General features: G+C 39.1%; 2 protein-coding genes and 1 long non-coding RNA gene across 8 annotated transcripts in view; 2 read left to right on the forward strand and 1 right to left on the reverse strand.

Annotated features, from left to right (window-relative positions):
* Positions 1-10,061: 10,061 nt before the first annotated feature.
* On the forward strand, positions 10,062-51,067 carry IFT88 (intraflagellar transport 88). 6 transcript variants are annotated; one of them, XM_060770954.2, is made up of 27 exons: positions 10,062-10,217; positions 10,738-10,843; positions 11,282-11,344; positions 12,351-12,407; positions 13,223-13,276; positions 15,085-15,148; positions 15,228-15,297; positions 16,137-16,227; positions 17,422-17,526; positions 17,760-17,862; positions 18,993-19,107; positions 20,159-20,390; positions 21,145-21,215; positions 22,357-22,443; positions 23,307-23,406; positions 29,038-29,124; positions 31,447-31,633; positions 33,395-33,503; positions 33,856-34,006; positions 35,284-35,399; positions 37,765-37,817; positions 38,099-38,164; positions 40,190-40,296; positions 44,617-44,677; positions 48,679-48,729; positions 49,873-49,974; positions 50,797-51,067. In XM_060770954.2, exons 2-27 carry the CDS (start codon positions 10,754-10,756, stop codon positions 50,916-50,918), a joined length of 2,514 nt encoding a protein of 837 aa, XP_060626937.1. In that variant the 5' UTR covers positions 10,062-10,217; positions 10,738-10,753; the 3' UTR covers positions 50,919-51,067. The 6 variants fall into 6 exon arrangements, with proteins under 6 accessions (XP_060626937.1, XP_060626938.1, XP_060626941.1 ...); XM_060770955.2 differs by having other exon boundaries at positions 10,748-10,843; XM_060770958.2 differs by having other exon boundaries at positions 10,062-10,155.
* A 31-nt stretch (positions 51,068-51,098) lies between these two features.
* LOC137096706 (uncharacterized) lies at positions 51,099-54,832 on the reverse strand. The gene is made up of 3 exons (XR_010909627.1): positions 54,671-54,832; positions 53,540-53,591; positions 51,099-51,151 (listed from the first exon to the last, which is right to left on the reverse strand). It is a non-coding gene; the product is annotated as an uncharacterized lncRNA (long non-coding RNA).
* A 3,159-nt stretch (positions 54,833-57,991) lies between these two features.
* The window catches only part of IL17D (interleukin 17D), a 20,437-nt gene continuing 6,339 nt past the window's right edge, over positions 57,992-72,089 (forward strand). Inside the window, exons 1-2 of the mRNA XM_060766946.2 lie at positions 57,992-58,207; positions 60,510-60,805. Of these exons, the coding sequence (XP_060622929.2) occupies positions 58,193-58,207; positions 60,510-60,805 (311 nt within the window). The 5' untranslated portion in view covers positions 57,992-58,192. The remainder of the gene's footprint in view (positions 58,208-60,509; positions 60,806-72,089) is intronic.

Below are 72,089 nucleotides of genomic sequence, written 5' to 3' on the forward strand. Positions count from 1 at the left end.
TAGCATATGCATGCACACACAGACCACAAGGGAAATGGGCTCTTGAAACGTTCCTAAGCAGCTTCCACTTTCGACGTCATTTTTCCCCCCGCACCCACCATCCACCTCACATAAACCAACCACCCTCCCTCCCTCCTCCTCTTAATTCTGCCATTAGGAAGAACTTCCTAACTGCCCCCCTTCCACACAGCTCAATCAAATCTCACATTTTTTGCTTTGAACTGCAATACATGGCAGTGTGGACTCAGATAACCCAGTTCAAAGCTGATATTTATTTATTTACTAGCTGCCCCCTGCCACACGTTGCTGTGGCCCAGTCTGGTGATCTGGAAAATGAAGTAATGAGAAAGTGCTGATTTCTAATATATGCAATTTCTTAATGCTTGCGGGTAAACTAAACAGTACTTCTTGTTGTTTCTTTTGTCAGTGTGGATGTAGAGATTGTCTGGTTTGCCTACTCTAAAACATGCGACATATTATTGTCCTTCTTTAGAGATCCCTTTCAAATCCATGATACTATATCCATGATACAATAAAATAGTAAAGAGTAGCGACATCACACTGGCAACAAAGATCCGCCTAGTCAAAGCCATGGTATTCCCTGTAGTAACCTACGGATGTGAGAGCTGGACCTTAGGGAAGGCTGAGCGAAGGAAGATAGATGCTTTTGAGCTGTGGTGTTGGAGGAAAGTGCTGAGAGTGCCTTGGACTGCGAGAAGATCCAACCAGTCCATCCTCCAGCAAATAAAGCCCGGCTGCTCACTGGAGGGAAAGATACTAGAGACAAAGTTGAAGTACTTTGGCCACATCATGAGGAGACAGCAAAGCCTAGAGAAGACAATTATGCTGGGGAAAGTGGAAGGCAAAAGGAAGAGGGGCCGATCAAGGGCAAGATGGATGGATGGCATCCTTGAAGTGACTGGACTGACTTTGAAGGAGCTGGGGGTGGTGACAGCCGACAGGGAGCTCTGGCGTGGGCTGGTCCATGAGGTCACGAAGAGTCGGAGACGATTGAACGAATGAACAACAACATATCTGTCAAATCCATATAGGTATGTTTGCGTGTGAATCTTATTTATCTATATCAGTGGTTCTCAACCTTCCTAATGTTGCGATCCCTTAATACAGTTCCTCATCTTGTGGTGACCCCCAACCATAAAATTATTTTCGTTGCTACTTCATAACTGTAATGTAAATATCTGATATGCAGGATGGATTTTCATTCACTGGACCAAATTTGGCACAAATACCCAATATGCCCAAATTTGAATACTGGTGGGGTTGGAGGAGGGGATTGATTTTGTCATTTGGGAGTAGTAATTGCTGGGATTTATAGTTCACCTACAAAGAGCATTCTGAACTCCACCAACAATGGAATTGAACCAAACTTGGCACACAGGCCTCCCATGACCAACAGAAAACACTAGAAGGGTTTGCTGAGCATTGACCTTGAGTTTGGGAGTTGTAGTTCACCTACATCTAGAGAGCACTGTGAACTCAAACAATGATGGATCTGGACCAAACTTGGCACGGATACTCAATATGCCCCAATATAAACACAGATGGAGTTTGGGGGAAATAGACCTTGACATTTGGGAGTTGTAGTCACTGGGATTCACAGAACTCCCATGAACCATAGAAAATACTGGAAGGATTTGGTGGGCATGCCCTTGAGTTTTGGAGTTGTAGTTCATCTACATCCAGAGAGCACTGTGAACTCAAACAATGATGAATCTGGAGCAAACTTGGCACAAATACTCAATATGCCCAAATGTGGGATTTTCTGCCTTGATATTTTGGGATATAGGGCTGTGTGGAAGGGCCCTATGATTTAGTCGCCACAAATGCCTCCTTCACCAAGGGCCCTTCCACATAGCCCTATATCTCAGAATATCAAGGCAGAAAATCCCACATTTTCTGCTTTGAACTAGAATATATGGCAGTGTGGACTCAAGATAACCTAGTTCAAAGCAGATATTGCCATGATATTCTGAGATATAGGGCTGTGCAGAAGGGCCAGAAAAGAAATCTATTGTTTCGCATTCTCTAGCTTTCCCCCCTTGTTGTGCGTCTCCTAGTTGCTTCCACTTTATGACAAGCCTGGGCCCTTCCACACAGCCCTATATCCCAGAATATCAAGGCAGAAAATCCCACATTATCTGAGTGTGGACTCAGATAACCCAATTCAAAGCAGATATTGTGGGATTTTCTGCCTTGATATTCTGGGATAAAGGGCTGTGTGGAAGGGCCCCCAGTCCTAAGGTTTCCTTGGCAGGATTGGCTGAGAGGGATTCGCCCTGACCTCCCTCTGAGGATGAGAACTCTTCCAAACAGCCCTATAACGTGGAATATCAAGGGAGAAAATCCCATCATATCTGCTTTGAACTGGGTTATTTGAGTCCACACGCAGATAATGTGGGATTTCCTGCCTTGCTATTCTGGGACATAGGGGTGTGTGTGGGTTATCTGAGGCCACTTCCACACATTTGAATAAAATACGGAAGTTGCAGTCCAGCATCTGGAGGAGGGCTTCATAGGACATGGCAGGCTGACACATGGAGAACAACATGAGTCTGCCTAACAGGTTTCTGATAACTAACAACTAACTGATAAAAACTAACAACAGCTCCAGTTTATGTCTTTATTTGGAGAAATCTAAATTCTTTCAATATATTCAAGTTTAATGTTGTGCCTATTACCTCTTCATAAAATTACATTTGGTTCCCAAAATGTATGGGGAATGAGTTAAAAGGTCCCACAAAAATTCCAGTTCATTATCTATTTTATTAGACCATGTAGATAAATCATGAATATGCTGCCAAAATGTGGTGTCTTTAGCTTAGGCATTGGCAAACTTTGGCCCTCCAGGTGTTTTGGACTACTGGCTGTTAGGAATTGTGGAAGTTGAAGTCCAAAACACCTGGAGGGCCAAAGTTTGTGCATGCTTGCTGAGTTTAGCTCATTGAGAAGATGATGAGAATGGAATAATTTACACACCTTAACATTACAAATAGATGCTGCGATTATGAATAATAATTATTTCACAGTAGTTAAGGCATTGAACTATTTAGCATCAGAGGCAGTATTAATTGCACTTTTGCTGCATAAGGTATCAGGTTCAGTTCCTGGAATATCCAGTTACAGAATTTCAGGTAGCAGCCTGGGAAATTACCTGTGACTGATATCTTGAAGAGCTATTGACCATTTGACACATCTGGTCTAAAGGGATCACTCAGGACAAGGCAAATCTTTAAGCCCTGTTTCCACACTTATCAATGATAACAGTCCGAATTGTCAACAATCAAGGTTCAGAGTTTCCAACGTTTTTTATGGCCCTTATAGAGTTACAAACCCGAAGACAGTTTTTGGGAGGAATGATGACAGGGGAAAAACAGAAAAAGGAGAAAAATAAAGCTGTCATGGAAAGGAATGTGCTGACAAGGCTTTTAAAATGGGAGTGTCATTTGAGAAAGATGCAAGTGGTGCTATATTGACATAAAGTTTGAGAAACACTAAGTAACAGCATTTTGTTTTCAGTTACAGTACTAAAGTAAGCATAGATGACCTCTAAATGGAAAAATGGACTGAACTGACAATTTTCATTTTCAGGTCATACACATTAACAAAGTATTAAAATACCTTGTGCAAGATTCCTTCAAACAGTAACATTTGTTAATCTTACAAGAATATTAAACTATGTACATAAGTTGCTTTGAATCTATATCATCCCTTCCTCCAGATACATCTTTAGTTCAAAAAGCAAAGTTCAGGCAGAATTATTTTTCTTGTTCAATATCATTGATCTGCATTTTTCCCCCTCATAACTGTTATTTGACGTGAAAGTCTTCGAAAGATCACAGAGAGCCCTGTGGCTCCTTTAAGTCAACAAAAATGTATTCTGACATAAACCATTTGCAAACTACAGCTCACTTCATCAAATGCAATGGAATATGTCATCCTGCTATCTGTTTACTTGCTTACTAAATCTATATAAATAAAAATGTAATTTTCGTTTGTGGGATTAACATAACTCAAAAACCACTGGACAAATTGACACCAAATTTGGACAGTGTACACCTAACAACCCAATGTATGTCCTTCACTCAATTTTTTTTATTTTGTCATTTGGGAGTTGTAGTTGCTGGGATTTATAGTTCACCTATAATCAAATAGCATTCTGAACTCCACCAACGATGGAACTGACACAAAAGTGGCACACGGGACTCCCATAAACAACAGAAAACACTAGAAGGGTTTGGTGGGCATTGACCTTGAGTTTAGGAGTTGTAGTTCACCAACATCCAGAGAGCACTGTGGACTGAAACAATGATGGGTCTGGACCAAACTTGGCACGGATATTCCATATGCCCAAATATGAACACAGATCGAGTTTGGGGAAAATAGACCTTGACATTTGAAAGTTGTAGTTACTGGGATTTATAGTTCACCTACAATCAAAGAGCATTCTGAATCGCACCAGCGACAGAATTGGGGCTAACTTCCCACACAGAACCCCCATGACCAACAGAAAATACTTAAGGCCATTCAGTCCAACTTCACCAGGGCAAGAAAACGTAATTAACGCCCTCCTAAAAAAGAGTCATCCAGCCATAGATATAGTTAGATATATATGATTCACACACACACACACACACATAGTATCATAGATTTGAAAGGGACCCCTAAAGGAGAATTATATGTTGCATGTTCCAGAGTAGGCAAACTAGACAATCTCTACATCAACACTAAGAAACAGCAAGAAATGCTGTTTACCCACAAACATAAAGAAATTATATATGTTAGAAACCAACACTTTCTCATTACTTTATTTTCCAGATCACCAGACTGGGCCACAGCAACGCGTGGCAGGGGACAGCTAGTACTAGCATAAATTCATTAGTCATATTGATAACAGACTGCAAGATAAGGGTAAAAATCTTACATACAATATTAAATTTGGTAGCATTAACTTATCAACTTAAAACCAAAATAATTCCCTGGGACTAATTTCTGAATGGGATTGTAATTACTGCTACAACAATGCATTGAGGTTGGGACTAGTTCTTTTGTCCTATCAGGGGAAAAAGACTGTTCTTATAATGATTACACAGGAAAAGTGTGCTTAAGTTGAGAGGGAGAGTATACAAACAAATCTTGCACGGGCAGAAAAGGCAAAGGAGAAAGTGGCACCTGTAGATTTTCAACGGAAACGTTTGCCCTGATAGCTGAGAGATAGATGCCTGCCAACTACAAGACTGCCATGGGCTATAGGCAAATGTGCCATGAAGTGTAAGCATGATTGCTTTCCTTTCCCTTCTTCACTTACACACATTGTCAAAAAAATGATGCAAAGATATTAAATATTTATGTTCATATTTTGTGGGTCAGTGCACTGTTGTATTTTAAGTTTCGAGAGTTGTTTCAAAATAAAGGTTGCACATATGATTTATATACACACACACATATAGTACAGGCAGTCCCTAAGTTACAAACAAGATAGGTTTTGTAGGTTTGTTCTTAAGTTGAATTTGCATAAAAGTCAGAACTGTAACTCCATCCAAATGGATAGCATAGGAGAGAGTTAACACCCGTGTGATGTTTGTTTTGTTGTCCGTGTCCCTGTTCAGAAGATTTCACCTCACTTTCTGTCCCTGTGACAATTGGATTTTTAAAAATTTGGCTTGTTGTGGAAACAAGGATTGATAAGACAGCTTCAGTGGAGACACCTTTCCCCCATGATAACTATTTCAGAAGTAGATTTACCTTCTTGGGGGTAGATTTATCTCACTTCCTTTTGTCTCACCCTGTTCTTAAGTGTGAGTCATTTGTAAATAGGGTAATTGTAATTCAGGGCTGCCTGTATATGCAATAATCTTTATTGAGAACTTTGCATGCCTCTCCTTTTCTCAAGTTCTTCTCTGTTTGGCATGCAGCATTATCATATACCAGTAATTTCCAAAATGTGTTCCACATGAGGACTGACAATGTACCATATAATATACATCTAATTAAATAACTAATCACTCCTTTGAGTGCAAGACTGAGCCACTCTTTTAGCCTTCCTTCCTTTGTGGCGATGCCATTCTTCCACCTCTCCTTCAGACCAGTCTGGCTGGAGCCTGAAAACATTCTCCATGCAGAGATGTGGGAGGGGTGTTTGACTGCAGAAGAAACTCTGCATATTTTAATTCTTAATTTTACTTGCTTTCCCATGGAGCCCCCGGTGGCGCAGTGGGTTAAACCCCTGTGCCAGCAGGACTGAAGACCGACAGGTCACAGGTTCGAATCTGGGGAGAGGCGGATGAGCTCCCTCTATCAGCTCCAGCTCCTCATGAGGGGACATGAGAGAAGCCTCCCACAAGGATGATAAAAACATCAAATCATCCGGGCGTCCCCTGGGCAACGTCCTTGCAGACGGCCAATTCTCTCACACCAGAAGTGACTTGCAGTTTCTCAGGTCGCTCCTGACAGGACAAAAAACAAACAAACTTGCTTTTCTCATTAGTGTGCCCCATAAATGAACTCAAGAGAAAAATGGCACGGAGAAAGGGCTCATTGCCAAGAAGGATAAGTGTAGGAGTAAAACTCAGTTTAAATTCAAGAGGGCTCATCTAAACAAGGTATACAAATCCATGATTAGAATTTCCAGCTTCAAAACAAAGTGCTCACAGGGGTTGGTTTGAATGAGTCAGGGTTTTTAACTGAGTGTCACTTCTTTCCCTTGCACAGTCTTTCTTATATAAATCCATTCTCCCTTGTAATACTAGTCACAGGGCAAAAAATCAGAAAAGAGACTTTAGAGGGAGAGTTAAATTCCTATTTAATATCACTTTCCCAGATACAGCTTCTTTTAACTGAGAAGCTTGTCATGCTGTAGTACATCAACATGTCACCTGAAGGCACACCTTTTTCTGTATGAAACCTGAAAAAGCTGTTTGTATGTGTGTTTAAAAGCTGCACTCCCAGCTATTATAAGTTACTACACCCATCTTCTGTTGGCTTCTGTTGACATTATGAAGACTTTTTAACTATATGGAGAATTGATTTATTTATTTACGTCACTTTTATCCCACCCATATCAGCTCGAAGGCGACTCAGGGCGGCGTATAGTTAGATGCCATATATAAAAATACATACATCGGTTAAAAGCAAAACAAAACAAAACAAAACAAAACACATCACAATACATTTAAAAATCATAAAAGCAATAAACAATAAAAATTATAAAAACTATGTCTTCTTGTTCAAATCCTAGAACCAAAGCCTAATAAAAGGATGGATGAAGGATAAGAACCAACTAGTAGTTTTAAAATGGAAGAACAGTAAAAGTAAACCAAAACTGGTTTCCAGTACAGAAAATAAATAATTTTAAGAAAACCACACAGTGGCTAAAAATGAAGTAGTTTACATCCATTTAAATATTAATATTAACTTAGTAATTGCTTTTTAATACTGCTTAATAATATTTCACCCATTACATATGCTTGACTTGTGTTCAGTAAAGTGCTTTAAATTGAGTCTGAACTTGTGATTATAGGAGCAGATGTTATTTTTAATGGCTGAATATCAAGGAAGAGACTCTTTGCTTGAAAATTCCTAAACAATTCTGAGCAAGGTATCATATCCCTACAACTCCTTCCTATCTCTTAAGCAGTTATAGATGTTATAGAATATCAAAGAATATAATCATCCAATTGATCTACCCAAGCATGGTCAAACTTTGACCCTCCAGATATTTTGGACTTCAACTCCCACAATTCCTAACAACCTATTGACTGTTAGAAATTGTGGGAATTGAAGTCCAAAACACCTGGAGGGCTAAAGTTTACCCATGCCTAGTGTAGATGGACTAGTATAGGCTCATAGATAGATAGATAGATAGATAGATAGATAATTAGGAGCAAACCAAGGGTACAATTGTTATGTATTTGGGAAAACACAAAGTTTAAAAACTGGGCATTTTTTATATATATATACACACATGTTCATTTGTGGGATTAACATAACTCAAAAACCACTGGACGAATTTACACCAAATTTGGACACAAGACACCTACTAACCCAAGGAGTGACCATCACACAAAAAAATTGAATTTGTCATTTGGGAGTTGTAGTTGCTGGGATTTATAGTTAACCTACAATCAAAGAGCATTCCACCAATGATGGAACTGAACCAAACTTGGCACACACAACTCCCATGACCAACAGAAAATACTGGAAGGGTTTGGTGGACAGTGACCTTGTGTTTTGCGTTGCAGTTCACCTACATCCAGTGAGTACTCTGGACTTAAACAATGAGGATCTGAAGTAAACTTGGCACAAATACTCAATATGCCCAAATATGAACACAGATGGAGTTTGGAGGAAATAGACCTAGACCTTTGGGATTTGTAATTACTGGGATTTATAGTTCACCTACAATCAAAGCACATTCTGAAACCCACCAACAACAGAATTGGGGCAAACTTCCCACACAGAACCCTCATGACCAACAGAAAATACTGTCTTTTCTGGTGGTCTTTGGCGACCCTTCTGCACCCCCCTCCTAGGGGTCCCATCACCCAGGTTGAGAAATGCAAGAAAACATAATCAAAGCCCTCCTGAAAATGAGCCATCCAGTCATAGATACAGATAGAAAGTTATGATTCATTAATTCACACACACACACAACACACACACATATGTATAGAACAGATATAGTATCATAGATTTGAAAGGGATCCCTAAAGGACAATTATATGTTGCATGTTCGAGTAGGCAAACCTGGACTCTCTACATCAACACTGACAAAGAAACAAGAAGTACTGTTTATCCACAAAAAATTGCATATATTAGAAGTCAACACTTTCTCATTACTTTATTTTCCAGATCACCAGACTGGGCCACAGCAATGCGTGGCAGGGGACAGCTAGTGTATGTATGTGTATGTGTGTGTATATATATATATACATATATAAAATGGATCCCCCCTCCCCCCGGTGGCGCAGTGGGTTAAAGTGCTGAGCTGCTGAGCTTGTTGACTGAAAGGTCGCAGGTTTGATTCTGGGGAACGGCGTGAGCTTCCGCTGTCAGCCCCAGCTTCTGCCTATTTAGCAATTCGAAAACATGCAAATGTGAGTAGATCAATAGGTACCGCTCCAGTGGGAAGGTAGTGGCATTCCATGCAGTTATGCTGGCCACATGATCTTGGAGATGTCTACGGACAACACCGGCTCTTTGGCTTAGAAATGGAGATGAGCACCACACTCCAGAGTCGGACATGACTGGACTTAATGTCAGGGAAACACTTTTACCTTACCTATATATATAACATAGGCTATTGGAGGATAATCCACATACTAATTTATATATTTGTCTGTTAAAAGGTCACAAAAATATGCAAGTTCTATGTATTGTCGAAGGCTTTCATGGCCGGAATCACTGGGTTGTTGTAGGTTTTTTTGGGCTATATGGCCATGTTCTAGAGGCATTCTCTCCTGATGTTTCACCTGCATCTATGGCAAGCATCCTCAGAGGTAGTGAGGTCTGAGCATCATCACCACCTCTGAGGATGCTTGCCATAGATGCAGGCGAAACGTCAGGAGAGAATGCCTCTAGAACATGGCCATATAGCCCGAAAAAAAACCCTACAACAACCCTATGCAAGTTCTCTTTTGAAGGTTGGGATGAAACAAGCATTCAACCAGTCCTTGCTGACGGCCAATTCTCTCACACCAGAAGCAACTTGCAGTTTCTCAAGTCACTCCTGTCCCCACTGATTCTTTTCCTGAAACATCTCACTCCTTAAGGACTGGGCATCCTTTGCAACTTGCTATACATAATTCATATTTTTAAAAACACCTAATAGTATACTTTCCCCCCTTATTTAACCCCAAACTCTACATTCGAAGCCCAACTTTTCGAACAGCTTCACTCCTCCCCTTGGCTTCCCAATCACTGCCTTTTGGCTTCCAGCTAGAAAACCGGAAGTGATAAAAAGCTATGGGCAAAGCAAAAGGGAAACTGCCTTCACTCAGTCTTACTGCGCATGCGCCGATTTCCTCCTCTCTTTCCTCGGCTTTTCTGTAACTTAGCAACCCAAAGAAGTGCATTGTGGGCTTAAGGGACTAGGCCTCGAAGAGGGGCCTCGGCTGAAGGGAAGTTTACCTTTTTCGGGTAACGAAGCAGGCGCGTTAAACCGATAATTTGGAAACACTAGGATATCGGGGGAATTCCCAGTATGTTCATTGTTGTTGTTGTTGCCTTCTCCTCTCTGTATAGCTTTAAAATAATTTAACATTGTGTTAAAGCAGGCCTGGGCAAACTTAGGCCCTCCAGGTGTTTTGGACTTCAACTCCCACAATTCCTAACAGCCAAGTTTGCCTAGGCCTGATCTAAAGTCAAATATTTTTTGGTTGGTTGGTTTGTGCCACAAAGGCTTTTACATACCTTGATGGATTCTGGACCAACCATTACCTGGGAAGGTTGCCAAAAGTTAAAAGTGGACACGACAGCAGCCACACAATTTTTGGATGTGAATAATCAAATTTGTAAAAGGCAAATAGCAAATATGGAGCAATGACTGTAAAGGCAAGTGCCCCAGACACCATCTGTATAAGTGCCCCATGACAGCTAATCATAAGCATAAGGGCAATGGATATGTTTATTTTTCAAGATGACCAATCAATAAATTTCTGTTTTGAATTCATTAACATTTACTGATTGTAGAAACTGAAAGTCATCTCTTTTAACATTCAGTGTTTCTTAGGCTACAATGATGAAAAATGTCCACCTGGCCCCTGAAGCAGATGAAGATGATCTTTATTCTGGATACAATGACTATAACCCTACCTTTGATACAGAGGTAAAATATCTTGATTTCTCATTTGTGATAAATAATCATTATCTGTGTCTTAAACCCAGTATCTGTGTTTTCATTTAATATGTCCTCTCTAGGCATATTATAAGTCCTTGAGCAGGCCAAAAATCTTGGGCCAAAAATTCTTTATTCCAGTAGGATCCACGTTGTCCATTGTTTTGCCTATTGATGCAAAATCTGGGACTCCTGTGAATGTAGAGGTCTTAGTTAACTGGAACTATAAATGTGCAGGATAGTCGGCATAATTGTAATAAATAGGACTTCTGAAGGAGAATTTTTATATAAAAATACAAATGTAGCAGTTTTTAAAAAGTAATGAATGGTACCTCTTTGTATTATTTAACAACTATGTAGGGAAGAATGCACTATAAAATTAATTACTCCATTATTATTTGCTGATGATGCTTTGTTGTGTTCTCTTAGGATCTAGAAAATGACCCAGCTTTTCAACAGGCTGTGAAAACTAGTCATGGTAGAAGACCTCCAGTAAGTAAATACTAAGCATCAGACTCTCTCTCTCTCTCTCTCTTTATATATATATATATATATATATATTCAGTTGTGTCGGTAGGTTTTGTTTAGAAAACATCCATAGAAACAGTAACTGCAGAGTGTGCTAATAAGGAGATTCCATCTGAACATTAGGAAGAACTTCCAGACTGTGAGAGCCATTCAGGAGTGGAACTCTCTGCCCCGGAGTGTGATGGAGGCTCCTTCTTTGGAAGCTTTTAAACAGAGGCTGGATGGCCATCTGTCAGGGGTTCTTTGAATGCAATATTCCTGCTACTTGGCAGGAGGTTGGACTGGATGGCCCATGAGGTCTCTTCCAACTCTATGATTCTGTGATAAATTACTGAATGTTTTTGTTAGTTAGCAAATGATGGCAGTTCAAGGAAGATGTGTACAAGAGCAGTGAAAAGCATACCTATATGGATGAAATAACGGATTGCCTATCTTACCTATCATGCTTATATTGACTAGTATCAGTTTTCAAGATGAGAATATTTTTCCAGATCTATTACATGAAACCTTTAACCTGAGATTTTGTGGGTCGTATCTGTGGCCTCTCACACTCACACCTCATGATCTCTTGCTAAGTTACAGTTACTGTTGTCTTATATACTTTTTTAATATGATAGTTCTTTCAGTCTACTTGTTCACTACTAGAACAGTACACCAGCTGACTGGAGGAAACTTCTGACTTGTGTTCAATAATATCTCTTACCAATTGGAAAGTGTTCTCCTTGTTATCAGTAGGAGGCAGTCTTGTCTTAATTCTGCAGAAAGACTTGACACTGCTTATTCTTGTCATTAATTATGTGTTATGCTTAAAACAGGTTTGTATTTTGTTAGAAATAATGTGAAAATGCCATTTTGTACAAATCGATATATAGCTTCTCATAATTTTCTGTAATAATTATATTAAATTAGTTTTGTAGACTAAAAGGTTTTCTGATAATTCTGAATTAATTATAAACTCTTGTCTTATAAGTTTACAGCCAAAGTTCCAGGTACATCCAGTTCAAGAACTTTAGCTACCGGATATGGGGTAGGTATTTATTTATAATGTATTTTTATTGGGATATTTTTTGGCTCAGCATTTCAGCCAGTGAGCCCTAAATGTTAATTTTGAATTTTGAATCTGATCCTTTCATCCTCCTCATGAAGTGAGTTTTATATATCACTGAATAGAAAAGGTAGTGCTTTCAGAGACAAGTGAAATACTGTAGCACTGTGGTTTACAGGCACATTATATGTATCTATAAGGAAACGTTCTGCTATTTGGGGGCTTTATCCCTTTCCACAATTTCTTTCTGCTGTTATCTGTCAGTTACTTTTCTATTTCTGAGAAATTTAATGTTTAGCTATCATACAATTAATGCTATGTGATTTTTTTTTAAAAAAACAACAACATTGTCCTAGTGACATAAATAAGCGTAGAGCATAGGCCAAAGAATTAAAGCTGGGACAAAACTGGACAGCATTGAGAAAAAAGAGGTAAACAGCAGATCTGCTATTTCTGTAGCAGGAAAGGGAAGAATATTCTATGAGCAGTTGTCCTTCTTGAACAATATATTTTATGGTTATTCACATTTAATTTACCACTGGTAAAAACTGGCATACTCCTCACTGGCTCTAATTTGGAATTATTTCTCCATCAAGCAAGTAATACAATGTCTGAAATTAAAGTTCCTGTCTTTACTTCTGTGGATGTTGCAATAATATAGGAGTCTGCAGTTGATATTAGCACAGTGCCCACTTGATGGTGTTAGAAGAGTGATTCCCAAGCTTCATCCCTCTTCTTCCTTTAGCAAGACGGAATAGAGTGATTATTGACTTTGAATGTTTTCTACATTGTTATAGTCAAAGACAACACTCTCTTCATCCATTGGCAGACCAGTGACAGCAGCAGTGCAGGTAGTTATTGTACAATTATTTATTGCTCGTAAACAGCCGTTATCATGCACTGTAATATACAGAACAATTATAGATAACAGTGACATAGAGTTTATCTTAAAACCAAGAAAATAAACACAACTGGGACATGTGGGTGTGTTATTAAGCATTCAACTTTGGTGTTTAATGATAATTTCTTAGTAAAAGCATAATCATGATTTCTCCTTTGCAGTGAAAATAAATGTAACAGGTAAAAAACTTAGAAAGTAAAACTAAATTCTGCATATATTTTCCTTGAATCACATCTAGGTCAATGATGCCTACTTTATGTGGAGGATTTCTTTAAGACCTAATTTTATAACTACTGAGGAAACATTCCATTGGTCTGCAATCTTCTTCTCATACATGGGAATAACTACTAAAGCTTTTTAGGGAGAATGTGTTATTTTCTTATTTTCTTCTCCATATGCTTAAAAAAACATGTACTTAAAAAAATAGACAATTAGACTCAATCTGTATCACATCCAATTGTTATAGTCAGCCAGGGTGTATTTCTAACATAAGAAGGTGATTTGACTCCCTGACTAGGGTTGATTGGATCATCACTGCAGCCCATCATCTGCAGTCCAGCATTGCCATTTTTTCTTATTCATTCAGAAGATAACTTATTTGCTTTATGTCCAACATTCTTCTTTGCCCTCTGCATACCATGGTGGGCATATCTTCACTGGCCATTTAATGCATCTTGGAGTCAGCTTCAAAGTCTAGTGGCTATGCAATGCATGTTGCAAAAGCATGCTGCAGGGTGCTTTAAACCCATTTAAACTGAGATAAAGTCAAGTGGATATTCCAAAATAAAGCTCTGTACATCTGTACATCAGTGTAAAACATATTGCATGGCAAAAGTGACTGCAGAATGCAAATTGTTAACCAAAGTTTTCTACTGATGCGCATATGCACATTACTGTGGAGGGGGGAAATATTCTCTGTGGCTGTCAAGTCAGGGATATTGCAGATTTTAGAAGTAGCCTCTGCGGTTTGTGTAATCACCATCTAGTCCTTGAACTGGTTTCAGGATTACCAATCTAATCATCCACACATCAACACTGCTGTTTTTGCCGCTTTGAAACTGACCTAAGTGGTCAGTGTAGATATGCCCTCAAACTTCCAGAGCAGGTTTGTCAGGTGAATGGGAAACTAAATTTCCCCCTTCCTAATTTCACTGGCAAAAGTAATACTAAAAGCAGATATTTTCCGTTGCACTCCAGCAGCAATTGCATGTTTTCAGTATGTTATATAGGACCTCCTTGCAGCAACACCAGAGGCACTCCAAGTGGCCAGCTACTGGTCAAAGGACATTTAATGAAATACCAAGCTTGCAAACTCTGCTTTGTCTGTTTGTTAAAAATTTGTTAAAAATGTAATACAATTGTCTGGTTGATACTGACATGATAAATAAAAATAAAGTATGTTATATTGTATATAAACTTGATCAGCTTCAAACATGGTAAATACTACAGTGTTTTCTACAGAGAATATTACAAGAATAAGTGTATTTTAAGTGTATTATAGAATAATATAATAGGAATATTTATTTTGAAGTAAAGCCATTATTTTCAGTAGGCCTTCTAAATGTGTATAGGTTTACTGCCTTAATAAAATTTATCAGAAATGTATTATACAGCATCAATAAAGAATCTAAGTTCAGTATAATGGAATATAGTTTATGGCTCAGTTCTGTCAGTTACCATCAGCACCGTGCTATGTTCAGACTCTTTTTTTTCTTCATGATTGCTAGCAACAAACCCTACCTTCATTTATTCCTTCAGGATGGAGTTGCTAGACCTATGACAGCAGTTCAGGCAGCAGGTTACACAAAAGCATCTTCAAGAGGTATATGTCCCCACAAAATGATTGGCTATGACCGGAAAACACTATAGCACCATTCTTAGTCTGGTTTATTAATCTGTAGGTGCTGCATTTGATCCTCTTGGTCAATCTAGGGGACCAGCTCCTCCTCTAGAAACAAAAAATGAAGATAGGTATGTAAAATTGTTTCATTTTCATATTTTTTCAGCTATAGTTTTTAGATTCTTCTTTTAATCAGTAATATTTTATCAAGGTTTTATCACTTATGCTGGGAATGGGAACAGTTGGTATACTACCTTTTACTGAGCAAATCTGTACCCAGAGAAGTTTGGGAAACCACCTTGTTTTACTGAGGTTGAAAGCAATATTAATTTGATTTTCTGCTAATAAGGGCAAATCTCAAAGAAAGCCAGTGCAGTGTAGTAGTTTGAGCAGTGGACTAAGACTCTGGACATCAGGGTTTGAGTCCTTGCTCAGCCATGGAAACTTTCTGGGTGACCTTGGACTCAGCCTCAGAGAAAGGCAGGCAAACCTTGTCTGAACAAATCTTGCTAAATCTCAAGGGGAGATTGTAGTAAATGTCAAAGCTGTTTAGAGTTCCAACATCTATGATTCAAAGTCTGGGAAAGATCATGTTTAAAACTATGACATCTACAATTCGCCAACATCCATTGTGTATATTTTATTATGTTATTTTATATTATGACTATATGTTATCTGGAATACACAATAAAAATGTGAAATATAAAGGTGTTAAATCCAGTAAAACTAAAGCCTGCAAAAGGTTTTGGACTATAGACTTCCTGCTAAGTATGTGCTATTTTATTTTTTAGCTGTGATTTTATATTTATTCATTGTTTTTGTATCTATGATGTGCTTTTATTGTGCCTTTTGCAAGCCACACATGGAGTGCATCCAAAAAAAATCAAAGCAGTTAGCAAGGGGGGGGGGGTGCCGCTGGTATTGTTTTGTCTTTGTAGATAAATAATTATTTTGTGTTTCCAACCTATAGTCCAGAAGGAAAAATTAAACAATTGGAGAAAAAAGTAAACGAGTTAGTTGAAGAAAGCTCTATTGCTCATAGCTGTGGAGATTTAAAACTGGTATGTCACAGATTTTAATTAATATTTTGACTTCATAATATAGAACAGAACTCTGATTTCATAACTTTCAAATGTTCATCTTACTTTGCCTGCTGAATATTAAGCAGAAACTATGGCTAGTCCAAATAAAGCCCTTGAATCATAAGCATTCTGTATTTCATCACATGCAGATGTATCTCCTACACAAATGAGCCCATTTGTTTGTTAACACATTGACATAAAAATAATTGGAAATTTTGAAGACAGTGTTGACCACGTTGTCAAATGTTGATTCTATATACAAGGCTGCTCTGTAAGGTGCAGAACTGTGGGAGTCTTTAAAAATAAATTGAGAGTTAAATTTGGGGTCGAGAATCCAGCTTGCTATGAATACTTTGTGTTCCTTCTTAAACAACAATTCCTTATCCTGTTCACTTGCATAGTTCTATTTGTCATTCCTATTTTGAAAACTCAAGAAAATTGTTCTGCTAGAGGTCCAGTACTGGAAGTAGACTTTATTATGCTTGGTGTTCCCTGTAATTTATAAAACTTAAATTAGCATTACCCAATCCTGAATATGGACATTTGTCGGCACGTTAAGAACTCTAGTTGGGAAGAGGAAGAAAAAGTGGTTTTTTAAGTCCCAAGTTCATAATCTGGCTTGCCTGGGTGTTAATTTTTGAATTTTCCAATGATTTTTTTGTGATATACTGTAATATCTTCTAACTGGAGCCCCTGGTGGCGCAGTGGGTTAAACCCCTGTGCCGGCTGGACAGGTCACAGGTTTGAATCCAGGGAGAGGCGGATGAGCTCCCTCTATCAATTCCATCTCCTCATGCGGGGACATGAGAGAAGCCTCCCACAAGGGTGATAAAATCATCAAATCATCCGGGCGTCCCCTGGGCAACGTCCTTGCAGACGGCCAATTCACTCACACCAGAAGCGACTTGCAGTTTTTCAAGTCGCTCCTGACACAACAAAAAAAAAATCTAATTATAAATTCTGAAGAAGCACACAATTGAATTCACATGGAAACTAAAATGAAAACTCTGCCCCTTATTTGAGCTCCAGTTGAAAGACCAATGTTTTGTAGATATGTTCTCTTCTATCTGTTCCTCTATGGATTTTCTGTTTTTGTGCTGTAGAAATATGTTTTTGTTTCATGCATCATGTTCTGAAAGAGGCAAAACTGAGCTATAATTTCTCTTCTTTAAGGCTCTTGAGAAGGCAAAAGATGCTGGAAGAAAAGAAAGAGCATTAGTGAGGCAGCGTGAACAGACAATGTCTCCTGCTAACATCAATCTAGATCTTACTTACACTGTAAGTACTTATTAATTTATTTATTTGGGCCAGTATTATTTTCAGACCTGTACAACTGTCAGATATTCACAGATTCTCTTCTGCTGCTATTTTGTGTTTGTCACTACATGTCTTCCTGGGTGGAAACTCCCATTTCCTGCTGTTTGGTGTAACTCTCAGAATGAAAATAAATAAATAAAACCAAGTTTTAAAAAAATCATATATTATAAATGTTCTCATTTTTTTTCTTCTAGGTGCTTTTCAATTTGGCTAGCCAGTATTCTGCTAACGAAATGTATGCAGAAGCACTAAATACCTATCAGGTCATAGTGAAAAACAAGATGTTTGTTAATGGAGGTAAGTGATACTCACAAGACCTAAACTTGCTAATGAATTAAGGAATACATCCCAATAAAGGGTAACTCTTCATCTGTATCTTAAGCTATGATTAATTGTACCTGCTCCAATAATGCAATTTCTGTTTGTTACAATAACAATTGATATAAACTCTAATTTTTTTCTCAAACATTTATAGCAAACATGAAAGGCCTCTCTGGCTAGACTGTTATGTTCAAGTAATTTAAAGGACTCTGGTGCCTGTCCCAGCTAATTGACATTCCTCCAGATGGAAATGTCTGTCTAAGCCCAGATTGTTTTGAAGTTTCTTTGCTCTGAGCCCAATGTCTCAGCTCTGAGAGCAGTCAGGTTATGATAATGAATTTAGGGCAAACCTGATTAAGTCAGTGTTACTCTGCATCAAATGTTAGTTTTTAATCTAGTAGGGGGACAGAGGAGGAGTGCATGCCACTCATAGACTTGGAGTTGGGAGAGACCAAAGGGGCCAGCCAGTCCAACCCAAACACCCCTTTGCAGGAACACACAAATCAGTTACTCTTAAAGGATGGCCGCCCAGACTCCTTTAAAAATCTCCCAAAGATGACTCCACTCTTCAAGGCAATTTATTCCACTGTCAAAGAGCTCTACTGAGCTTCCTAATATTCTTATGGAATTTCTTTTCATGTCGTTTGAACCCATTGTTTCATGTCCTAGTCTGTAGAGCGGCAGAAAATAAACATCTTCAATATAGCACCCTTTCAAATATTTAAACAGAGTTTTCATATCACCTCTGAACCTTTTCTTTTCCATATCCTGGCTAGAAAAGTGTTTTTTAAGATCTGAACCATATCTTGATGTTGATACTTGGTATGTGGTTGCTCAGTTCAAGGAGTCTCATAATCATTCCACTAACAGATTACCCATGCCTAGCTTTTAAAACCAGATCACATACTCCTTTTTCACAGATTAGATTAAGATATTTTCAATCACAGAGAGTACAGTTTTTATTGTCTGTACATATTTCATTTTTATGTTCTCCAGATGCTTCTGTGTACCCATTTATATCACATATATTCTATATATAATCCAAATAAGATTCTGTGGAATATGTGGGACCTGGGCTATATTTAATTCATTGTATTGTTTGGTAGGCATGCTGAAGGTAAACATGGCAAATATTTATTTGAAACAGAGAAACTATTCAAAAGCGATCAAATTTTACCGAATGGCTCTAGATCAGATTGCAAGTGTCCATAAAGAGATGAGGTGAGTCCCAGTAGGAACCAATTTGATATTGCTTGCTGTTATAGCATCTGAACTGAGAAGACCCTCCTGCTATTTCTTAGGAGATTGGTGAAGACCTCTATATAGATAAATATTTAACTGATTTTACTGCTGTCTTCATTTTACCTTGATAGAAAACAGTCCTTTATATGTTCACGTATCACAAAGAGATGGGAAATATGTCTGACCTTTATATAAAAGAATATAAAGGGTGGTGCATGACAAGGTTTCTCTTTCTTCCCCCATACTACTTTCTCATATTCCATCACTTGGGGTATTTTTTCCCAGTGCAAGTCTGATTCTGGAATGAATGCAGCCTGGGGACTATAGTCTTTAAGCAAAAGAACACAGGGAAGGATGGTAGAATGGGAAAGGGTTCAGTTTCACTAACAATGGTGTAAAAGGAAGTTACTACTCTACATTTCTATTTATGTGCTAATGAACAGAGTCCAGAAGTAAGGAATGATAGATGATAAAGTTAACCATTTCCAGTTACTCTTTGAATAAATGACAGTGGTTCTTTGTGCAAACAATTACATTTGAAAAGCAATGCAACTATTAACAATTGTTCGCTGATGCAATGCACAACTATTCCTACTTTCAAGACTTGACACTTAAAGAGCATTTTAGAGACATTTTGATGAGTATTTTAATACCCAATATTATTCTCTCAGAAAAATAATAGAAGGTGATAGAAAAAAATGAAAAATAATCATCAGGACAATTAATAACACAGTAAAAGAGACATTTTTAGAACCTGGGAGAGGTGAATCATGAGAATGGAAAGGCTGGGAAACCATGAAATGATGATGGCATGGAGAAAACTCCAGAGAGGGGATCGGGAGAATGCAAAGACTGGGAAACCCTGAAATGATGATGACATGGGGGGGGGAAACTCCAGAGACTCAGATTGAGAACCCTGAGGGGTTTCAGTCCCATGCAGTTAAGTTCCTCCACTCTTCACTTTTTAAAAAATCTGTAACTGGGTAAATATTGTGAAATAATAGCTTCTAACAGTAATTTCTTTAATCAGGATTAAAATAATGCAGAACATCGGAATTGCATTTATTAAAACCGGCCAATATACAGATGCCATTAGCTCATTTGAGCATATTATGAGCACTTCGCCAAACCTGAAAGCAGGCTTCAATTTGATCCTTTGCTATTTTGCTACTGGAGACAGAGACCAAATGAAAAAAGCTTTCCAAAAATTAATTGCTGTTCCATTGGATATTGATGATGATGACAAGTATATTTCACAAGGGGTAAGTATAAGCAAAGATGTAGCTAAACCTTGTAAAACTTGCAAAGTAACAACATTTGAATTATGGAGGAAGATGCAGCATATTATAATGGAATGCAAAGGTTATTGTCATGGTTCTGCATTGTGTCTTTTTTTTTACACCCAGAGTTTTCAAATGCAGTTCTGAAGTAGAGATTTCTGATAAATTTTTATTAATTGTTACAAAAAGAGCATATGGTTGGCTCTCTGTATCCATGGTTTCTGCATTTACAAATTCAACCCACCATGATTTGAATATCTTCAAATTTCAAAAAGCAAATCTTTATTTTGCCAGACACTGATGTGTAAGCATATCCTCTTGTAATCTCCTGCCATTTCAGAGATCATCAGGCTCTCTCCCACACTTGTCTGAGTTGTTCATCGTTTTAAATAAGGGATTCCATTTTACTACACCATTGTACATAATGGGATGTTTTGACATGTTACAGAGGGTCCTGGAACCAAACTCCAGTTGTCCACCGCATAGATGCAACTTCTATGGAGGAACAGTTTAATAACAAATTATCTGACCTGTTGCATTGCACAATGCAACAGTTGACCATCAAGATGCCTCCAGAATAATCATAGACATGTATTCTTTTCTGTGGTCCTTGTTTTAATTTTAATGTTAAGCAAAGGAAGTGCTATATATTATTTGTAATCTGTTCTAAAATCTAATGCCTTTATATGTCATTTTCTATTTATATAACCACAGTGTACTTTCTGTGTTTACATAGGATGATGCACATACAAACCTATTGATAGAGGCAATTAAAAATGATAGCTTACGGCAAATGGAACGTGAAAGGTAAAATTGGATGTCACTTGTGTTGTATAATTGCAAAGGATCTTCTTTGATCTGTGGATATATTTAAACGGTGGAATGGGGATCTGATCTACATAGCCAGTAATCTTCATTTACCAAAATGGGACATTGGAACCCAATGAAACCCTGGGAAAAACTGTTTTGACAAATTATTTTTACTGTTGAGGTACTTTTTATTCAAGACAACTGACAGGGACAAAAAAGTTAAATCCTCTGCAATTTTTTGCTAAGCATGATACAGAGGTATATTTATTTACTTATTTACAACATTTCTGCCCCGCTTTTTTTCACCCCGGAGGGGACTCAAGGCAGTTTACACTTAGGCAACATAGAGCTAATTCACCCTGGCTGTTGGTAGGTTGGCCACATTTAAGTTAATGTGAGAATTGGAATACTCAGTTGGGTTAAGAAATACAAGAAGTGAACATGGAAGTTCATCTCCTAACTCTTAACAACCCCATCCACATTATTAATCTCCGAATCATCAATATATAAGAATGTTCTAATCAGAAAAATCCCACAATCTGCTCAATACTAATTGTTTGCAGCTTGGTGTCTCAAGAATGTTAAACAAATGTTATATTTTGTTTAGTTGTGCCCTTGTCAAGTTAAATGTTCTTAGGCATCCAACTATGCTGTGCAGACAGCATAGGTTTATTAAATTATCCACTCTGAATTCCGGTAACATTGATACTTGTTTTCCACCATCTCCCCATCTGTTTGTTCTGTGTTTCAATTTGAGACTTTTATTTATCTCTCACCAAAACAGATTTCTCAGATGTGGGACTGCAGGAGTTCAAATAGCACAAAATGTTGCAGCATAGAGTATTCCTGTTCAGAGTTATCAGTCAGCCATAACATGTTCACAGATTATAAATTCAATGTTTACTTTCTTTTGTTTTTCTATTTCATTTCTGCTTCTCAGAGCAGTCAGTATTTCATATTAGTATATATTATATAAATATGGCTAATCTATAGTCTATATAATAAATGTGTTTTTAATGTGCCACAAGATTCTTGGTGATTCTTGCTAGTATCTTTACAAGGTGTTGTGGTCAGTCCCTGTATTCCTGTGATATCTGTGATCATTTTTTTCTGGAAAAAAATGTCTTGTGTTTTTAAGGAAAGCTACAGCAGAAAAATATATAATGACAGCTGCTAAATTAATTGCTCCAGCAATTGAAACATCATTTGCAGTTGGCTATGACTGGTAGGTAGCATTTTTCAAATGAGTTGTTATTTTCATATAATGTATTCTGGAATTGCCCAGAGGGACAATTGCAACATTGTTGTGCCAGTTTCTTCCTCTCTTGCAGATCAGCATTTTAAAATGTCATATTCAAGCTCCCTCGAATTCTCTGTGGGGAGAAGGTGGAATATAAATGAAATAAATAAAATATTTTCAAGAGTCCATATAATTTTGTAACTATCTAATCAGATCATTTTCTCTCCATGAAGTGACAATTAGTTCCTCAGATAAAATGAGACAAGTCATATGTCACAAATTGTATAGTTGGATGTCCAAGCTCCAAACCTTGTACCCTAAATCTAAAAGTGATTTAGAAGTTATCTAGAAGTGATTGCTAAGATTGTGATCCAAAAAGCCTTTAGTTCAAGTTGCTCTTGCATTTTGAACTCCCTGTTGGTTTTGTGGAAGCTGAGTCTCAATCTGAATTTGTCTGTGAAATAATATGATAATTCTGGGCTGTGTTGTAAAGCTGTTGCAAAGGAGGTTGTATACCTTGCCCATTTGCCAGGATAGATTCAGCTCAACAGAAGCTGAATCTATCCTGGCTATCTGTCAGGGGTGCTTTGAATGTGATTTTCCTGCTTCTTGGCAGGGGGTTGGGCTGGATGGCCCACAGGGCCTCTTATAAATCTATGATTCTATGAAGCATGTGGTGTGTGTGTGTATAAACAAACTGTTGTGTCTCAGCATCAGGACAGATAGGATTTTTTTCTAGAAGGCTACAGTACATATTGGATTTTAAAACTAGGTGATAAAATGCTTTCTTGAAATCAGGATGTTCGCTATGTAACAAAGAATTTTGCGTTTGATTTCAATTCTTATAGGTGTGTAGACGTAGTGAAAACTTCCCAGTACGTGGAATTAGCCAATGACCTGGAAATTAATAAAGCAATTACATATTTGCGGCAAAAAGATTTTAATCAGGTATAGTGTTTTTACAAAATTCTTTTTGTACATTGGTAGACATTAAGTAATAATAATACTATTTCAAGTATAAATTTCCATTATAATATCCCTCAATGAACCGAAAGCAATCCTTCTCTATAATCACACTATTAAATGGAGAATTCAGAACATTTTCTTTGCTTCCTTCTTCCAATTTAATTGACATCAATAAAACTGAACTTTTTATTAACCTGTGATCCAGAATGCAATGTTAGGTCTAAATCTGATCAGTTTTTATAATGATAATTCGAGGATACTATATGGTGTAACCATGGAGTAGCTCTCACTTTTATCTTTTTGTTTAAATTGATGACATTTATTTTGCTTTATTCTTTCCTTTCTTGTACTCTCTTTCCAAACTTGTTTGGTGATGTAAGTATGATGAGGTATGTATTATACTTATATGTATTAAAATATTATTTTTGCACAAGTTTACTGTAAAGTGGTACATACTTAAAAGAAAAGCAAACATATTGGCACTTTACTAGCAACTCATTGTCATCGTCGTCCTCCCTTCATTCTGAAAATTAAATTCAGTTTTCTCTATCTTAGTTTGGCATATTTGATTTATCCCCTGGCAAAATATTCAGGGAATCTATCATGGATTGCATATGCATATGTATTCAGAAATATGTTTGTAGCCTTAACATAAAAAGTTTATTCCATTTTTAAAGCAGTAAAACATTGTTTCAGGAAAGAGAAAAGGAAGAGTAGTGACCCAGCCAATCAGCATTGTGTACTCTACTGTAAGCACACAAATAGTTTCTCCTGAGTTTGTTCAGTCAAATAGACATCTGTAAATGCTATGTGTGCACCTTCACAGTAGACCCTTAAATCTAGACCCTTATTTAGGCAAATGAATACTTGTAACTGTATTCTGTACCCACAGGAAATTATGTAAATGTCGTCGCCCCCCCCCCCCTTTTAGTTCTGGATAGGATTCTGACCTTGCAGGGGCCATGAAATATTAGACCCCTTTATCTATGCCACCACATAGGTGTCTGTAGTGCCTCCTCCTTGGTTGAAACACTTACTTCAGAGAAGTGTAAATTAGTAGATCAGGAAGTTACCTCTTGGGAAGCAGGGAGACTAACTGATGTACCACAAGATGGACAAAAACATAGACCAGATGGACTTGGTCTAAAGAAAAATCCTGCAAATGAAAAAATAGAGTTTGATTGGTTGCTGACAATATTCTTTATTGGTAGCAGCAAATCTCAGCAGGTTTTTGGTTGGAGTGTTCATGGTCATAATCTTTGTCGTGCCTTCTCACTTGTAGGATTGCATCCTCAGGTTCTGTATACATTGCTGTAATTTCATTGTAGTTGCATTATTTTGTTTATATTGCTGTATCTGTATGTAGTGCCCTAAATGTACATTCAAGTTGCAATGTCTTGCTCTGGATGCTCTTCCATATCCTTATAATGCAGAAAAATTACAGCATTTGGACATTCTTGGGCAGTGATATGAGTCCCAAAGAGCTGAAAAATATGCCAAAATAATCATTTGATCATCACTGTCATCATGGTTTCTTAGCCATAGGAATGCAACTTTAAACTGCATATGCCTTGTTGTAGCTTCACTGTGGTTGCATTATTTCAATTACAGGCAGTCCCCGAGTTACAAACATCTGATTTACAAACCACTCACACTTAAGTGTGGAACTGAGACAACAGGAAGTGAGATAAATCTACCTCTTAGAAGAGAAATGCACTCCTGAAAGAGTTTTCATGGGGAAAAGGTGTCTCAACTGAAGCTGTCTCACCAATCCTTGTTTCCACAACAAGCCAAAATTTTCTGAATCCAATTGTCACAGGGACAGAAAGCGAGGTGAAATTTTCTGATCAGGGGCACAGATAGCAAAACAAACACCACAGGGATGTTAACCCTTCCCTATGCTATCCAAAGCTTATATAGCTGGAGTTACACTTCAAAATTGTACCTGTTCCGACTAACAAGCAAATTCAACTTAGGAACAAACTTACTTATTTTGTTTGTAACTTGGGGACTGCCAGTATATTGCTGTATTTGTATGTGGTGCCCTTGATCATACACTTCTAGCAAGCAATTCTTTATTTTCTTAACAGATTTTCTGTTGCTTTCAAGAGAGTAGTTATATCTGTGGTGTACTATGTTTACCAAAGGTCCCTGGTTAAATCTCCCACCTCCTCAGGCAGGGATATATATGGAAGGCCCCTGTCTATTTGCAATCAATCAAGACAACATTGAGCTGAAATGAACAATTGTGTTTTTTTTCTCTGGGTGTATCTAAACCATAGAATTAATACTGTCCGATGCCATTTTAACTGCCATGGCTCAGGCTTTGGAATCCTAGGAACTGTTGTTTGGTGAGGCACTGGCACTCTTTGGCAGAGAAGATTGAAGACCTTGTAAAACAACAATTCCCAGGATTCTGTAGCATTGAGTCTTGACAGTTAAAGCTCATCACAAACATCAGTAGAGAATGCTTCTGGAACATGGTCATATAGCCCGGAAAACTCTCAGCAACCCAGTGATTCCGACCATGTAAGCCTTAGATAACACAGTTAAAGTGATGCTGAAGTGTATTAATTCTACAGTATAGATGCATCCTATAAGTCTCTTAAGGTTTCTCTTTGTTACTTGTTACTTGCATTCATTTTTGATATATATTTATTGAGATAATGACTTATTGAAGGCAGTGCTGTTATCGTCAACCACAGCATGTGAATATATCTAGACTTAAATCAGGTTCATGGTTCCAACTTCTGTCAATCCATTAATCATGAAACATATTTAGGTGTTGACTTTTCAAACAATTGACCAAGTCTGCTCTAGTTGAGACTGACAATTTAATTGACTTGGCACTATGAGCTACATTTTTGTAAAAAAGAAATACATTCCTGTATTAAGCACTACCTTGGAAACAATCATTTTTTATTTTAGCAAAATCGTTTTGGTTAAGTATATACAATTAAATATATCTATTGATGAACAAAAACCTGTAGTCTGTAGATCACAAAACATCTAGTACAATTTACCTGTGAATTATTAATAAATGTATGCACATTTAAAACATTTTTTTCTTTGGAATTAATGAACTCTGTAGATAATAATGAAAATAGGGTTTCTGCTGTGACTGTAGCATGTACTTCCTAAGTGGTTTGCTGGGGAGCAATAAACATGAGCTCGTTCCATGGGCTTTGCATATGTGCTCTTTTGCACCTCATAAATTAAGACACTAATGCACTTTGTGCTGGAAACTATAAAACTAGTATGTACTTCACATACTTGACTCATTGCTCTAAGATACATTCACTTTATAATAAGTAACTGAAATGTTGGGCTTCGTAAACTTCTGGGGGGTGCGGGGGTAGACAGAAACAAACCAGTGATATGTAACTAGTCTTTTTATATTACAAAAAGGATTAAGTTCAAGATGTAAAATAAAGAAAAGGTGTAGACTTTGGTATGCAAAATGCAGTGGCAGCAACACATGCTACTATGGTAAACATTTTTTCCACACTGTAGGAAAATACATCTTTTATAAAACACATATTTTACCCTATTTTCTCTTTTGGTAACAATATTTTTAAGAAAAAAAATGCAGAGGCATCTATTTGGTGAAAAAGATTTTAAAAAGTTTATTGTGATAACTATGCAATTTAAAAGGACACAAAACTGGGTATTTTTGAGATTATCTGGATTTCTTCACTAGACAAAATATTTAAAATCAGGAAAAAGGAGTGAAGATTTGAACTTTAAATCACGTTCTTTGCATATTGCAATCTTGTCTGTAATATGGTTCAAAGTATCTGCAAATCCACAAAGTGTCTTAATTCAATAAGAGTTCTGTTAGAAAGTATTGTAGTTACTGGATTAAGAAAGATATGGAAAGACAGGAGAACCCAGATTAGATTGCTATACGTTGTGGCATGTCATTTTGGTTGCTATTCTTGTTAGTTTGTTTTTTGTATGGTTCAAACAAATAGTGTACAGCATTTGTAATTATATCAATGAAAGGATTTTTAAAAGGGAGAGAATGAACTCTCAGAAAGTAAAATTCTATAAAAACCCAGTTTCCAGTGCTTTTGACATTGGCATGTATAGCTTGATACCCATGTGATGTACTGATTTGAGCATTGGACTATAAATGGAGAACAGGGTTCAAATCCCTTTTCATCCATAGAAATCCACTGGGTAACCTTGGGCAATCACACTCTCTCGGCCTCAAAGGAAGACAATGGCAAACCACTCTGAATAAATCTGGCAAAGAAATCTCTGTGATGATTTTGCCTTGAGGTCATCATAAATAATAAATAACTTAGATGGCAGACAACATATGGTATTTAAAATTGAAATATTAATCTTAGCATAAGAGATACTGCTGTGATAAGTTAGACCCAGAATCAGTAATGCTGTAGTCTAGTCTGTTCCTTCCTCACAAAACAGAAAATAGGAGTAGTGTCGCTGTAGAATTAGAAGCAATTGTTGGGCGCCTTTTTAAAGGGACTGATTTTCACAACAGCACTGGAAAGAGTTTGTGCATAGTTTGCAATTATGTATCGGATAGGCAATCAAAGGTGAAGTTGTTGGAGCCACATCTAAATAAAGAACTTTTAAAAACAAAGTCCTTTGACCAGCTGATAAAATGCCATGGGGCATGAAAGTGAGACACATCAGGTCCAGTTGTTATTGTATGCCTTCTGGGTTGTGACAAGTGTAAGTAGATTTGAAGGCACATCATATCAATGAAACAGTGGTTTGAAAATCATTTGAGCTTTTGGTGGAAGCTGAAGAGAAAAATAAGAATTGATCAGTCAAAGTAAAGGCAAGTTTGTGGTTTCTGAGTCTGCTCTAGATCTGCTCTAGATCTGAAATGCTTGTCAAATATACTTTTTCCTTGTGTCTGCTAGTCCCTTCCACTTGTGGGCTTTGGAGTACAACTTGTTGGTCAAGATCCTACATGAGAGTAATATAGTGTTAATCACCCCATGAAGAATTGCTAATGGATTGTGCTAAATAACCCTTGTGTTGAATGCCAACAACATGCAACTTCATTCATAGTTAAAGAAATGGGAGTGGGGCCAGATTCATTGAAACAAGCACAACAGTTAAATCTTTTATATCCAGAACTTTGTCTTATTCCTTGATATTTTCATTTCTTGTTTTAGATCCAGTGATATTTGGAAATGCACACATCTTTAGAATTATTTCAGTTCTGTCTATATGCCAAGGAAGTGTTCATACAAATTTTATATTTGTTCATTGTGACTTGTCATAGGAAATTGTCATTTGCAGTCAGTCTTATGCAAGTTTACTCAGACTTGTTTTGCCCTTTTGCCCACAGAATTGCTGGGGAAAGCTATGACTCTTTGTCCCATAGAACATTTACTTTGAAAAAAATCCCTTTCACTTCACTGGCAAATAGTATGATCTGAATGGTTATGCTCAAACACCTTTCATATGTTGCTGTTAAATAATGTAGTATTATGAATCGACAATGCACTGACCAAATAGGCACAATATCCTGAACTAAGAATTTATTTTGCATAGTTTCCTACAACAGAAGTTCAGCAACCCTTGTTTAAATGGATTTTCAATATGAATAACTTTATTACTTACTTCTAGGCTGTGGAGACATTAAAGATGTTTGAGAAAAAAGACAGCAGAGTCAAAAGTGCAGCTGCAACAAATCTTTCCTTTCTTTATTTCTTGGTAAGTGACTCCTTGGGATGGTGCTTATTAACTTAAGTCTGAGGGTATTCAGCCTCAGTAGATGTTTCCATTTGGTTTGTCTTAAAATATAATGCAGATATTTTGGGAAGACAACTTTGAAATAAATTTCACAGCTAAACAGCTAAATTCTTGCAAGCATCATCATCATAAAACGCCAGATATGATGATGGATAAAGCAGAGTGTTTCAATCGTACCCCCACCCCCAAAAGCTGAAATTCATTCAGTGTCTGAAGCTGGTATCTAAAAATAAATAATCAGTGTTACACAGAGGAGAAAGGGAACAGTGCTTTGAGTTCAGTATCTTTTCTTGCAGTTTCTCAAGTCACTCCTGACATGACAAAAAAGAAAGAAAGAAAGAAAGAAAAGTATCTTTTCTCCCTCTCTGTATCCTTCTCTCCATATAAAAAATCATAACCCGAATGATGGGTCACATCTTAGATTTCTGTGTTATTCAAGAGTATCACTGAGAAGCATAGATGATTAATATGGAGCCAAACATTCTGATATCTTGAGTTTACCGTGAACCCAGAGTTTGTGTTTTCAGTTGAATACCAGACGTGTCCATCTCAGTAACACTTTTAAACATTATCTCCAAAGCTTCCCTCTGATACTTTTATCTATATTGTTTGGATAAATTTGGTAGTTGCCTTAGTACCAAGAAGCTTGAGCATAAAGAGGAGAGCCATACTAATCCTCCTCCTCATATAGATATTTGTTACTTTAGAGGGAAATACTTATGATACGGTTTTTGAACATCATGTATTATTCTTTGCCTTGGGAAAGCCTCGCATATGTCCTTCAAATAGCTTGGGGGAAAAATCTTCAGTGATTCTTTGATGTGGTTCCTTTTTCTGACGTCATCCATTTTCTGCTCAATTTGCAAGTATTACCATCCCTAAGGAGCACATTCATTATATTTCTAAGAGCCAAACTAAATAATTTGTGGAAGAGGTGTAACACAGTTATTCTTTCCTTTAAAAAAAGTAACAGCCATAAAGAGACTGATTTGGACTAGACCTGGAGTATTTGCCCAGCATTTTAAATACTTTTCCATAGACAGATCCCTTTCACATCAATTCTGATATATAAGCTATAGAGTACAAGTTGGGGGTGGGGGGTTGGACAGGTACTGTAATAGCCATTACTTATGACAGGTTTGAACATCTACCAAAAAGTAAGTCTCTTTAACTCAAAACTTGGCAAAGTGAAACCCACACACGGCACCCAGGTCCCTGGGGACCAGCATATTTGTTTTCAAAATGTTTTTCAAAAACAGGTTTCTTTTTTGTGGTCTCTTTGAATCACATAATTGGGTATTCTGCACAGACGTAGAGCAGTGTTCAGAACCTTCTAGAATCACTAGGCAGAACCCCGTCCACTATTCCAATTTGTCGCTGAAACCCCTTAGTTCTTTTAATCCGCGCTGCAGCTGCTTCATGAACCTTTGAGCCCTTTGAGCTGTTTAGTCTTCCAACTCTATTAATGCAAAATTCTTTAATTCACTCTTCTATTCAGTCAGAGAGAGTCTTCCAGTTTGCTGTTCGTAAGGCTCCTATGTTTGCTTTCACTCTCATGCTATTGTGCGTACGGGGCTTATGGCCTAGTATGGCCTAGTGCGGGATGGCCTCCACGACTCACTTTAAGAAGTGCAAACAGTGTGGTGGGAAGCTCCCCGACACAGATGGACACTCTTTAAGTGCCTCCTTTGCCTGGGCGAGGAGCATGTTGTTGAGTCCTGCATCCACTGCCAGACCTCTACCTCCCAGGTGAGGAAAAATTGAGAGGTGAGGCTTTGATCTTCTCTTTGCCAACAAGCCTTGTTGCCTTCTTCCTCAGTTTTGGCTCCCATTGCAAAATCCTCTGGAAGCCTATTCCTCCTCTGACTTCTGTGAAGGAGAAATATGAAACATTCGGCTGAAGAAGCCATGGCTTCCCACTCTGAAAAGACAAAGTATAAAAAGCCTACTTTATTGCCAGAGAAAACCCCAACTTTGGGGAAAGCTAAGGAGGCCAGAAGGAAAAAGGCCAGAAAACTGGCTGAGAGGCATGATCCCAGAGAATCCAAGGGCAAGCCAGCTCTGACCGCTGAACCTCCACAAATGGCATCCATGGAGTTCTCTCCTCTGGTTCTGCCTCTAGAAGGTGTGCCTGAAGCCACCAAACCGCACTCTGATGTAGAGGAGGTGGATCTCTCTACTGGCAGTTGACAAGGTGCCCCCTTTGACTTGTGTTTGTTCTTGTATTTATTTAGAGATAAACCCTCTCTTAACTTGCTAGTAAAGTATTTGTATTTATTGTAGGAAAATGAAGTTACCCAGGCCAGCAATTATGCAGATTTAGCTGTAAATTCTGATAGATACAATCCAGCTGCTCTCACAAATAAAGGAAATACAATTTTTGTAAATGGAGACTATGAGAAGGCAGCAGAGTTTTACAAGGAAGCTTTAAGGAATGATTCTTCTTGCACTGAAGCACTTTATAATATTGGTAAGTACTTGTGCTGTAGTCTGAGATAGGACTTTTAGAGAGATGGGAGAAATAGCTAGGGCAGTATGAACTCGGGAATGGCAGTGCAGCTAACTACGAATTCACTGAAGATGTCCATAGCAATGAATGACAATTTAATGATAATCCAAAATATCCAACTTAGCCATATAAATGAACAAAATAAAATCAGGGCTTTTAGAATTATCTCTTAGTAAAGGTAAAGGTTTTCCCTTGACATTAAGTCTAGTTGAGTCTGACTCTGGGGTGGTGGTGCTCATCTCCATTTCTAAGCCGAAGAGCCGGCATTGTCCGTAGATGCCTCCAAGGTCATGTGGCTGGCATGACTGCATGGAGTGCTGTTATCACTTATTATATGACAAAAACATTTGATAGATTGGGTTGGAAATACCTACATAAGATAAGTGCTGACTTGAATATTCGCATTAGCTCCTTAAAAATCTTACTTACATTCTGTGGATGGTTAGCAGAGCACGCACTGGCCAACACACATTTTGGTGCCCCAAATGTTAGATCTGTTTCTGGGTATATTTTACCTGCTGATTCCAAAAATGGCACCAGTTTCCCCCTATCAGTTCTGGCTTTTGAGATACAGAACATATCCCATCTACCAGTTACCATATGCTCTCCCACAGAAAATCATGATCACCATATCAAAGAAACTAGAGATGATGCAGTCTATCCAATACAATTTTCTGAATCAGATCTCCAAGTATTCCCAGGAACAGGCCTAAAAATCAATACACGGGGTTGTGTATTTTAATATCCCACTGCTATCCATTCAAGACTAACAAAGTAGGCAGGCTAATGGCATTAGTGAATGTTGACGGTTTAAAGATAACAGGGGAAAGATACCTGTTTGTTTGTTTGTTTGTTTTTTTGTTTATGTCTATGCCACTTTTCTCAGCCCGAAGGCTTACAAGGCGGCCAATGATAGCCTTTGACATGGAAGTTAATAGCAAGAATGATGATTTCTCTGATGTAGAGACAGGCAGCGAGTGTAACACAAACAGATGGTTTTCAACAGAGGCATTTGCAGATTTAGATTTAAGAAGTTAATTAAAATATAAGACTGGAAGAAAGTGAGGATTCCAGCAAGGGTCCCTGTCCTAAAAAAAAAAAAAATCCAAAGCTGAAAAACAGAGCATTTTAAGGATTTTATACAATTAGAGTGTGAAGCTCCAATGAATGCAAAGCGGTTGTTAGGATATAGTCAGAAAAGATATGTTTAGTAAGAAAGTGACAGATCAGCTGATCACTGCCAATATGAATTCTGCATTAATATGTAGTGAGATGGACATCAAGTCGGTTTTTTGAAGTGGCCATTGAATTCTTAGCCATTGCGCTCAGATCAGACCTGCAGCTATCAGATAGCCTTTATTCATCAAACAAAAGTTCTTGATAAACTTGTTTGCCAGTGATAGTGTTCTCAGATCCCTTGTTAGACATTTATTTGGCAATACTTTGTTCTGATCCTCACTTTATGCTTCCTTTATAACAACAAAAGCCAATAGGATTTTTGCCTGGCACAGCATGGCCAGGCAATGCATCATCTGCATAAGATGTGAACCTTTTAACGTCTTCTACACTCATCAGTTTATTGTAGTATTTGGTACAAGGGAATGAACTATCTGAAAAATAATTCCTACTCTGCAGGGGATTATTTTTCTTTTCCCATATTAATTGTGCTCCTTTGTCATGAAAATGTGTTGAAACTTCTTCTTTTGTTTACCTTTATTGTAGGTTTAACATTAAAAAAACTGAACAGATTAGATGAAGCATTGGATTCTTTTCTGAAGCTACACGCTATCCTTCGAAATAGCGCCCAGGTTCTTTTCCAGATAGCAAGCATGTATCTTTTCAAGAAATATAGTCAAACATTTCAGATATTGAATTCTTTATATATAATATGATCCGATATCCATGGTTTCACTTATGCTCCAAAAAATTCCCTTTCAGAAGTGTTTGAGGACCTCTCTTGGTCTTCTAGTGCAATTCTATAGGATGATTTCTGCCCAAGTAGAACAAAAAGGAACATTCACCATTATCCACAGTTTCAGTTTTATCTACAGGGAATCTTGGAGCATTTCCCCTGTGGATGTAAGAATCATTGTATCTCAGTTGTATCTCATGTAAATCTTTCATTGGAATTTGTGAGTGTCATAAAATATTACACTTAGATTTCTTAGCAGATCATACCTCAGATATGAATTAATGGAGGATCCAAATCAGGCAATTGAGTGGCTTATGCAGCTCATCAGTGTTGTTCCAACAGATTCACATGCATTAGCAAAGCTTGGGGAACTCTATGATACTGAAGGTGATAAGTCACAAGCTTTTCAATATTATTTCGAGGTATGTGTTTTTTCAGATTATAATTCTATATGTACATATAATGCTGACTGTATTTTCTGTACAGAAGGAAAAGTTGCATATAAGGAATAGCATTTTAAATAAGTATCTTAGAAGTTTAAATTGAATTTAACTCCTTTGTCTTTAATGAAGAATAATACTTGGCATATTTAAGAAGGCTGTATAAGATAAAAGTTTCATCAAGCAATAGATGCAGAAATGTTGAGTTCACTTTACTTCAGATGGTATAAGGGTTAAGTTCCTTGTGAAAGTGATGTATGGTATAGTTAAGTGGTGTCCCTTATATAAAATAGCAAAATCAAGGCTTGCTTTTTGGATTTTAAAAAGATTCAAACTCTGAATAGTAGAATCCATACATGCAGAATCTGTTGATACAACATTCATCAACTTTGCAATATATACCTTGTGTTTTTTTCCAGTGAACGCAAAGGATATAAAATATATCTTTTTGTTTCCTGTTTTTAGTTGTAGCACCACTGGAAACCTTGAAACTACTATTTAATTTTGTTCTTTACCACACAGTGGCTTTTTAGTTACTACTTTGTTCCGTTCTTGCTTTGGCAGCTGTCTACAGCTGTGTTTTTTTGTTTATTTGAACAAGGAAGCAGTGGTTGGGGTGCCACAATCCTTGCTTTTTTACCTTCAGCATAAATTGAATGATTTGGTATTTTTACTTTTAGGGCTGACGTTCCAATCATACTTATTAGGAAATAAGCCCTAATATACACCGTGAGATTTCTGTTTGAGTAAACATAGGATTGTGTCTGAATTATCTGAATTATACTTTAGCTTTGGTTATTTTAAAAATCTAAACAACTAAAGCATAGTTCTAATTCATGTCATTTTCCCTTCCCAAGTACACTTCTTTTAGCAGAGGTGCAGGAAACTTATCCTGCAAATGAATTTCAAAAAACAAAATATTTCAAGAAAATTAATTTTTCAAGAAAATTAATCTATTTTGTGGTGTTTACTTTGTTTTGCAAAATTGACATGTTTGGGGGGGGGGGAGGGGAAAGACACCTGGAAAATATGACACTCCATTCAGCAAAGTCTTCTAAAACGTTTTCTGTTGAGGGCAAAACATGACACATTCTCTTTAGGGATTAGTTGGGGTATTAGCACACTGCTCTCATTCATGTATTACATATTTTCAGCATCTGGAGAATTAAACACATACATGAGTAAGATATTCCAGAAGCAAAATAAAGATGTTGTTTATCACTAATGCTGTGTTTCTTTCACCTTCTTTATTTTGTCAGTCCTATCGGTATTTCCCTTCAAACATTGAGGTCATTGAATGGCTTGGAGCCTATTACATTGACACACAATTTTGTGAAAAAGCAATTCACTACTTTGAAAGAGCAGCACTTATTCAGTAAGTAATGGTGCATTCAAACCAGTATCAGTGGTAAGGGGACTTTGGGCAATGCAGTTATGCTACATTAAATACTTTAATGTAAAAAATACAACATGCAATAATAGAATAGTTGTTTTTAAAATTATTTATATGTTCCATTTGTTTAAAAGTTGTGCTGAGCTGTCAGCTTAAGCAACAATACAACATTGAGCAATTCCATCTACCTGGGTGGTCTGAATAGCATGTGTCAAGTATATAGTATATTCAACCTGGATAATAAGACTTTGTGCATTACAGTGTATGGTGAAAGTTTTAAGAATGATTTTTTTTTCCTTTTTAAGGATTTATGTCTCACTTCCAAATTAAATAATTTTCAGGACATCTTAAATTTTAAAAATACAATACAAAGCAATTGGTTTATCTTTGATTATTTTGTGAGTCAGGAAAACCTGAAGGACAGTGGGGCATGTTGAGGAGTTATTTTCCTGGTGTCACTGCTGTTATTCTTGTGGGATTACAATAAACTCTGCAAAATAAAAATATATATAAATCAAACAATTGGGTACCCTTGAATTAAGCATAATGCTTTCTGTCTCATGTCAGTGTAGACCAGGTGTTTTGGACTTAAGCTCCCACAATTCCTAACAGCCTCAGCCCCCCCCCCCAAAAGCTGGTTAAGCTGAGTTGAAGTCCAAAACACCTGGAGGGCCCAAGTTTGTCCATGCCTGGTATAGCCCATGGGAAGGCTTCATTATAAAAGATTTCAACATCTATGCTTGGAAATAACTTTAACTTGAATTAGTGACATATTCCAGAATGATCCAGTCATTCTGTTGTGTCCAGTAGAAGGGGAATATTGTTTAATCATAAGTAGTTCCTCTATATTGGATGTCATGAGTCACATTCCTATTTTGAATTTTCACAATATTCCGTACGTATTCTTAATCATTTTTATCAACTAAACTCTCTGCCCTAAGAATGATGTGGGACCCTATGTGCCAAAGAGACAGGCCAACTAATCTGTTTTGCCATAAGATTCCCCTCTCTTGAGTTTATGACATTGCACCAGAAACTTGTCAGAAACAGGAAAGCTGTTCCATTTCCCTTTTAATATTACGCTTTGAAATGTCAATGTCATTATAACAAATAATCGTGGATGGTAACCTGAGTTTTACAGTACCATATGTAGCATTTTCTCTTTTTATTATTTCTTGGCAGTGGCAGTTTCTTATCACCCTAATTTTCTAGGAAGTGCCCAAATTCTTTGGCTTTGTTTGCCAAAGGGGGATAAATTGTTTTTAAATGGAAACAGATTTAACAAAAATGTATTTTAAAAACAACAACTAAGTTTTGATTACCACTTCAAAAGTAGGAATATGTAGCCTAGCCTTTGGATCATTCATGTTGGCATGTTTTGCCTATTGGAAAATATATAGGACATCTCAATGCAATTCAAAATATTCAACGAAGTCTTGAAAGTATTTCCTTATGGCACAAAGCCTTGCACATTTTGGATCCAGTGTAGAAATCAAACACATGAACACATATTAGGCCATTTTAGTTTTGACTTTTTAAAAGAAAAAGTGTACTGATATTCAACAAATAGCATCTTATCTTAAATTTGTGGTCTGTAGCTTTTCATTCTCTTTCAGTCAAGTAGCAGGCATTCTATTATTTTGTATGTATTATTAATCAGATAATGCCTTTATGAATCAAAAATGTATATTGTATTGATTATTAAGGCATTGTCTGATAACTTTGCAGTAGACTTTGCAACCCTTTATGAATTGAATAGTATGGGTGCAATCTCTTCAAAGCTAAGCATTGTACATCACATTGTATTAGGAGACAGAAACATCAATAATAGAACAGCTTACTGAGAGAGTACATGCATTGCATGCATTGATCTTCGGTTCAATCCATTGTTTCCCCAGATATCTGAAACTCTGCACGATTTCTGCCCATTAGTGTAGACATTACTCAACCAGATAAACTAGTGCTCCGACTCAGAATAAGACCACTTTCTTATTTTCTTAATGTCTATCCATATCTGTCTTATCTACTTCAGTTCTTAAATATGTGCTTAATTCCCTCCAGCTGAAATAGTTGAATGTCTTATTTTTCAAAAATGTTGGGATCTATCCACCAAGCATATTGTATAATTTTAAATCCTGTTTTTGCCAGATCGAAAACTTGCATGGTAACTGAAACCCAATGAATAACACATTTTATCCACACATTTGAGGATGAGAAATTATTTACTTTCTCATTCAAGTAAGAATATATATTTTTGTAAATTCACTTCATGGTGGATATTCTTCACATCTGTGATGTTTGCTGAAGGTATATCAGTTTTATAACGCTATGATATATTTGATTGCAGACCAACTCAGGTGAAGTGGCAATTGATGGTCGCTAGTTGCTACAGAAGAAGTGGTAAGCCTCTTTTCATGGCACATACTATCTTTAATGATCAGATAACCAGTGACTTGGTCTCCTGATATATTTTGTTCTTTTCTCTAAAAGCACCCTTGTGAGTAGGGGGAGTTTCTTATCCTGCAAGTAATAATAGCTTTGGGTGGAGTGGGATGGATGCCACGTGAAGTGGAACCAGTGCCTGTTAAACTCTGTTTTTAATGTCCTTATCCCCAAAACTAAAGAATTTATTTTATGATATAGTATCTCTTATAAGTATTGAATATTTATTTGACTCACAGGTAACTACCAAAAAGCTCTTGATACCTACAAGATGATTCACAGAAAATTTCCAGATAATGCTGAATGTAAGTTTATGGTGCAATTTACATCACCTTTATGGAAGTTTCACATTTTGTCTTAGGGCGCAGCACACTGTAAAATTATTGTAGCTTGACACCACTTTAACTGTCATGGCTTAAGGCATGGGATCATGGGAATTGTAATTTTACAAGGTCTTTAGCCTTCCCTGTCAAATAGTGCTGAAGCATAACCAAACTACAAGTCCCAGGATTCCATAGCATTCAGCCATCTCAGTTAAAGTGGTGTCAAACTACATTGATTCTCCAGTTTAGATACACCCCTTAAGATCAAAAGTACAATTTGGATATGACAATTTAGCAGTTCTTACAATCCAACCATTATCCTTCAGTGCTATTCATAATAAACATAGAGTTATTGTCTTTTGTCCTCTGTCAGCTTTGTGGTATACAAGCCATTCCTGCATAAATAGCACTTCCATGTTTTAGTCAGTGGAAGGAACTGCAAGTTCCTAAGATCATTCCTTATACAAGTTGAATATTCCTTATTCAAAACGTTTGGGACCAGAAGTGTTTTAGATTTTAGATTTTTTTCAGTTTTTGAAATATTTGCTTATACATCGCGAGCTATTTTAGAGGTGGGACCTAAGTCTAAATATTTAAACATAAACTTTATTTGTGTTTCATACATGCCTTATACAAATAGAATGAATGTAATTTTATTTTTTATTTATTATTTGCTTCATTTATATCCCTCCTTTCTCACCCTGCAGTGGATTCAAGATGGCTCACAGCTCTGTCAAAATTCAATGCTGCTTAAAAACATAACATTAAAATATATCCCATTAACCAAAACAATTAAAACAGTTAAGCAAATAAAGCATATAAAACAATAAGCAGATGAAAACATTTTATACAATATGTTTAATAATTGTTTGCATAAAACAAAGTTTATGTACACTCAACTATCAGAAAGCAAAGGTGTCAGTATTTCAGCCATCCATGTAAACAATCGAAGACTTTGAAATACTTTGAATTTCAGAATTCTGCATAAGGGATGCACAGTCTGTATTAGAATAAGTAGGAGGCAATGTTGTTTCTCCTTGGCCCACAAGAAACCTCATGTAGTACTTCATGAATCAATTTCTACTTTCTACAGATAGTGCCTCAGAGTGCAATCCCAGGCATATTTTCCCAGAAGCAAGTTCTGCTGTTTTTAGTGGGTCTCACATCCTAATAGCTATGTTTAGAAATGCAGATTAAATGCAATTGACATTTATAGACATTCAGTGTAAGGTACGAAACAATGTCTTTTCAAAATTTCATCACTGTAGTTACCAAGGACTACAATATGCCTCATTTCTGAATGGTCAATTTTCATTTGCAAAGAGTGTTACAACAAATGAGTGTCTGATGCCTGCTCCCAAATATTTGCTATTTTTATATCTCTGATTAAGGTTGTTCTTAGGTTACTAAAGTATGTGCAATAATACAATAATTGTTAAGGTATCGCAAGTCTCTTGTTTTTACTGTAGTAAAATGGCGATGGTCATTCCTCTGAAAATGGCCATTTTAAGTTGAATGATTAATTATCTGGAAAATGTAAATACCCTCTGAGCATTTTAAGATCATTTGTACTTTGGATTATTTTTTTTTACATTTAGTTCTTCTCCTGTACCATTAGACCAGCACCCATGCTACCAGTGCACATGATTTGTAACTATCATTGCTATTATAGTTACCATTCTGCATTTAGGAAAGTATTTTCTATAAAATACCATGGCTTTCTCTGTCTTCAAATGTCTTTCCTTTTCACAGCTTAATTGCTGGAGTCTGGTGCAGAAAAACTGGCTCTCTTTACAATACTGTTATCATGTCTGCTAAATTATATTGTCACTCTATAAATACATTGGTTAAAATTCCACCCTCAACAGATCGAAATCGCTGGGATTAAGTGCACTTAGCTGGATGCTGGATATGAGCCACTGTTGCTAGGCAGTGTGCTAGACTTATTTGTTCAGCTGCTTTTAAGCTCATTAATGGCCATTAATATTGAAACCATTGTACTTCTAGGTTTACGTTTCTTGGTCCGACTATGCACAGACATGGGCTTAAAGGAAACCCAAGAATATGCAACTAAGCTCAAGAGAGTGGAAAAACTGAAAGAAATAAGGGAACAGGTAGGTTGGACTGGATGATGCTAAGAAAACCCTGGTTACAGTTTGTATGGAAACTATGTTTGACTTAAGTTTTAGAGGTCCTAACTGTCATTCTGAGCCTTGTGAAAAATGGACCGTGCTGCTCTGGCAGAAGTTATGCTAGCAGCCTACCTTTGTTGTTGTTGTGTGCCTTAAAATTGTTCCCAACCAGTGGGGATCCAAAGGGAAACCTATCTCAGGGTTTTCTTGGCAAGATTTGATCAGAGGAGAGGCTGAGAGAGTGTGATTTTCCACAGGTGTATTTTTATGGCTGAGTGGGGATTTTAACTCCGGTTTCCTGGAGCCTTAGTTGAACATTCAAACCATTAATCCACAGTCACAAAATTAAAAAAAGACACAACTGATTCCTGACTATTCCCACTGTAGTCGCAATAGAACACATTCTCAGCTTTCGACAGTTGTCACAGAGTTTAGGAAAGCTAATTTTTTGGACTGCAACTCACAGATTCCCTGATTCAGCATCCCTCCCCACTTCTTATGACCAAAAATGTTCTATCTCTCCTCTTCTGACTTAAATCTCAACACTGGCAAAATGTTCAGATATGATTGGTCAGGTCATGTGCTTATGCATGCTCACACTTGTGCCTGTTACATATAAAGAAATGGTGCGAAAACCAACAGTGATACACACTTCCCTTAAGAAGCTGAGACTAAAAGGCAATTAGATAATATTCTTAATATATTAAATATAGCTGAAAAATCAAAGTCAGTTGTGAGATTAATAATGTGCCCATTTGACAAAGTGCTACCAAGGGCAGCAGTCCTATGTCATTGATGTATTGAATAGCCTGGCTTTCCCACAGCACATGACTCAAGAGCAGTTTATAATATGTTAAAATGGAGTACAGCTGGGGAAAAACCTCTGTTGCTACAAAAGTTAAAAACAATTAACAATTCTGTTAAAAACAGAAGGTTAAAACAATTTAAAACAAAATAAAAAATGGAAGCACAACACACCTTATTAAGAGCAGTTTTTTCTCCAATAACTTAAAAACTAAAAGCCTGCCTAAATAAAAAGGTCTGCGCTTGCCAGCAGAAAGAGAACAGAGAGGGACTAATTGAAACTTTGATGGGAGAGAGTTCCCCAAACTTGGAGCAGCCATCAAGTATATAAATGTTATTGTGGTGGGACCTTTTTCTTTTGATAAGATTGGTGCTATTGGAAAAGACTTAAGGAGGGGCTTCCTGCTGTTTGTGCCACTTTTTGATTTATAGGACAATTTCAACAGATGCTATATTGTAACACTGAAATGTATGATCTGTGCACCTGTACTTTTTGTAGATATCTTCAGGCTTTTACTTAAAGGTATTTCTATCTGTCCACAAACTTACAGCCTTAGAGCTGTATGGCCATACAAAACTTGCCTGTTTTTTATGACGCTTGCATCCTGTTGGCCTGCTGCTTTTGAAGACATTGTTGAGACACAGGACTTCTTCTGCTGTAAATTCTGTGATTTGAAATGAATATATTGTCCACATATTTTAAGAGTTTGGAAAAGCATACACTAGGGTGTGCTTATTTTAAAATGAGCAAAGAAATGTTAGGTTTTCCTGGTCACAGGACTTGTTAACTGAAAGTTCAAATTAGATGCAGGTTTGTGCAACTGATGAAATGTAGGCTGGGGGGAAAGTGCAAAGAATCCGAATCAGCCATGACATACAAATTTGTAATTATCAAATTCATCCAAATGGGAGAAAACCTTGCTGTTTACTTGAAGAAATATATTTTAAGGAACTTTTATATTTTTTAACTATTTTTGTTTTAGAATCTAAACTTTGCAACAAATTAATTAAAGCCTTTAGTCTAGTGCCAAATAGGCTAGAAACATCAGAACTTAGAGGGCTACAATTTCTTTTCATGTGTTCTCTTTAAATCATTAAATGCTTCCAATAATAAAACAGTTTTGGATTTACAAGGTCTTGAGACGCAAAACATTTCTTTGAAGCCCAGTTGACGAACACTTTTAGTATTTTTTCAGCTGACTGTTTCCAGTTTTGTGTGAGGAATTTCTGTTCATCTGTCTTGTATGAACCTGCTCTAAAAGAGCATATGGTTTATTGAAATCCCCTTCCTGAACTTTCCAAATATATATGAACATTCTGTTAGAGCTGAGATTTTTATTATGTGCAACTTATAACACCATATGTTTAATTATGCCATACAGTGACAACATGCAAAGCCTATTTTAATGCTGCTTTCATTATACCTAAGAGTAAATTATATTTTTCAAAGATTTTGTAACAGGAGGTCCAACTCAATTATTTTCTCTGGAATTACTTGGAAATAAGATTGAGTCACAAATTCATCCTCATCATTTGATAATGCCCACATGCAATCTAGCATGGATGATTAGCTTCACAGTAATTCAATAATGACCCTTTCCAAGGTTACCTATTCATTTCTGCCTGTCTTGATCAGACTATCAAATGATTTATTATAATACTGGCAAAACTTAATTTACATTGGGTTGCTGTGAGTTTTCCAGGCTGGATGGCCATGTTCCAAAAGCATTGTTTCTTGACGTTTCGCCCACATCTATGACAGGCATCCTCAGAGGTTGTGAGGGCTGTTGGAAACTAGGCAATTGGGGTTTATATATGTGTGGAATAGACAGGGTGGGAGAAAGAACTCTTGTCTGTTGAGACAGATGTGAGTGTTTCAATTGGCCATTTTGATTAGCATCGAATAGCCTTTCAGCTTCAAGGTCTGGCTGCTTACTGCCATATTTACATTTCATTATGACGGTAAAAGTTTTAGGTTATTTTGTATAAAAAGTGGAAATAGGAGGAACTGGGACTTGCATACTTGTAAAACCGTTACACTACTTGACAGTGTAAACAAGATATATGACTCTCAATAGACACGTCCAGGAAATCCCAGCTTCCTCTAAAAACAGTAGGGCTAGATAATAATACTTTACAAGGATTATTTTTCTGTCCTTTTGTGCATCTTCACATCTAAAAAAAGAAATTATTGCTTCCAAGTTCACTTTGGTCCACCAAAAGAGGGGGGGGGGATTAATTTTAATACCTTTTCTAGTCACTCCCTGCTTAAATAATTCACTATTTGCCCAGATATGTGGATATTCTGTAAAGATTGAGAAAATTCTGGCCTGTTTATACTAAGGGAATTATATAACGAACAATCATTCCTCCCCCCCCCCCCCACTCACACACAGACACACACAAATTAGATAATATGTTGGAGATAACATGTAATCCTGGTTACAAATATTTCCAATTAATTTCTTTCATATCCACAGGCAAAAGCTTCAGCATTAAAAATTACCCCATATGAGAATTTATTATTTATTATTTATTTACAGTTCTTATATTCCGCCCTTCTCACCCCGCAGGGGACTCAGGGCGGATTACAGTAAACACATATATGGCAAACATTCAATGCCAGTTTGACAAATAACGTTTAACAGACAAATACACCGAGGCTATTTAACTTTTTTCTGGCCGCCAGGGGAGCTGCTGCTTTTCATCGTCCATCAACGACACCGATGAAGTTCTTCCGCATTCCACATTCCCCGGAGTCCTCTTTCTTTATGGCCTCATAAATTAGTTAAATTTAGCCTCCCACACAAGGTGGTACCTTATTTTCCTACTTGACAGATGCAACTGTCTTTCGGGTTGCAAAGGTCGACAACGGGCTACACAATGGCTGGACACTCACTCCAGCCCGGGCTGGCTTCGAACTCATGACCTTTTGGTCAGAGTGATCTTAATGCAGCTGACACTCAGCCAGCTGCGCCACAATCCCGGTGCTTATAAAGGAGTTAATTATAAAGGAGACTGACTCCATTAAAGGCTTAATTTCAGAGTTGTATAATATCATAAATAACATCTTCTTTGGCAGTAGTGTAGGCTCTAGATTAGCATGGGAAAGAAACTTTAATATTTCCATATAAGTGAACAGATGAAATCTAATCTGTTCTCAAGGACCATTTTGCTCAACCTCTGTAGCTACTAAGTAACATTTACTAAAGTTAGTGTATAGATGACACTGCCATTTCAGTCAAATAACCAGGTCATGCTTCCCACACTGATGGAAATATAAATAAGAAACAGGCGCATACTTTATATGGGTGGTTTTTTTTCTTCCTACCAATCAATAGTAATGAAAGAAAAACAGATTTCCTTGGAGATCAGGTGGCATGTGAATGCAAGAAATCTATCTCTTTGAATGATCTTCATGCCCTTCAGAACTTTGCCATATAGAAATTGTTGGTAGTGATAAAATAAATCCTGTCTGTTCCTTCTACTTCTTCCTAGCGTGTCAAGTCTGGCAGAGATGGCAGTGCTCGCGCTCGCAGAGATGGCAGTGCTAGCGGTGGTAAGTACAGCAGAAATAATTATTTTCAAGATTTACAAAACAGAATGTGAAAATATTTTTGTTTTTTAAATCAGAAAACAAAAGGTCGCCATTATCCTTTTATCTCCTATAGTTACATCCAGAAAAATACAAACAGCAATATATTCTTCCCATCCTTGCCATCCATCATCACTTGACATATATCCCACCTTTCTTTCAGGCTCCATAGAATTGTAATATACTTAACCTCCATAGTTTTTCACGATGTATTCAATCAATCAAACGCTTTGCTATAATTAGTAAAACACAGACTGATTGCCTTTTAAAGTTATCTATCACATTTGCAATATATCCCTACTGTATCTTCCTTTCCTTGGATATCTGGAATTTCTCACTCCATATATGATAAAGGCATCAGTTTGCTTTCAATGGGAAGTTAATGCTGTGGTGCTGTGTTAATCTCTGGTGTCCCCTCTCTTGAGATTGGAATGTGTCTTGAGAATTTCCAAATCTGTGGGCTATGGTATTGTTTTCCACATTTATTGTCAGATTTTGGTTAGAACTATAATGCATTGTGTCTCTGGAAGAGGTTTCTTTTTCTTCCTTTTTGGTTGTCTTCTATTTCTCTGCATTGTTTGTTATATTAGTTCTACTTGTCTCTTGTCACAAGTTGTTAAACAGTGCATTCAGGGCCCCGACTTTATTTCTGTCAACGTTTACTTTTGCTTCCAGTATGTCTTCAACTTCTTGAAGTGTTGTGTATTACCCTTTGAGACTTCTCTTTCTTTTTGACTACAGATAGTGAATTTTTGCATTTATCCTTTACAGTGCCCCAGGTCTCATTCTGGAGTTCTGACTCCCAAGCATTTAGACTTAATAGCGCAGATCTAGTTTTCACATTATCTTTGAATTCTTCAGGTTGTATTTCCACATAATAGTAGCTTGTTTCGTGTTCTTCTTTAGTTTTACTCTCTTTATGTAAATAGTGACTCTTGGTCTGTGCCACACTTGGCTCCTGTCCTTATTTTTCCAGAGAGAATGAAACTTCTTCATCTTCTGCTTCCAGTTAGGTAGTCTATTTGATTTCGCTTGAAGAATGTGGTTGTGCTGAAACCTTGCAAAATTGAGCCAGTTGCTTTTCTGCTTCATTTCTTGATCCCAGACCAAATTTCCCTACAATTTTTTAGTCTGCTGTTTTCTGTTTTTCGCTTCAACCACCTATGATTAACAAAAAAGTCCTGGTTTTGTGTGTGTGATCAATTTCCTCTTGGACTCCAGCATAGAACTTTTCAATTTCTTTTTCTGCCTCTTTAGTTGGAGTGTAAATTTGGATTAGGTTGATGGTTTTTCCCTGAAGTCTTATTGATGTGATTCAGTCAAATTTGGCATTTTATCCTTTAAATGCTTTTGCTACATTTCTCCTCTGCTAGGTCTCTTCTCACTATAAGTGCTACCCCATTTCTTCTTAGATTTTTATTTACTGAGTATTTATCCGACTCAAAAATATCTCATGTCTTCTACTCTGTCTAGATTCCTCTGTTTCATGCTTCTCACTTTCCATGTTCCTATAATATATAGCTTCAGAGTTAGCTTGTGCCTCTGAGCACATCAACATCTGAATGTTCTTTCGTGTCATTGGCCACAGCATTACTCACAGTTGCTCTCTGCTGTACCCTATAACTCATTGCGCACTGGAAGTTTCATATTCTGGCACTATCTCTTGTTTCATTTTGGACCATTTCATCGTAAAATACATTCATATGCCTTTGTGTGCAGTTCTAATGTGTATAAGCTACATTGTCATTGAGATTGTTTCTGAGAGATCTTCTGCCACTGCTGCAGTTGCCCAGTAGTTGTTTGACTCATTTAGTCTGGTTCCTCAACAAAAGCCTGTCTGACATAAGAGAACCTACCAACAACACTGTTATCAGCACCATCTCTCGCCTCACAGGAGTATGCAATTCTGCACCACTGCAGAAAGATGGTGTCATTGTTGGGAAAACTTTTTCTATTAAAAAATATTTTAAATGGGTCAGCCATGTAGGGCATATGTATGAGGCTCAGGCCCTGCCACTTGCATCCTTCATTTTTCCATCCCTGCTACAGGCATTGCAAGTAATGTCCAAATGAATCTGACTATCCTGGAAAGGGAAATTACTCAGAATGTGATGGCAGATGGGCTGCTTTTTGCCTTCTAGGCCATAAGCTCAGAAAGACTATTCTAGAAGGACACTTTTTGTGATATGTAAAAGAAAGCTTACCCCCCCCCCCCCCACACACACACACATACTATTTAAATGAACTAACAGTCACCCTTATCTACTTGAAATCTTCTTAGGAAAAATCTTGAATTTCTGGTCTGAACAAATCGGCGTGGTGAAAATGAATTAGTCTTCCTGCCTCATTTAATTTTCAAGAGCAGTGAAAATGTTCTCCTAAAGCCTATACTGTGCTTTTTGAATCGTTTTTCTGCTGCCTGTCTGGATTTCTTAAATTCATAACACACTAGTCATTATAGACTGCAATGAATGGATTATCATTTTGTTCAAGGGATAGGACTCAAGTTTGTCCTTGTTTTGCAAACTTGGGCAAAGAGAAGGGAATTCTATCTTTCTTACAATGGTGAACTTAGGTGGTGGTGTGTGTCTACTCAATCCTAAAATTTGAAAGTAGGAACTCTAGAGAAAATAGCTTGTTTTCTGTTGTTTTCCTTCATGCTCAAACTCCTCAGTTTTCCTTTATATCTTGTCTCGAATGGATACTGAAGCAGGGGTTGGGGAGGAGCTGAAATTATCTAGACAAGCCAATTCGTGTGAAGTTACCTGCTCTTCCATTTCTGTCTTTGACCAGTGTGTGTGGATGGATGCCCCCTCTTTGCCAACTTTTTTAGTAAATTCCCAGTTCCCTTCATTCCGTACCACATACTGTTTTTTAAAAAACTTTTTAAAACTTTTATTCTCCTCCTACAGACTCCCTGCTTCAGAAATGTAACGTGAAAGCTCATTTACTTGGGCATACAGAACAAGTCACATCATTCTTTGGACCTAGGCCATAAAACATTTACAGAGAAATTAGAGCTCTTTCTAGTTGGATGCATTGTGCCAAGGCTTCAGAATGAAAATTATGCCCTGTGTTCCTGTAGCAATTCCTTTGCAAACCAAAGCAGCTTTCACTTTGTGGTTTGTTTTTTATTTACTTTCCAGCAGTGTGTGCCATTATTATTTGGTATTAGTATATCCCAGTTGGATTTTAAAGTATGAGGAGTAAGGTCACCAATTGTTCATACAAGTATGTTCATAATTCCTACTTATTACAGTGATTATTCCAGCAATAGTATTACCTCAATAAGCAAAAGCAAATCCAAATCAAGAACCTAACCTATATTTACTCCTGAATTTTGCTCAAACAAGCTGTGATAGGAACACTAAATATTACTTCGTACTTGCTAAGAGAGATAGAGGGTATAGAGTGTCATCCATTCCACACTGGTCCTTTGAATGTCAGGTTTTTTTCTGCAAAAACTGGGCAATGAGTACTTGATGCCAATTCATCTTGGGGCTAACTAATCTAATTATTTTTGCAGGTTGATGAGCTCAGTGCTGAGGGCTGTTAGGCAAAGGCAACAGAAGTTTCAGGGTTCCCAAAGTGCAGATACAATAACAGACCTTGTTCTAGTGATAACATCCAATTCTGCAACATGGGAAAAAACAACCTTTGATTTGATGCAGCCTGTATAGATCCAATTTTGTTTCTATTCAAGCCGAACTTATTTGCTGCCATTGCATTTGTCAGAAAAATATTCTATAATAAAACCACATATAAATTGTGTTTCAGATTGTATATTCCTTGCCAAATTAACATAGGCAGAAAATAGTTCCATAGAATTCTGCTTTATTGTTCTTTGCCTGTCATCTTTGCAGCTTTACTACTGTCTATCATTCTGTGTTTCAGTGTGCTGTCATCTTGGTTTCCTTTTTGTATTTTCGTTGTCTTTTCTTTCATTTTTACTTTCCATTCTTTAGCTGCCCTCTCTCCTGAAAGTGGGCATAATTCAGTCCCCAAAGTGGTAAGAGGTCAGTGCAATTTCTCTAACTGGCTTTAGAGAAATTTGGTATGTTTAATGTGTGAATATTTTGAATACTTTACAAATATCTGTGTTGTTTGTATTTGATATTTTAAATTTGATAGTATTTTAATTTGTTTAATTTGTGTTGTAAACCATTAATTCATGTAAGAATACAGTGCTGGTTCTGAGAGTAGTGATGCCAATTGAAATCTGGCATTTAAACTAGCATTTAAAACCAGATGAAGTAGCTTAGCTTCATGTTAGAGAAAATGGCTGAGATCCTGCATCAGCAGACAAGGTTATGTCAGTGGATTTCCATCATTATACCGCTACTTCTACTGATAATGCACCACCAAAATTCTTAATCTAGGCAGCAGCACTCCAACCAGCGGATTCCCATGGCACTGGGAAATGGTCGTTATCTCCAGGTCACAGGGTTTGTTGAGACAAGCAAATGAAGAGAGCATGTCCACATGCCCCGCATTTCAGAGACCACTGCTACAGTCATAGTTTTTCAGTGCCCTGATTCACAGAACCTCATAAATTGTCTGGTCAAGACACTGTCTGATTGAGGTAATTGGTTTTAGGGCTCTCGTGCAGTCATTAAATGCATTTCAACATAATTGTGAACCTCAAAAGTTGCAAGATTGTAAATCTGACCTACAGTCTGAAAAAAAAATTAAGTAGAATGCCAACCAACATATTTAGACATATTACCAGTTGCCCAGCAGGCTCAAGATATTTTGTCTTCCTTTCTTCTGCTTCTACACTCCATAGCATGGGAGGGCAGAACAGCCTTAGTAAAAACTTTGCATTCTGGGCTTTTGTTCTATATAAACACAAGGATTACAGCGGGGGGGAAACAGATAAAAAACCATAGCTAAGTGTCATGACAGCGTTCAATCGCTTGTGTTCCTGAAATATCAACCCCTGTTCAGATATAATCTTTCATAGATCATAATTTCCTATTTTAGCAAGAAGGACTTAAATTTTGGGTTCTGATTCAACTGTAAATAGGAGAAGTAAATCTATCCTCATCGAACCTCATTCTAAAACCTAATATAAGCAATTAATACTGTTATCATGTTGGAAAGGAATATCTTTTATCATTTACCTGATATTTTATTAAACATTTTCTCTGTCCTGTCAGATCCTGGTAGCATTACTGTTAAAGGGGAACGTCTGAATGCTAAACTGATGTCTTTGCCAGGGACAAATGAGCCGTATGAAAGCAGTGTTAGTAAAGAAATAGGTACGTAAGGTGTCTCATAGCTTGCTTTGATGCCCTTGGGAGAACTCAGGCAATAGGTAAAGGTGTATATTTTCATATCATTTGTGCAATTCATTTCTAGCATGAAAAATACATTCTATGAAACTTCATAGCAGAGGAACATCGAAAAATACCTAAAATACTTGTTAAGTGTATTTTAACTAGTATTTTGATTTCATAGACTCATGATTTTCAGTCTGGTGCATATTTACTTGCTATTCAATATTTCTATCTAAAGATGAACAAGAATGTTCTATACATGTCCCAATTGCACTGTCGTGCCATTCAGAATAAGAACATGTTTGTGCCAATTTGATTATGGATTGCTCAGTCCAGTGGTGGTAAAGGGTTCCCTTTTGTAGAAACAAAGTGCCTGAATGTTAAGAGAAATTGAACCAAGATGAAAAAGAAGGCAGAAGTCCATAACTGAAGAAGAGGAGTAAGCAGGATAATATCACAGATGGAAAAACTTCTGCAGTTTAGTAGGATTTGGCACAAAAATGTTACAGTTTGAGAGTTTCAGGCCACTCCTGGCTGTAAAACAAGAGTGAGAATTATGCAGCTCTTCAAATATTGTCAAACTGAAATGCGCAACAGCTCTAGCTATCTTAGCCAATGGTTAGAAATGCTGGGGATACAATCCAATAGTATCTGGAAGGCCACATAATTCCTGCACTTACTTTAAAAGATTTTTTTATTATTGTGTGATTGTTAAAAGAGAATACATATTCTTGGGGGTGAACTTACTATTTGATTTTGTTCTGTTTTCCTTCTTTCCTCCCTTCCTCCCTTTTTCACATGTAGATGCCTCCTATCTGGACCCACTTGGACCCCAAGCTGAGAGACCAAAAACTGCACTAAGGAAAAAAGTGGATGAAGATGAATTTGCGGATGAAGACCTAGGAGATGATTTGCTTCCTGAATAAGTAGCCTGTTGCTGTTGTTAAAAAATGAAAAAAGGAGAGAAAGCAATTTCTAACTGTTTTTTTTTAAGTTTATGAAAATTCCTGTATTTATTTTAGCACTGTTTAATCCAACTGTAGATTTTGAGTAAACATTTTTATAGTAAGAGCTTGACTCTTGCATCCGTATCTCGTTGACAATCAGCATTGGTTTCTGTTCTACTTTATTTCTCCCTCGTATATGTCCACCCATGATCCTTAAAGGGAAATGACAAGGAAAGATGTCAGTGCAGTCTGAAGCTGAAACACTGTCCACGACCATAGACTTGCACATATTGGTAGTAGTCAAGTATATCAGTATTCATGTAAATGGCCTGTTTGCCTTGATTTTCATAAAGTGGTTTCATCCATTGAAGACCAGCCCCTTGGCTATTTCTACGTGGCAAGTGGCTAGCACAATTTGGCCTTTGCCCAAATACATGTTTGAGTGTGAGGCAAACCATACATATCAGAAAAAAAATTATGTGTAAAGCAAGACAAACTAGAAGACCTAACAATTGTGCATTTGCAGCTTGTTGCTAAAGGAATCCATGATGAAAGAGACTTTTCCCCCTGGAAAGAGAGTACCACCTGGTACTCTCCAGACATTTTGACTTTCATCTCTCGTAATACGTCAACATTGGCCACTTTATTTCAGGTTAATAGCTGTTTTCCAAAATATATGGTTGGGAAAAGCTGACCTGTAGTGAGCTTTATGAAAAAGGGAAAAGTTCTAGATGTTTTCTTAGCAGTGATTTTAAAATAATGCAGCATTTGACAATATTTAGAAGACCTAATCATATTTGATAAACATTGCTGTCCTGCCTCATCTTTGACAGTCCTGCTAGAATGAGAGTCCAGAATGTCTCAGGCCAGTGGCTTGCACATTGAACCTAGAATCATAGAATCAAAGAGTTGGAAGAGACCTCATGGACCATCCAGTCCAACCCCCTGCCAAGAAGCAGGAATGTTGCATTCAAATCACCCCTGACAGATGGCCATCCAGCCTATTGGTTTGCATCATGCTATCTGTGACAAAATGCTTTTCTAATTCTTCGGCCTAAATCCTATTGTTCGCCAAACTCTGGACCAGACCATTTGGATTTACTTAGATCAGGGGTCCTCAAACTAAGGCCCAGGGGCCGGATACGACCCTCCAAGGTCATTTACCTGGCCCTCGCTCAGGGTCAACCTTAGTCTGAAATGAAAGCACACAGCAACAACAACAATCCTATCTCATCAGCCAAATGCAGACCCACACTTCCCATTGAAATACCAATAATTTTATATTTGTTAAAATTGTTCTTCATTTTAATTATTGTATTTTTAAGTGTTTTTTGCACAACAAATAAGATATATGTGCAGTGTGCATAGGAATGCCTGTTTTTTTTTCAACAGTGTGAGGGACTGTGACCTGGCCCTCTGTTTAAAAGGACCCCTGACTTAGATGTTGACTCAACATTCAATAATTCATTTAATTGCCCTGCTCTATTTGAGGTTGATTGATAGAATTCCAGCCATTGAAACCAACTATGTAATTGGTGCCATTTCCACACACCTTCTCCTAACTGTCAAACAGCCTTTCTTCTCTATATAGTTCTTGTCCATATCGGTAAGAGAATGATGGCATATTGCATGCCTGTAATGAAGCATCTAGTAAGGTTCACCTGCAGCAAGTTATGAGGTTAGAGGTTTGAATAGAGAGTCAGAGCTGCTCTGAAATGTTCTTTAAAAAAATTAATACTTTCCATTTGGTTGAATCATGACTTTGATATATCACGGAAATCTCTACACATTTCGTTCCTCTGCTTACTGAATCAGGTTTTTAGCTGTAAGCAGAAAATGCACTTGGAGTCGGATCCAGTGCAACAAACCTTTGGGGAATCATAAATTATGTGTTTGCTTCTCCTGTGAGTTAACAAAACTCCTTTCAGTTTGTAGAGGCCCCTTGTTTTCCTTTCTGCATTTTTGTCTCACTTATTTATAAAAGGCTCAAAGTTTGAAAGTGACACTATGGAGGAAAATCCAAATACCTCCTTTTTGTTTAAATAATCTGAATGTTTGTTTGCTAAAGCTGATTCACCATACACTGTTACCTTTTGAACAAAAAAAGAGCAAAATTTAGGATAGGCAGTATTTCTTCTTAAAACCACATTTTAGAAAGCAGGGAACATAACATAACCCAAGAAGAGCAACATTTGACTATTTGCTAGCTTGAACTCGTGGAACAGGGTGAGCTCCTGTCTGTTAGCTCCAGCTTTCCATGTGGGGAAATGAGAGAAGCCTATTTATTTTATTTTATTTTATTTATTTACAGTATTTGTATACCGCTTTTCTCACCCCGAGGGGGACTCATAGCAGTTTACAAATAAGTAATGGCAAAATTCAATGCCAGTACAAACAATTACAATTATACACTACAGTTAAACATAAAACAAATTAAAACAATACATCCATAAGCAATAAAACAATCATTAAAACAATTAAAATATCTGGGCGTCCCCTGGTCAATGTCCTTGCAGACAGCCAATTCTCACACCAGAAACAACTTGCAGTTTCTCAAGTTGCTCCTGACATGAAAAAATATATATATAATTGTTACTTACTTATTATCCTGATTCTTCCAAAGGATTTGGGGTCAGCTTCCAGTAAAAGCAGCTAAAGAAATAAAATATAGAAATAGCTTAATATTTAAAATTAGCTTATATGCCCAGTGTTGCTCCGGTCCATTCCTTAGAGAAAAAAAACAATTGTTAGCTTTTTTAACAATTATTTATTTGAAAAATAACACTTCACTTTTACACTTGTTCAGTTGTCTCGCGTCCTCGCAGTAATATAATTTTCTTTGGTTTTGGAAGGAGTTCTATGGGAGTGAATTTGTTTTTAGGCATTACGCAGCCACCTTGATAAAAGAAACACAATTATTCACCATGTTGAAGCAAAAGCAGTACTTCTTTGTCCCTCAGGTATTGGCCACACCTTACTAATATAAGTCTCCATGGCATCTCTCTGGTATTGACAGTTGCTTCTTGCTCACCAAGTTTTCGATCACACTATTCAGTTGTAATTCCCATCTGACCAAGACCATGGCTAGCCTCAAATTCCCATCAGCTCCAGATCTAGCCAGGTTTCAACTCCCATCAGAGGCATATTTGGGCTGCAAGTTGTGGCTTCCTCTTAACTGGTCAGATGGCTCAGCCTCCCTAGTGAAGAAGTAAGATTGTTGGAGAATGCAGCCTGGGAAATAGGCTGAGCCATCTGACCAGTTTGGAGGAGAGCCGTGCCTAAGGTCATAGGTAGAAATGACACCGCTCTCAGAATGTGCTGGACTACAACTCCCATCATCCACTATCAAACACACAAACACCCCGACCCCACCAGTATTTTTGTTGGATCATGAAAGGTGTGTGTACCAACTTTGGTCCAAATTCATCAAGCCATGTAAGAATGTTTGTGGTTCAACCATGCACGTTTATCAATTAAAAAGCAAACCATTTAAAACTGGTTAAAACAATGTTAAGTAGAACCATAAGATATGTACAGCCTGAATAAAACCAGTTATGCCGAAAGGCTGTAATAAAAAACAAAGTTTTGACCTGATGCTGAAATGATACCAATGTTGGCATCAATTGGGCCTCCAGGGGGAGAGATTTTCACAACAGGTTCTACCGCAGAGAAGGCCCTCTCCCATATCTTCCCACAATGCCATATATCAATGAGAGCACCATGATCCTCACCTCTCCTCTGAGATTCAGCCATTCACGTGTACAGTCTCTGCCCTGGAGTGCAGTGGAGGCTCCTTTGGAGGCTTTTAAACAGGCTAGATGGCCATCTGTCAGGAGTGCTTTGAATGTGATTTTCCTGCTTCTTGGCAGAGAGTTGGACTGGATGGCCCACAAAATCTCTTCCAACTATGATTCTAAGAGACACACAAACAAAAAACATCTAAAGGAAGCAAGATGTCAAAGCAGCAGGTCAAACACAGGGATTGCAATACTCTGCTTCACCAGTTACCCCAGTTCTTCCCACTAATCCCTGCTCTTCACCCAATGATTCTGGAGATGGACAACACAGAGTCAGCCCACACTCCCACTGTGAGAGATACTATAGTCCCAGCCACTTACCAGGTCCATTCTCTGACCGTGGAGGATTGGTGCCCTGCTCCATGTCTCCCCAAAGTGATGACACAAAGTATCATGGTCCATTATTTCCCACTTTTAAAAGTTCGTTTTGCTAAAGTTTTGCAGGCAGAGACAAATGATGACACAGTGAGATGGCATTTATTTTACTTCTCAATTCTGACCTCGCTCTCCCTATTTTAATAGATTCTGAGGAAGAGCAAATATTCAGTTACAGAATACACATGCTCAAGAGTTCGGGGACCAGAGACATTTCCTTCTTGAGTTTATGTCTGTCATAATTGACTTTATTAGGCTGGATAGGCTGAACAGTCTGACTTAGTTTCTCTATTTCTGAGAAAGCATTATCTAAAGTGAAGGGATGCTTACCAAATGCACCCATATAATAAAAGATTAACAGCAGTGCTGGCACCAGAGTCCATTTTGTAATGTTGGAGAAGTTCTCAATTACTCAATCATACTGGAATAAAAGCATTTTGATCTGCTAGGATCATGGAGAGCTCATTTTCCACCTCTTTCCTCATTTCCCCTTCTCCATTACAATAAATAGCCCCTACCAAGGAATCTGTCCCTAGCCAGGACTTATTTCATTAGGTTTTTTTCGGGCTCTATGGCCATATTTTAGAGGCATTCCATCCTGACTTTTCACCTGCATCTATGGCAAACATCCTCAGAGGTAGTGAGGGATGGGGCATGCAGACATTCCTAGATCCATAGAAAAGTGCATGTAGGGGACATATTGCTGGGAGTTTCCTTATTCTGGGAAGGCACACTGGCACTACTAAGTTTTCAGGCTCCTCCTAAAGACTGCCAAAGTTGGGGCATGCCTGATGTTTTTGGGGTGTGAGTTCCAGAGTCGAGGGGCCACCACCAAGAAAGCCCTCTCCCTCATCCCCACCAATCGCGCCTGCGATGGAGATAGGAGCGTGAGCAGGGCCTCTCCAGATGATTGAAGGGGTCGTGTGGGTTCGTACACAGAAATGCGGTCACGCAGGTGCAGGTAAGAACCTGCACCCTGAATTGGGACCGGAAAATGAATGGCAGCCAGTGGAGCTCCTTAAACAAGAGGGTTGACCGCTCCCTGTAAGGAGCGCCAGTTAACAACCTGGCCGCTGCCCGTTGAACCAATTGAAATTTCCGGGCCGTTTTAAAGGGCAGTCCCATGTAGAGTGCATTACAGTAATCCAATCTGGAGGTAACTAAGGCATGGACCACCCTGGCCAGAGTTGGCGCACGAGTCTTAATTGTGCGAAGGCCCTCCCAGCCACCACCGACGCCTGAGCCTCAAGTGTAAGTGATGAGTCCAGGAGGACGCCAAGACTGTGGACCTGGGACTTCAAGGGGAGTGCAACCCCGTCCAACACAGGTTGCCACCCTATACCCCGATCTGGTTTACGATCGACCAGGAGGACCTCTGTCTTGTCGGGATTAATCTTCAGCTTGTTCATCCTCATCCAGACAGCCACAGCAGCCAGACACTCGTCCAGCACCCAAGGGGCTTCCTTGGAATTGGGTGGAAAAGAGTAGTAGAGTTGCGTGTCATCTGCATAGAGATGGCACCCAACTCCAAAACTCCGGATGACCTCATCCAGCGGTTAAATGACCTTGGCCACATCCAGCCTGCGGGCCTTCATTTGGGGAGCCTGATCTATTTCTATGGTCACAGGGCCATGGTCAGTGCTGTCCTGCACACCTCCCATATGGCTCTTCTCTCCCCCAGTTCTCCCTAAACCAGTGGTTTGCAACCTGTGGTCCGCAATAACTAAAATATGGTCTGCGGCTTCATCGTTGCTACACCATTGCAATGAGAGCGACTGGTCTTGTGAAACCCTCTTATAGTGCCGAGGCTTATTAAATGTGGTTTCCTGTGGGCGAGCAGATGGCAACTAGCAGATGGCATAGGTTCTGTATCAGAAACTAGAGCTGGTGTGGTCTATGCAATGCAATTTTCTGAATCAGCATCCCAAAGAAACCCAGAAGTCATTGATTTTAACAGTTTTAAATTGTTTTTATATAAATTTTATTATGTGATTTAACCTATTTGAAACATTGTATTTATGTGTGTTCGGCATCTAATTGTTGCCAGTCTGTACGTTGCCCTAAGTTGCTTTGGGCTGAAAAGGGCGGGATAAAAGTGTGGTAAATAAATAAATAAATAGCCAAAGTTAATCTAAAGTTGACCAAAAATTGATTGGTAACCCTTTTGGTACTAAGGGTTACCACTATTTTCGTTGCTATTTTGGAGAGTGGTCCCTGGTCAAAGTAGGCCCTGGTCAAAAAAAAAGGTTGGGAACCACTGCCCTAAACCAATAGTTTAGCTCCCCTGCCAGGAGCCCCAGTAGCGCAATGAGTTAAACCCTTGAAGACGGACAGGTCAGAGGTTCGAATCTGGGGAGAGCATGGATGAGCTCCCTCTGTCAGCTCCAGCTCCCCATGCAGTGACATGAGAGAAGCCTCCCATAAGGATGGTAAAATATCAGAAACACCTGGGTGTCCCGTTGGCAATGTTCTTGCAGGCAGCCAATTCTCTCACACCAGAAGCGACTTGCAGTTTCTCAAGCTGCTCCTGACACAAACATACACACACACAAAACCTGCTCTGCCTCTTCATCTCCTTGTTCTGAGTTCATCTAGACCAGGCATAGGCCAACTTGGGCCCTCGGGGTGTTTTGAACTTCAACTCCCACAACTGAAGTTGAAGTCCAAAACACCTGGAGGGCCCAAGTTGTCCCATGCCTGGTCAAGGCATCCCTCTGCCTTTGGGGCCTCCTGAGGTCTCTCGTGGGAGCTGCTCAGGTTCTCTCCTCCGCCCTCCAAAGAGGGAGGGAAGCGTCCTCCTTGCAGGTGCCAGCCTCTCCTCTCGGGACCCCCCTTCTTCTCCTCCTTCTCCTTCTCCTTCTCCTTCTCCTTCTCCTTCTCCTTCTCCTTCTCCTTCTCCCTTTCCATGCTTCTGGCAGCGTCCAGGCCGAAGGGGCGACGCCGGGAGAAGCGGGGCGCCCTTCCAACTCCCCCTCGCTCGCTCGCTCTCTAGCTGGCTCCCTCTCCGCCTCCGAAGAGAAGGAAGAGGACACCCAGCAGCCCCTCAGTCGCCACCGCCTCTGGCCTCCGTTGCCGGGCACCATGCCGCCGGGGAAGGTGAGTCCCATCCCCACCTTTCCTTTCGCCCCCTTTCCCCAAAAGAAGCGCCACTTGAGTCCTCTCTCTTCGCGCGGAGCGGCTCTGAAGTTTGGGGGAAGCCCTCGTCCCGGGAACGGAGCCCCAAAGGCAGAGGCGAGGTCTGGGGCGCCTCTCTCTCCTCACCTGCCTCAGGGAGGAGGAAGGCCAGGGAAGCGAGGCTGCCTTTGGCTAAAGAAAAAGGGGGAAAGGAGAGACTCCAGGCGCTGGAGGGTCCCTGCAAAGGGAAGGGACTGGCCAAGCCACCAAATGTTCTTCTTGAAGGCAGAGGAGGGGAAAAGACGTGCAGGTTACAGGTGGAGGCTCCTTCTTTTGAGGCTTTTAAACAGAGGCTGGATGGCCATCTGTCAGGGGTGATTTGAATGCAATATTCCTGCTTCTTGGCAGGGGTTTGGACTGGATGGCCCATGAGGTCTCTTCCAACTCTAGGATTCTATGATTCTAGGTGGAAGAGGACACGGTTCAGTTGTGCACCTTCAAGGCGTTTCCAAGCCATGGTCACTCTAAGGCAGTGCTTCAACAGAGGCTGGATGGTCATCTGTCGGCGGTGCTTTGAAGGTTTCTTGGCAGGGGGTTGGACTGGATGGCCCATGACAGGCATGTAGCGGGGGGGGGGGGGGCTGAGTGGCTCAGGATGGTCTTACTGGTATATTATTTAAACTGTTATGTTTATTCATATCATGATCTGATCACCATGCTTAATATATCCCATATGATACAAAAGGTTTGATAGGGTAGATCCTGAGGCCACCCCCTCGAACCAAACTCAGCCCCCCCCCCCCCATCAAAATCCTGGCTAGGGGCCTGGCCCATGAGGTTTCTTCCAACTTTATGATTCTATGATTCTCAACCTTCCTAATGCCACAACCCCTTAATACAGTCCCTCATGTTGTGGTGACCCCCAACCATAATATTATTTTCGTTGCTATTTCATAACTGTAATTTTGCTACTGATATGAATCGTCATGTAAAAACCTCATATGCAGGATGTATTTTCATTCACTGGACCAAATTTGGCATAACTATCCGATACACCCAAATTTGAATAATGGTGGGGTTGGGGAGGGGTTGATTTTGTCGTTTGGAAGTTGTAGTTGCTGGGATTTATAGTTCACCTACAATCAAAGAGCATTCTGGACTCCGCCAATGATGGAATTGAACCAAACTTGTCACACAGATCTCCCAAGACCAACAGAAAATACTGGGAGGGTTTGGTGGGCATTGACCTTGAGTTCTGGAGTTGTAGTTCACCTACATCCAGAGAGCATTGTGGACTCAAACAATGGTGGATCTGGACCAAACTTGGCACAAATAACATGCCCAAATGTGGACACCAATGGAGTTTGGGGAAACAGACCTTGACATTTGGGAGTTGTAATTGCTGGGATTTATAGTTCATCCACAATCAAAGAGCATTCTGAACCCCACCAATGAGATAATTGGGCCAAACTTCTCACACAGAACCCCCATGACCAACAGAAAATACTGTGTTTTCTGATGGTCTTTGGCACCCCCCCCCCCCCCCGCAAATCCCACCAGGGGTCCCAACCCCGAGGTTGAGAAATGCTGCTCTAAGGCAAAGGCCTTTTTGGGCAAGGTTTGTCCAGTGAGGGCTTGCTGTTCAGCCTTCATCTGAGGCTGAGAGAGTGTGATGAACCCAAAGTAACTGAAAAGGTTACATGACCAAACCTAGGGTGTATCTACACCAGGCATGAGCAAACTTGGGCCCTCCAGATGTTTTGGACTCCAACTCCCACCATTCCTAACTGCCTCAGGCCCTTTCCTTTCCCCCCTCAGTTGCTTAAGTGGTAATCGGAACACTGGGTGCTGTGCCAAAAGATCTCAGCTGGCATTTGGAAACAATAAACACGGACAAAATCACGATCTGTCAACTGCAAAAGGCCATCTGACTTGGATCTATGCTCATCATTTGAAAATACATCAAACAGTCCTAGATGCTGAGGAAGTGTTCAACTTGTGATTTTGTGATACGAAATCCAGCATATATTTCTCATTTGCTTTGTCATACTGTGTTTTTGTGTCACAATAATAATAATAATAATAATAATAATAATAATAATAATAAATTTAATGCCAATTATGAGGAGGAGTTCCTATGTGATTTTCCTGCTTCAGGTGCCCAAATAACAATTTAGCAACAGGACTTACTCCCAGGATTAAAGTAGTTGTACTTGTTTTCTTCCCTCAAATGTTGAATTGTTTCTTGAAGCCCCTCATCTCTGTCTTCTTCCATTCATTACAGGTATGGCTGTTAGCTTGGCTTCTCTTGTGTTGGCTGCCTTTTCCTGGTTTGGAGACCATCAAGGTCCACAAGCGGCCAATGCGGACCCGGACCTGTGCCGACCGACCCGAGGAGCTCCTGGAGCAGCTGTATGGCCGGCTCAGCGCAGGGATGCTCAGCGCCTTCCACCACACCCTGCAGCTGGAACCCCTGGAGAAGGAGCACAACATGAGTTGCCCAGCAGGAGGAAGGCCGGCCGCAGACAAGAAGTACCGCCTGCCCATCAACCTCAACAGTGTCTCCCCTTGGTCCTATAGGTAACTGCAACTCCATTCACTTCTTCCATTTTAACATTTTAAAGTAGTTTGTTCAACTATAGTCTTTTCGGTGGGTTGCTGTGTGTATGGCCATGTTCCAGCAGCATTCTCTCCTGATGTTTCACCTGCATCTGTGGATGGCATCTCAGAGGTTCCGTGTTTAAACTTGTCATAGTGATTGTACTGCGGTTCTCATAATCTCAGTTGCAATTTATTAGTCGTTCCTGGAGTTTGAGGTATGGATGTACCGGCCACAGATGCAGGCAAAACATCAGGAGAATGTTGCTAACATGACCATACAGCCTGAAAAACTCACAACAACCCAGTGATTCTTGGCCAAGAAAGTCTTCAGCAACATATGTATACTTTTCCTTCCCCTCAATCAGTACCACTCAGGCTCTCAAAGTCAGGTGTAGCCATTTCTGCTTGCCTCATTGTCAGCACTGCAAGAAACTACACCAGGCCCTCCTCTCTCTCACCATCCTATCCTTCCTTCCCTCTTTCTCCTTCCATCCTTCCTTCCTTTCCATCCTTCCTTCCTTTCCCCTTTAGTCCTTCCTTCCCTCTTTCCTCTCTCCTTCCTTCTCTCCCTCTCTCTCCTTCCTTCCTTCCTTCCTTCCTTCCTTCCTTCCTTCCTTCCTTCCTTCCTTCCTTCCTTCTTTCCCTTTTGTTTTTCCTGCCTTCTCTCTTTCCTCCCTTCCTACCTTCCCTCCCTCTTTCTCCCTCCATTCCCTTCCACCCTTTCGTCCTTCCTTTCTTCTCTCTTTCCTTCCTCCTTCCCTTCCTTCCTTCCCTCTTCCCTCCCTTCCTACCTTCCCTCCCTCCCTCTTTCTCCTTCCCTCCATTCCCTTCCACCCTTTCATTCTTCCTTTCTTCTCTCTTTCCTTCCTCCTTCCCTTCCTTCCTTCCATCTTTCCTTTCCATCTTTTCATCCTTCCTTCCCTCCCTCCCTCCCTCCCTCCCTGGGATTGCTTCTAATTTAGAAGAAGTTCGGTTCCCTCTTATAATATTGTGAATTAAAAGCAACATTTGAATGACTGACATAATGTACCTTTTACAGGAAATGCAAATATTGGCTTTTTAGTAACCACTAGGGAACATCATGCTTTTTGGCTTGTTTTATGTTTGGTTTAGCTTAAAAACAAAACAAAATGCTGAAATGAAAATAGCCCTTTCTCAATAGGGCTCCAGAAATTGAATATGTATGTTCATATATTTAGAAATGTTGGTTATAAGGGTAAAAAATCACATGCTAATTTTCTGTACAAGAATTCCACAAATGTTGACATGTCCAAAATATACTTTGCCTCACTCGTTCCAATATATTCCACCATTGTAAGGTCAGAACCCAGCCCTGAACTGCATTTGAGAAAACAGCAAAATCCAATGCAGGTGCAATTTTGCCTCCCCATTGCAGCCCGTTATGAAACTCAGACACTTTTTGGGAGGGCTGTGAAACTCTCTGGAACTGATTTCCAGGAGGCTTTGAAGGTTGCAACTTCTCATGTGCTGTCAGAATCACCTACAATGGACGTAATCGCCTTTCTTCAGGCACTTGATAAGCTGTCTCTTTCCACCCACCATCACTTTCCAAGCAGGACTTTCCATGTGGAGTAGGAAGTCTCTGCTACATGAAATCAAGGATGGAAAGAAATAGTGGAAAGAAGGGTGGCCTAGCACATGTGTTGAGTATAATTGGTACTTAAAACCTGAATAGTTTTTTCTTGGTATCCACTGAGAAGGGAGGTGTTTCAGCCCAGATTCATTAAAGCAGTGGTTCTCAACCTTCCTAGTGCTGCAACCCCTTAATACAGTTCCTCATGTTATGGTGACCCCCAACCATAATTTTTTTTTTTTGCTACTTCATAACTGTAATTTTGCTACTGTTATGAATTATAATGTAAATATCTGAAATGCAGGATGTATTTTCATTCACTGGACCAAAGTGGGCACAAATACCCAATACACCCAAATTCGAATACTGGTGAGGTTGGGAGGGTTGATTTTTGTCATTTGGAAGTTGTAGTTGCTGGGATTTATAGTTCACCTACAATCAAAGAGCATTCTGAACCAATGATGGAATTGAACCAAACTTGGCACACAAAACTCCCATGATTAACAGAAAGTACTAGAAGGGTTTGGTGGGCATTGATCTTGACTTTTGGAGTTGTAGTTCACCTACATCCAGAGAGAACTGTGAACTCAAACAATGATGGATCTGGACCAAACTTGGCACAAATATTCGATGTGCCCAAATGTGCACACTGGTTTGGGGAAAATAGACCTTGACATTTGGGGGTTGTAGTTACTGGGATTTATAGTTCAGCTACAATGAAAGAGTATTCTGAACCCCACCAATGATAGAATTGGGCCAAACCTCCCACATATAATCCCCATGAACAACAGAAAATACTGTGTTTTCTGATGGTTTTTGGCAATCCATCTGACACCCCCTCGTGACTCCCAGGTTAAAGCATGTTCCTGATTCCTGTAATAAATAATAAGAGGTAGAGTGCTCCTTCCTCAAAATGACTAAAATTCTGATTTGAAGTAAGAAAATATCCTCAGATCAGCACCTATTGAAAAGTGGCTTTGTGTGAGGTTGCTTTTCAGTAGATGCTCTGCTTCCTCTTCTTTATTTATTTTTAGTATTTATACCCCGCCTTTCTCACTCTGATGGGGACTACAAAGTACACACATACAGCAAACATTCAATGCCAATTATACACTTAACAAGGACAGACAAACGCAAACAGAGGTAAAGGCATCTTGGAGGCATCTTATCTCTGGCATCTTGGAGGCTGTGCTCGACTCTGGCCATGGTGCTGTTGCTCCATCTTCCATGCCGAGAAGCTTCCCTCCAATTGATCAATGTTCTTTATTACCTCCTCACTAAAAGTATTTATCTATTCGTATTTCTACTTTCAACCTGGTAAGTGGGCAGGTGTTCTGGGGCTAATGGCAGGTGCTCACCCCGACCCGGGATCAAACTGCTGACCTTTTGATCAGCACGATTTTTCTGCAGCACAGTAATTTAACCTGCTGTGCTAAGCCTGGCCCCTTTTACTTATTACAATCACAATTTATTGATCTACTAATCCAAAAAAAGTAGCATCTGTATTTCTAAGCCGTTTGCAATGCAAAATATAGACTTTGCAATGCAAAGTCAGAAACCACAGCATAAAGGTTTGGCAAAATAGGTGCAAGCTCTCAAAATCCAGAAAGCAATGCTGAAAAGTTCACATCTTTTCTTCTAATGAGTGAGGGTCTTCCTGGAACAGTTGGATACCAGAGATAACATGTGGCACGATCCCTTTCTCCTTTTGAGATGAGCTGTACCCCTTTCCATTACAATGGCTCTTTTTCCTGTCCAGTTGCGTGTCTCCAGATTTCCAGCTGTGGCTTTTGCCTGGCTCTGTTTCCCTTCAGCATAGGCCTCCAGCTTCCTCTTCTTCTCCTTGTTGACTAGTTCCCCAGCTTTCCCTTATGATATCATCTCCAGATGTCATTAACCTGCTCTGCTTTGAATTCAAGATTATTAATACTGATGATGGTAAATAAATCCAGACCTAAATACGTCCCTCTGGACAACCAACCCTCCGCTTCATAGATAATAACTTATCATTGTGCTTTGTATACAGTCTTGTAGACCATCTTGCGAGCACACACAACTGAAATATTTCACTGGAGAAATTCAAGGCATCTGTTGCAGACTACATGTGGAATTGTCATGATGGGCCAGATCTGAGTTAAGGCTTTGGACTTGTAATCTAGGAGCAAGGAGTATTACCTCTATGTATATGTAGTTGGATACACTGCATTGAAACTCTTGGCCTATCCAGTGGGTTGCTTTGGATTTAGTTTTGCATGTCTACAAGATATAGGAGCTGAGACGTAGATAAGGTAAAAGTAAATGTTTTTCCCTGACATTAAGTCCAATTGTATCCAACTCTAAGGGTTGATGCTCATCTCCATTCTAAGCTGAAGAGCTGGCATTGTCCTTAGACACCTCCAAGGTCATGTGGCTGGCATGACTGCATGGAGCACCGTTACCTTCCCGTTGGAGCAGTACATATTGATCTACTCACATTTGCATGTTTTCAAACTACTAGGTTGGCAGAAGCTGGGGCTGACAGTAGTACCTCACGCCTCTCCTCGGATTCGAACCTGTGACCTTTCGGTCAGCAAGTTCAGCAGCTCAGCAGTTTAACCCACTGTTCTATCAGAGAGTGGAACATAGGGGATTGTTCAATTGAAATCACATCCATATATTAGTTGCTCCCTTCAGATGGAAAACAAACATAGAATCACAGAGTTGGATGAGACCTCATGGGTCATCAAGCCCAACCCCGTGCCAAGAAGCAGGAAATCACATTCAAAGCACCCCCAACAGATGGTCATCCAGCCTCTGTTTAAAAGCCTCCAAAGAAGAGCCTCCACCATGCTCCAGGGCAGAGAATTCCACTGCTGAATAGTTATCACAGTTAGGAAGTTCTTCCTAATGTTCAGGTGGAATCTCGTTTCCTGTAGTTTGAAGCCATCATTCAGCATCCTAGTCTCCAGGGCAGCAGAAAACAAGCTTGATCCCTCCTCCCTATCACTCCTCCTCACATATTTATACATGGCCATCATGTCTCTTCTCAGCCTTCTCTTTTTCAAGCTAAACACTTCTTGAAGAATGCTAATCTAAAAGATGGGCAACCATTGTCCCTCTCGCCATAGCTAGCCTGGTTCTATAGTGAAGGACAATAGGAGCTTCAGAACATCAGAAAAAGTCCACTCCTGGTTTTAGACATCCTGTTAGAGAAAAAAATGCAACTTTGTTAGAATCATGCTGTAAAGAGATGTCTCTTGAATCCCATATGTTTAGGCATTTACAAAGATCTGTAGATCTACTTTGGGGCACACAAAGTATCATACCTTTAAAAAGGAAAATCATGTGTGGAAAGTAGCTCAGCAGTCATAATCTTTTCATCCTTTCTGGTGGAAATTCCCCTTCCTTAAATAGCACAGACCTTGGCAAAGTGACTTCTTTGGACTAAAGCTCTCAGATTCCTCCAACCAAGAGTGGACATGCTGGCTGAGGAATTCTGGATCTTGCAAGCCAAAAAGATTGTACATCAGCACTGCACAAAATTTCCTGATGATTGCCATTTCAGTATTGATCCTAAGCACCTTTCCTCAAGATTTCTGTTCCTATTTTGGAAGTGTTACTTCCTGTTTAATTGTGTGGCACTTGCTTTGAAAGTAGTTGTGATACTTCAGAAACTTCATTTTTTGTGGCTGCCACAAACTATGTTGAATTGGTTGAGACTCTATGACTGTTTCTTAACCTCCCTTCATGTTCTTCACGTTGTGGTGACTCCCAACCATAAAATTATTTTTGTTGCTACTTAAGAACTGTCATTTTGCTACTGTTATGAATAGTAATGTAAATATCTGATATGCAGGATGTATTTTCATTCACTGGACCAAATTTGGCACAATTCCAACTTGGCACACAGAACTCCCATTATCAACAGAAAATACTGGAAAGGTTTGGTGCGCATTGACCTTGAGTTGTAGTCCACCTACATCCAGAGAGCACTGTGGACCCAAACAATGATGGATCCGGACCAAACTTGGCACAAATACTCAATATGCCTAAATGCGAACACTGCTTGAATTTGAGGAAAATAGATTTTGACATTTGGGAGTTGCAGTTGCTGGGATTTATAGTTCACCTACACCAATGATAGAATTGGTTCAAACTTTCCACACAGAACCCCATGCCTTGAAGGGACTTTGCTGTAACGAGTCTCCTTCCAACCTCACACTCTCTCCCTTGCCCACACATGTGCACCACACTGCCATGTGCCGAGTACGCCTACTCTCCCCTCCCCACTTGGAGTCTGAGAAACAGCCCTTCCCTTGGCTGAGAGGCCAGTCAATCACAGACAAGGAGGGCCTTCGATAGGAGCATTTGCATCTATTTCCAAAAAGAAAGAGAAGGACAAGAGGAGAGATCTTCAGCCTTCACTGCCAAAGGGGTTACTAAGACTATCAGAATTATATGTCTTCTGATGGTCTTTGGTGATCCCTCTGGAAACCCCCTCGCAACCCCCAGGTTGAAAAACGCTGCTTAATGAGATATTCAATGAAAAATTATAGCAAAACGTGCTGCAGGATGTCTCGCAAAACAAAGCTTTTGCAGTTTGATAAACTTTGTCCATGTTTTTATGACAGAACTAAGTAAGGAAATGACATTTATAACCAGGAACAAAAATTGTGTTCCATAGTGTAATCATTGCTCAAGAGATGTGACTTATGGTACTTCTGGTAAATAATATGCCTGAAGTTGCAATATCATATTCAGTGTGCTGGACAACATTCTGCTTGCCATTCCAGGCTTTGTTGTTGTTTATTTGTTCAGTTGCTTCCGACTCTTTGTGACCTCATGGACCAGCCCACTCCAGAGCTCCCTGTCAGCCGTGGCCACCCCCAGCTCCTTGAAGGCCAAGCCAGGGATACCATCCATCCATCTTGCCCTCTTCCATTTTCCTTCCATTTTCCCCAGCATTATTGTCTTTTCTCTGCTTTCCTGTCTTCTCATGATGTGGCCAAAATACTTCATCTTTGCTTCTAATATCCTTCCCTCCAATGAGCAGTCGGGCTTTATTTCCTGAAGTATAGACTGGTTGGACCTTCTTGCTGTCCACGGCACTCTCAGAACTTTCCTCCAACGCCACAGCTCAAAAGCATCTATCTTCCTTCGCTCAGCCTATCCTGGTGGCTTTTCCAATACCCAATTTCAGTTGAAGGGATTAAACTATGCCTCCAAACGGACCTAGGCACTGGCTCATTTTGTTCCTAACGAATGGCAAGCTGCTTGCCTTAAGGGAATGCTGGATCCTTCATTACATTAATGTGTAAAAATTACAACCAGCAATATAACTCAAGAGTTCCACCACTATAATGTTCCTGCAGGGTTCCAGCCTCTGTTTCCCCCTTTTATGAAATTAGACCTTAATTTGCTGGGCTCAAAATGCTAGCCATACCTACGTGTAAGGAATAATGTATTTACATTAACACAGCTGTCTCAAATAAAGGAACCATGTTATAGGAAAAAGTAGAAATATGACGGTGCTCAGCTGTGGGAAGTGTCCTTCATTTGAAATAAGGTAACCAGTTAAAGTGATTTATCTTTTAGGAGTGAGAATACATATATTTTGAAGACATAACACACTGTAAGCTTGAGGCGATATTAAGAGATGTTAAGAAGTGTTAAGAGATTTGGGAGATGCCGTTTAAGACTTCTCTTTTTATTTAAAGACTCTCAGGAGAGACAGGAACATTAAAATCTCTCGGTCTTATTAACTCTGTTGTTTTTTCAGCCCTTGTCAGATAGTTCCCAAATTGCTGCGGCTGCTTTTGCGTTCTTCTCTCAGAATAAATATTTTTAATGACTAATTCCAGACATCCTGAATGTAGTCCAGGTTGTAGGAAACTTGCGCAGGCTGCACTCATCTTGAATCACTGTTAATTCACTTCTGACACTCCAAGCAACTAAACATTTATGGATTGAATCAGGTATAATTTTGTTAACAGCAATTGCAACGGCAACGGGATCGCCTCATGGGACTCAGCTGTGTTTGCCTTTAACAGATTGGTATGTGCATTTCAGGAATCTGAAAGTTCCTTGAGCTTTTTATACATACAGTCACCCAGAGATAGGAAAACTCGTAGAAAGGGGTTAACGTATTTGGGTAATAATTCAAAAGCTATAAAGTGTAATCCAGATGTACAAGGGAAGGATTTATCTATTGTGTTGATGATCAAATTATCTTTAAACTTAGTGGATTTACTTGGGTAAAGCTGAAAAATGCCATCCATCTTTGATTCTGAAACGCGCCTTTTTGTGCTCTGGGAAGAAACTAGTTGTTATTTTAACTGTTGTCGACTTTGATTTATGGCAGTGATTCTCAACCTTCCTAATGTCACAACCCTTTAATATACAGTTCCTCATGTTGTGGTGACCCCCAACCATAAAATTATTTTTCATTGCTACCTCATAACTGTAATTCCTGTAAATTTCAAATATTAGAAAATGTTGACCATTGGCAGCCTCCTCTCCACAAAAATCAACATTGATACTGAAATACAACACTACCTGAGCTCTGTGAGTGCAGCATTCTTCCAAATAAAGCAGATAGTGTTTGATGACCAGGACATCCATTGGGATACAAAGGTGCTTGTTTATAAAGCCATTGTCCTCCCAACCCTGCTATACACCTGTCATACATAACTCCTGGAACGATTCCATCAGCACTGCCTCTGAAAAATCCTGCAAATCTCTTGGGAAGACAGGCAGACAAATGTCAGCGTGATGTAAGAAGCAAAGACCACCAGCATTGAAATGATGCTCCTCTGCCATCAACTCCTCTGGACTGGCCATGTTGTCTGAATGCCCGATCACCGTCTCCCAAAGCAGTTACTCTACCCCGAACTCAAGAATGGAAAACGGAATGTTGGTAGACAGGAAAAGAGATTTAAAGATGGGCTTAAAGCCAATCTCAAAAACTGTGGCATAGACACTAAGAACTGGGAAGTCCTGGCCCTTGAGCACTCTAGCTGGAGGTCAGCTGTGACCAGTAGTGCTGCAGAATTCAAAGAGGCACGAATGGAGGATGAAAGGGAGAAATGTGCCAAGATGAAGGCATGTCAAGCCAATTCTAACCAGGACTGCCTTCCATCTGGAAACCGATGGCCCCACTGCGGAAGAACATACGGATCAAGAATAGGGCTCCACAGCCACCTACATACCCACTGCCAAGACACCACATCAGGAAGACAATCATCCTCAAGCTACAAGGAATTGCCTAAGTAAGTAAGAAGTAAGTAAAGTAAATCTGAGATCTTCAGCCTTCTCTGCCAAAGGGGGCTCCTAAGACAATTGGAAATATGTGTTTTCTGATGGTCTTAGGCGACCCCTGTGAGATGGTCATTAGACCCCCAGGTTGAGAATTGCTGACCTATGGCAATCCCATGAATGAGATACCTTGTTCCCAACTGCCCTGCTCTGGTCTTACAGATTCAGGGCCACGGCGTCCTTGATTTTGTGTATCCATCTGGAATGTGATCTTCCAACTTTCTTATATGATTCTTACGTGATATAGTAAGAATGCTTACTATATCATGTTTTCTCATGATATGTCCAAACTCATACAATAGTCTTAGTTTAGTTGAAGGCTTTCATGGCTGGAATCAGTGGTTAGCTGTGCGATTTCTGGGCTGTATGGCCATGTTCCAGAAGCATTCTCTCCTGTCGTTTCACCCACATCTGTGGCAGGCATTCTCAGTGGTTGTGGGGTCTGTTGGAAACTAGGCAAGTGGGGTTTATATATCTGTGGAATGTCCAAGGTAAAAGAAAGAACTCTTGTCTGTTTGAGGCTGCAAGACGATTCAATGCAAATCAAGCTGGCCAATTGCAACATTCACACTTGCCTCAAACAGACAAGAGTTGGCCACCTTAATTAGCATATGGTGGCCTTGTAGTTTCAAACCCTGGCTGGCTGCTACCTGGTGAAAGGTGTTAACTGGCCCTGATTTTTTCCTGTCTAGAATTCCCTTGTTTTCTGGGTATTTATTTACTGTCCTGATTTTAGAGTTTTTAAATAATGGTAGCCAGATTTTGTTCATTTTCATGGTTTCCTCCTTCTATAAGTACGTGGATAATTTCAACAGAAAGGAGGAAGCAATAAAGGCCTGCTAACACCTCCCAACAAAGGATTCCCCAGGCACGAAGCAGCCAGGCTTTGAAGCTACCAGGCTTTGAAGCTGGCCAATTGCAACAGTCACACATGCCTCCAACAGACAAGAGTTCTTTCTCCCACCCTGGATATTCCACAGATAAATAAACCTCACTTCCTAATTTCCAGCAGACCACACAACCTCTTAGGATGTGGGTGAAACATCAGGAGAGAATGCTTCTGCAACATGGCCATACAGTCCAGAAAACTCACAACAACCCAGATAATATAATATGTATAATATGTTCTTGATCATTATTTTAAACAAGAAGATTGTTTGGTCCTCACTACCACGGAAAGAAACATGTTACAGGTGAGGCAATAGAGTTATAAGCTCTATTTAAACCTAAACTATATAAGTGATGTTGAAATTAAACCTCATATAACTATCCTTATGAACCATTGTGTTGCATTGATTATATTCGGCCACAGTGCTTGCTGTATTGAAAATCTGGTCTTCATTGTTCCTGAATTTTGGCTACGGTCCTGACAAAGTGCCTTTAAACCCTATTAATTTCATTGGGGAAAATTTACAGCATGCACTGAATAGGATTTTGGCTGGCGTAAGGACTTTCTTTGGATCACACCCTATTGCCACAAATAAGAATTCCTTTCGGGGCCCAGCCTCTCCCCTACCTAGAGCTGTCAACACCAGTCCTGAAGCTTTTTAATTAGGGATGAATCCTACTGCAACATTGGGTCTAAATCCAACTATTAGAGTAGACGTACTAAATCAAATCAAATTTTGTATACAGTGTGTTGATTCAACGTGGTCTTTTCTGTTTTAGACTAAAAGTTAGTTGTAGACCTTCGTTGAAAGCAGCCTGGTGTAACGGTCTAAGAGTTGGACTCTGATTCTGGAGTGCCATAAGCAGGGATCTGTCCTGGGTCCGGTCCTCTTCAACAACCTTATTAATGACTTAGATGAAGCATTAGAAGGCAAGATCATCAAGTTTGCAAATGACACCAAATTGGAAGAGATAGCCAATACTCCGGAAGACGGCAGCAGAATTCAAAACGATCTGAACAGATTGGAGAGATGGGCCAAAACTAACAAAATGAAGTTCAACGGTGAAAAAATGCAAGATACTCCACTTAGAAAGAAAAAAAACGAAATGCAAAGATACAGAATGGGGGATGCATGGCTCGAGAGCAGAACGTGTGAAAAAATCTTGGAGTCCTCATGGACAACAAGTTAAACATGAGCCAACAATGTGATGCAGCAGCTAAAAAAACAAATGGGATTTTGGGCTGCATAAATAGGAGTTTAGTATCTAGATCCAGGGAAGTCATGCTACCCATGCTCTATTCTGCATTGGTCAGACCACACCTGGAATCACACTGTGTCCAATTCTTGGCACCACAGTTGAAGGGAGATATTGACAAGCTGGAATGTGTCCAGAGGAGGGCGACTAAAATGATCAAGGATCTGGAGAATAAGCCATATGAGTAGCGGCTTAAAGAGCTGGGCCGGTTTGGCCTTCAGAAGAGAAGGC

The sequence above is a fragment of the Anolis sagrei genome, chromosome 3 (assembly GCF_037176765.1).
Source record: "Anolis sagrei isolate rAnoSag1 chromosome 3, rAnoSag1.mat, whole genome shotgun sequence".
NCBI classification, from domain to species: Eukaryota; Metazoa; Chordata; class Lepidosauria; order Squamata; family Dactyloidae; genus Anolis; species Anolis sagrei.

What these genes read in the sequence shown, in the direction of transcription:
- IFT88 (XM_060770954.2), top strand. Translation starts at nt 10,754, where the DNA reads ATGATGAAAAATGTCCACCTGGCCCCTGAAGCAGATGAAGATGATCTT. An exon ending in CACAAAAGCATCTTCAAGAG is followed by an intron (nt 15,149 to 15,227) that starts GTATATGTCCCC and finishes ATTAATCTGTAG; the next exon opens with GTGCTGCATTTGATCCTCTT. An exon ending in GAAAGAGCAGCACTTATTCA is followed by an intron (nt 35,400 to 37,764) that starts GTAAGTAATGGT and finishes ATTTGATTGCAG; the next exon opens with ACCAACTCAGGTGAAGTGGC.